Source organism: Pseudophryne corroboree, chromosome 9, assembly GCF_028390025.1.
Source record: "Pseudophryne corroboree isolate aPseCor3 chromosome 9, aPseCor3.hap2, whole genome shotgun sequence".
NCBI classification, from domain to species: Eukaryota; Metazoa; Chordata; class Amphibia; order Anura; family Myobatrachidae; genus Pseudophryne; species Pseudophryne corroboree.
Window position 1 is genome coordinate 131810192 of NC_086452.1, and position 72089 is coordinate 131882280.

The 72089-nt window shown below is 40.3% G+C and overlaps 1 protein-coding gene across 1 annotated transcript; it reads left to right on the forward strand.

The window, feature by feature from the left end:
* The first annotated feature begins 2100 nt into the window (after positions 1-2100).
* On the forward strand, positions 2101-36851 carry LOC134956796 (uncharacterized). The gene is made up of 15 exons (XM_063938743.1): positions 2101-2171; positions 2298-2374; positions 2635-2694; positions 3590-3649; positions 7482-7532; positions 11150-11215; positions 14910-14954; positions 17404-17445; positions 19574-19621; positions 23096-23140; positions 25491-25526; positions 30561-30629; positions 31925-31990; positions 32661-32713; positions 36676-36851. Coding segments are annotated over exons 1-15 (774 nt in total). The 5' UTR covers positions 2101-2116; the 3' UTR covers positions 36677-36851.
* Positions 36852-72089: the final 35238 nt, after the last annotated feature.

Here is a 72089-nt window from a genome sequence, read left to right on the forward strand (position 1 = left end):
AAGGGGGCACAAAGGACACAATTTTTGCACCCATTTGTGATTGATATATACCTATACCCACTTGTGACTGTTATCCTGTTGATTATGTGATTTTAATATTTGTGTACTTTTAGTATTAAAAGTGGTAAATGATTTATTAGCACACTGTGTTGCTGACATGTGTACCTAAATGTATGTTCATTAGATTTGAGCGCTTTTTCTTTTATATATAAGTTTTCACTAAAACATTTAACACAATACAATTCAGTTCTAATACGCTCAGTCATAAATTATACCATCTTCTGCAAAGGATTTAATTTATATCACTGGGACACTTCAGTGAAGCTTCCTCTGGTGCAAAGATGTTTAAATGATTATCACCCTCAGCAACAATTTAGATTAGCATCCCAGAATTAATCATTTAGAATAGACAGACATAGATGCTCTTGACAGACTTATCACATTAACTTATTAACTTATTGCAATGTATAATAACGATTATATTTAGAATAATCATATACAAGAGGGGCCCAAATTACCTCTATAAGAAATAGAAAGAGTTCTGAGTGGACTTATTCCAAATAGTCTATTTCCTAAGAAACAGTGTGAATTCTGATTTGGATAAAGTTACCAAGAGCTTAAAGAATATTGAATACCGCTGACTCTGTCTATCCAGGCAGTTTACTGATTTTCTCTTCTGTAGACATTAAATTTACATTGTAACAATTCTCCGTCGGTTGGGTAGCAAATATAGCCTTTGATGATTTTAGTATCTTGCTGACTGATTCCTGGAGAGCCTCGAGCTTTATATATCTACAGGCAATAGCCTATTTACAGGTTTACTGGATGGTCTATAACTTTGTTCCTTTACATAACGTGGTCACTGACAGCCATTTGCTTTATTAGGTATAGCTTTTGTAATGGACCCACTTAATACAGCTGTGCCTATTTCACTAGTCCATGAGCTGCAGCTGTCAATTAATAGTAATAAGCTGTTTTATATGTGCACCAACTATTTATCTTGAGCAACAAGCAGCTAATTCACATTGTACTTAACTATTACTCAAGTAGATCAGTGTCTAGGCTGCTTCTGTCTGCAGCATCCAATCTTTTAAGCTATGTAGAAGTCTCTCTTTGTGTACATGGCAGCCAGCACCTATTTATTAATTACACATCTTGCTGCACCCTAGTGTACAAGGTTGGTTATTGTGACATCTGGAATAATGGATAACTAAAACACATGGTCTGTTCAGGGTAATTTTCTACAGGCCTCTCCAGTGATTCAAGGGATGACCATCTGTGCGTCAGTAGCAGCTGTTATCCTTTCTTGTTTCCCTACTATGACTGTTGATGCGGCTATCTTCAGTTACGGAGAACGGCACTGTCTCTGGTAAAACCACTTCTCTTGCTTACAGCCTCCAGCCACCATCTCTCCTCTAAGATGGCTGCTCAATGACCACCAGCTCTCACACCAGCCAGCATGAGCCAGCCTCTCCCTGACGCTGCATGTGATATCTGTGTATCCAGTGCACGGGTGAGAGTTCCCATTCACCATGTGCTAGCTCTATAGCTCTAATCATACTGTCACCAATGATGCTCTGGCTCCATTAAATGTATATAAAGGCAGTATTTACAAGTAAATGAATGGCTCCACTCACCTTGAAGTACATGAAAGCTGGAAGTCCAAGCTGGAGATCTTGAAGTCTGAACATGATGCGCTTTCAATACACTGATATTTTGTAAGTAATAAATGAGAAAAAAATGGCTGTGTTGGGTGTTTTTAGTTAATAAATTACTTAAATATTTAGACAATGTGTACTTGATGTCCAGGCATGCTGGCACTTGTGGTTCAACAAGTGACACATGTATGTGTAATGTGTATGTAAGGAATTATCTTTACCTTATTGATGTTTACATTTATCCCTGAATGGAGAAATATTGGCACACAAGGAATGTTTAGTTACTGCCAGCAAGATTTAGAACAGTATTTCTGTACATTACGTACACCATTGGTTGGACACATTCCAGCAGATGATGACATGCTCATGTTTTTGAAGTCAGAGACTTTTAATAGTATAAAAGCAGAAGCCTTTTACTGGCTGCCATATACACTGTGTGCTGATCTCAGGTATTCAACATGATGCTCATCACAGTGTTTATGCTGGTTGCTGTAACCCTCTCTCAGAGGACAGGTGAGTATGTAATAGGAATAAAACATCATCTGTAACTGCAAGTTTATTATTGATATATTTTTTTAATGTTTGTCTTTTACCCTCTGTAGATATTATTATCTGTTTAATTACTGTATGACATATTAGGTGCTGATTCCGTTCCTGATCCAAAGTGTGTAGCGCAACCTGGGGATAAATCAGCATGCTTGTCACTTACGTTTGTAGTAAGTAGTATTGTATTTATATGAAATATATACATTGCGTCAGTCTTCATTACCTCTTCTCACCCTCCCTCCCTTCTTGCACTTATCATCTGCCCCCATTCATCTCATGCACACTATTAATGTCTTTTCATGCTTTCCAGTAGATCCTCCTTTCCATCTCATTTATTTTCTATCTTTATTTTCCTTTTATTTTGTCACGTGAACTTTTCTAAATATAATATACTAGCTTATGTTTTATTTCTTATTGTATTTTTCAATAGAAAACTGGAAAACTGGTTACAGCACTTCAAAGCTTCCTCTGTGCATGTCCTGAAAATGCGGTACTGTAAATAAGCTGATTTCTATGTTTTACATTATCAGTGATAAATACAGATGAACACAAAAACAAAATTCACAACCATGAAGCACTTGTATTCCTGCCAGTATGCCCCATTGGAAAATTAAGACACCTATTTTTGGATGAGACCAAACCTCTTTTTTTAAACAGAATAGGAAGAGTGAAAATAAGGAATTTCCATAATGACAAGTTTAAACTTGTAATTAACAAGCACTTTATTGCTTTAGATCTGTGATTCTCAAAATTAGTCCTCAGGGTACACTTACAGTCCAGATTTTAAAGATGCTTAAGCAGTGATGTTTTATTTATACCCCAGTCAGTCTGAGTATACCATCTGGGAACAAGCATGGATTGCTGTATAATCTGGACAGTTAGGGCACCTATAGGAACTAAGTAAGAGAACCACTGCTCTATAGCCATAGTTTACTATTTAGGTGCAACTAGGTGCAATTAGTTTTGACTTTGTCAGCACAGTATTTTATATATGTGTGTGTGTGTGTGTGTGTGTGTGTGTGTATAATTTTTTTTTTTTTTTTTATGGATGCAAATTATCCATGACTAGAAAAGCAGGGTGAAACAGACTTGATCACAAAACACAAAATATGCCATTAGCCAAAATTATAGAATGGAATGAAAGTGAATGAAATTCTCTATACCTATCCCTGTAACTTGAAATAGAAACAAAATGAATCTTTATCAAGGACCATTCACACTGGTGCTTTAAGATATTTGCAGTTTCTATTACAATTAAATGTGTGTACTGTATGTGTGTATATACACACACAGTATGTGTATACATACCCCTTTGCATATTAATGCAATAAACATAAAGTCCTACTAGCATTTTTTTACTTACGTATTATTCATATTTTTTACAGGGTCAAGCTTTCAATTTCCAAGAATTTAAAAAATTGTATTTTGCGCTGAAAGCTGAACTTGTAAGTAAATGTTTCTGCATACATTTATTAACATGAATAATAATATGATTGGTACATGTGGTAATACAATGGATTTTTTCATGAAGGAGTCTTACTGTGGAGGCATTTAATCACTTCATCATGCTCTAGATATTCCCCATTGAGAAACAGCAATTTTCAACAAAAATATTTACCCAATTTGCCCAGTGACAATGTTAGAAGTACGGCTTCAGGGTAATCTACTGTACATCTGACAGCAGCTGACAGGTCAGTCACTGATAGGTGCAGAACATACGCTGCAGATAAATAATGTATGAGGCTCCAAACACTCAGGACAGTACTCAATGATATAATTATTGTGAGACCACATGGTTTCCTGTGAGCAATGTGGTATTTCAAACTGCCCCACTAAGCTGTACAGCATGTTATATAGCTCAGTGGGTAAGATATATATATATATATATATATATATATATACAAAGTAGAGGAGTTCCATTCAGCATATATACATTTTGTGTGCATAACATTTTGGCTGTAATAACCCGTGCAATATAGTGGAAGGAAAAAAGTGACTATGAAGTTTCAGGCCATATGGGACAGTAGAACATTCACAGTTGTGGCATTTTACCATGGGCGAACTGCAAATCTCACAACGGATGTGCAGCTGGATAATGACAATGCTAAGTGTATGATTAGAGTAGGTTCATTCCATATGTATAAATGTATCCTTAATTACAAATCCCTTTTGGGTCATTTGGCACCACTAACAATCTCCACCATGCAAATACCAGACGTTCACATTGTTTCTTGAAATTAGCATCTTATTTACATCACAGCTGCACACAAAGTTGCTTATAGTGTCCCTGGCACTTAGGTTTTTTATTGTTATATATATATATATATATATATATATATATAGCCTAATCAAAGGAGGCAAAGCCATGCACCCATAAAAAAAAATACAGAAAAATGTGTATTTTGAGCACCTCCCTGCCCACACTGCAGCATGTGATGGGCTGAGGAGAAGATCTGCAGCTGCTTTTTCCAGGTAAGGGATGGGGACCTGGGCCCCCAGTGGGCCCCTCCATCAGACCTGGAGCCCGGGTAATTAGTACACATCCCTACCTCTTGGCACCCCTGCCTGTGTATGCATTGTACTTTTATCACATCAGTTATGTGAAGAGGATGCATGTTATGTGGAAATCTAGCTTCCATAAAGGCCCCTTGGTTTCTTTAAAAATTGAAAAAATATGTGTAATGTGATCACATTTTGAGCAGAACTGCTTGTGTGACTTCCTATGTAGGAGTGATCAGCTAGGTAATAGTAAGTTTAAAAAAGTGTTGACTCTGAATTTGTGATCTATTTGCAACACTGTGATTGTCCTAAATATTATGCCGGCAGAACAATCAGGCATTTAAAACACATTTTTTGGAAAATCACAGAAATATTTTGTGTAAGACTCTAAAGCTGGCCATACACCTAAAGCTTTATTGTGCGATCTGGCTGGTTGGAATAAAAATCTGGTAATGTATAGATGCAAATGACAATTGAAAATTTGCTCCTAAATTATGTAAAACTGACAAAAATGGTCCTTCAGACAGTTTGGTTAAATCAACTGGATTTAACCAATTTGTCTAATTTACCATTTTTGTCTGTTTTCCAGTGTTTGGGAACAAATGGTCAATTGTCATTTGCTCTCATGCATTACCAGATTTTCATTCTAACCAGCCAGATTGGACAATAAAGCTTCAGGTGTATGACCTGCTGAAGGTCCTAATTCAGACCTGATCGCTCCTCTGCAAATTTGCAGAGATTTGCAATCAGTCACCACCCAGACAGAGTGAAAATCCGCCCCATGCAAGTCTGCGTATGCCGGGTGAAAAACATTGCATACGCCGGTCAGCTGCAAATCCAGTCTGTGTGTATCCCAGGACCTAGTCCTACAGTGTGAAAGAAACAGGCTGATCGGGGCAGGAGCAGATGTCACACACCCTCCCTGAAAATGCTTGGGCATGCCTGCGTTCTTCCTGACACTCCCAGAAAACGGCCAGTTACCGTCCCCAAACATCCACTTCCTGTCAATAAAACCTGTGAATGCCTAGTAATCAAAAAAGATGCCGAATTCTTTCACAGTTCGGCTTCGCATATGTGCATTACGATACATACACATGCACAGTTGAACGGTAATTGGCCGCCTTGCGAATTTGCACAACAGAGATCCTGTCTGATTTAGGCCCTAAGTCCCAGTGTGCTTTAGCATTTTGTGGACTAGTCTAATGGAGGATACTTATGGCATCTGAGACTGATAGGGACTGATTATATTCCTGCTACTAGTGGCATATCTATAATGGGTGCAGGGTATAAAGTGTTCATGGGCTCATGTGTCCACGTGAGGCCCACACTGCACACTTTGCACCCATTTATTTTATACCCAATTTTCTGGAGTCCCACAGTCAGTGTCAGAGCTGCACAAATCATAGGGAGAATGGCACAATGGCCATTTTCGTGGTGTTTTGTGCATTCACAATAGGAAGAGTCTACTAGTCCTCACTAGGGTGCTGCTGGTTAGAGAGTATGGTGTCCAGATGGAGACTGCACACAGACCCCTTCTCTCTTAATGCGTCCTTACCTGCTACTGTAAGAGTGGATAGATTCAGTAAGTTGTGTCGGCAGGGCTGTAGACACCGGGCACTAGGGTCACCAGGGGATCCTAGCGCTGTCCCAGAGTGTAGTGCGCATGTGCAGATCTCCAGGAATATGGTGTGGTGGCCATTTTCCCAGAGATCTCCTTACTGTACATGTGCAAATCTCCAGAACAAATGTCACCACCCCATTTACCGGAGATTTACTTAGAGATGCTGCAGCCAGCGGTGAACTCCGGAGAGGTGAGTATTGCACCCATTGTAAATACTTCAGTGGTGATGAGAAGATCAATAGAAGAATTCATTTTACATTTTTTGTTATTTGAAAGATAATTTAAAACACCTATTAAGGTTCTAATATACAAATATGTTACAAATCTTCCTTAGATTCTGAACAATCTGTTTTCTTCTAAGTGTCTTTTAGGATCATAACAATGTTGCAGTTGCATCTTGCAAAGGGATTGCTGAACAAACATTTTACATAGTATATGAAGAGAGACTATGGTTAATAAATTCAGATTAGTGGTTAAGGAAACATTGTTTTGACAGATATGTTGTATTGGTTCCAATTTTTGTCCACAAATTATAGAATGAGAATCACTTAGGGATCCCCATCTATCATCAATAGTTACAGTAGCAACCATTGATGGTTTGTGGTTGAGGATGTTACCATTATTAGGAGAGGTACACATATTGTGATGGAAGACTGGTGGTGGCGTGTATATGCTGTGGTCTGAATAACCGTAGTAGCCAAACATTGATGGGTGCTTTGATATAATGCAGCAATATAGTTTAGACATCGATAGACAAGCAGTACCCACTGCTGGTCCTCATAATTTGTGTCAATTATATTTGTGAATTTAATATAACAATGAGAATATAATATTGATGAAAAGTGAGGTCAAGTCAAGAGTGGTCATTTTGTTTAATTGGTTCGCACATGCCTTTCTTTTATTTCCATATTTTAAAAGTGTCTTCTATTTTGTGTATAAACAAAGACAATTATTTTAAAAGAATGCTGTACAGCTACATATTTATACTGAAATAATGGAGAAGAATGGTTCTGGGATGCTGCATATATTACTGACTTACTGTACTTAATATTACATTATTGAGCAGAATTTTCAGAAGACAGATGTAAAGTAATAAAATATGTAATGATATTTATTGTGAAAGTATATTTTACTTATCATTTCTGGTCAATTCGCAGGCATGTGTTGGTTGTGATGTTAATATTCTTTTGGGTACAGGACTGAAATTGGTAAGTGTACTGTACATACAAAAATAACATGTATACAGCTCCCTGGTGTGTTTAGCAGAAGGGTTTGAAATCCTATGGCTGGTTTGGTCACTAAATATTGTCCAAATATATTTTGTACACTATGCTAATCTGTCTCTCTGTCTCTGTCTCTGTCTCTGTCTCTGTCTCTCTCTCTCTCTCTCTCTCTCTCTCTCTCACTCACTCTCCCTCCCACTCTCACACACGACACATTATATGTACATTATGGGGGTTATTCAGATGTTGAAGCCAAAAAAAAGCAAACTTGGCAAAACCATGTTGCACTGCAGGTGGGGCAGATGTAGCATGTTCCGACTTAAAGAGATTTAGATTTGGGTGGGGTATGTCCAAACTGAAATCTAAATTGCAGTGTAAAAATAAAGCTGTTTAACATTTGTGGGCTACATGCAAAAGCAGCCAGTATTATTTACCCTGCACAGAAAAAATATAAATGTATATTTGAATAGCATAATGGTTTGTTCCAGATACAAACTTACATGCTTTTTCTGCCTTGCTACTAAATCAGAATCAGACGCTATATGCACACTATGAACTATATAGTCAAATTGTTCACCTGTTCTACTAAACATTTTACACAGGAAATCCCCCACCACCTAAGATCCTGCACTTGCCCCTGAGATGTATTCTTTATAAATGACATATTATGCTGTTATTCATCACCAGCTTCCCACCTCTTATTTAGTCATTTGTAAAATGTTATGTTATTTTAAAATGGAGATCAACTGAATTAAAAAAAAAACCCTCTAATGTTCAAATCTGGAAATTCTAGTTCTATTTAGAAAAGTTATGCTAGTGTGTAGGACTATTTATGTGAATTATATATAATGCATTTTTCAGTTTGCCTTGGACTAATATTAGAAGAGCAGCAATATACACACAGAAAGTTTTCGTGTTTACAGATGTAGTAGAATGTGTTGCACCATGGTACTGAGGGCCTCATGCAGAGTTTGAAACAAATGCAGCTAAAGTTTATAAGTTTGAACCCTAACAAAACATTGGAAGGGGTGTAAAGGGTTTTTCTTGTTTGGTTGCATGCAATATAAATGCTGCCAGCTTTAGCATATAGCACCTATATACTGGATAATTCTGTTCCTACACTGCAGTGTTTCTTTCTGCACATTATATATGCCCCCACCCTGCAGTGCAGCATTTTTTTCCCAAAGTACAAAATTACACCTTATAATTGGATTTATTGCTATATTTGAGGAGTATCTTTATTACAAAAAAATATTTTCTGGATAGACAGTATATGCAAATTTCTAGCACCCCCTTAATGTGTATCGGGTGGGTGTGGGACACAGCAGGTACTGTCTCAAAAAAGGGACTGTCCTGTGAAAATCAGGACATTTGGGAGGTTTGCTGTTCCACTATTTTCACTGATACAAACAGTACCATAGTTTCTATGGGACTTGATATATAGCAAGAAGAATTACAAGGTTTGATCCCAGTAGATAACAATATATGCAGGTGGCATTAGCCCATAGTAGCCTGAGCAGTAGTTGCTCTCCCCACTGACACATGAGCAGCCTGGCAGCTGTGTATGCACATTAGACTTGCCACGTCCGACCCCAGAAGCAGAGTAATGATAGCATAAGCCATCCCTTTGCTTCCAGCTTTTTGCCTGGAAGGTTCATATCTCTTATCTTATCTAGAGAATGTTAGTAAATTTCAGTGAAATTATTTATTTATGTAGGGTGACCGTATTATCCCTTTTAACTGGGACGCTCACGGATTACACAGGATCTGTGGTTGATTAAAACCAGCGGAAATGTAGGCTTGAAGTCACCCAACTACAGAACCTGTGTAATCCATGAGCGTCCCAGATAAAAGGTATAATATGCTCACCCTAATTTATGCTTTGAGAGTGTAGGGGATATTAGCACATCCACGTCACAATAATAATGCAGGATGTACTAAATAGGACTGTAATGATCTACTCACAGCTAGAGACACATCAGGCGGAAGCAGTTTCTCACCTAATTACTGTAGCTCGTACATTGTAGTGATCAGTCACCAGCAAAATAGTTTAAAGTAAATCAAATGAGTGCGTTTAGTTTTATGGCACAACTCTGACTGATATAGCCACATTTCATGTAATCTGACAAAACATAATGTACAGGTTTTATTTCAATGCTTTTATTGATAATGTAATAACTATGGGGATTATTCAGGTTTGTTAGCAAACCAAAAAAGCTGGCAAGTGGACAGAACCATGCTTCACTGCAGGTGGGGTAGATGAAACATGTGCAGAGAAATTTAGATTTGGGTGGGTTATATTCTTTCTTTGCAGGGTAAATACTGACTGCTTTATTTTACACTGCAATTAAGATTTCATTTCTAATATCCAACCCAAATTTAACACTCTGTGCACATGTTACATCTGCCCCACCTGCAGTGCAACATGGTTTTGCCCATTAGTGTGCTTTTTTGGTTTACTAACAAACCTGAATAAGACCCAATGTATAAACACATTTACATGCATTATAAAAGCATCCAATACTTCATAAAATTAAAATGATTTTTCCACTATGTCAGTGTTTATCATGCTAAACATTCTGCTACTACCAGTACATGAGCCATGAATTTGACATCATTTCAGTCATTTTTTTATGTGTTGTTTAAAAATACTAAAGAGAAGATGTATATAATACTCAGTATACTCTGACATAGTGAGTGGTATTTATGCAGCTACAAGGATGAGGTCATATAGCGGATAGTGCATTTTCTGATTCCTAGGTAACATATAAAATGTTACTGCTTTATACAGATACACAGAGATATTTCAGTAATACTCAGGGGTTACAGAATGTACCACATGGAGAGGGTGCTCCTACTGTAATCTGTAGTTATCTGAAAAGCTTTATCCTTTTAAAAAGACTTTATTTTTCCAGCTCATGCAGATGAACAGGGCCGGATTAAGGGCCACATGGGCCTGGGGCTGAAAATATTCAAGGGCCTAATGTGAGAAACTGGGGAGGTGTGATTAGTGCTGTGTGGGTGTGGCCAGAGCTATGTGGGCGTGTACACCCTCTACAGTCTACACTATCAGCTGTAATGTCTTGCTAAATATGTAAAAATATAGAAAATTGCATAAAATATAAATGCAATCTTAATAGTTATGATTTATGGCTGACTATGTGGCCAGCTGGTGGCTAGTGATCATCATGCTGCCATAATGATGGACCTATTTTTATGTGGAGGCCTGGAGCTGTAGCTCTATCCGCCACATTGTTAATCTGGCCCTGTAGATGAACCGTGTTTATTTTACAGTAATGGTGTAATCCAATGACTGGTGATAAATGGTGAATGGTGAGGCCGATGTGCTGATTCTGATATTTAAGCTCAAAGAGAATATTTTTACTTCGTTTGTACTGGATAAAACAATCTGAATACACACATTGCTATAATAATTAAAGCTATCTATTATTATGATGACTAAGTAAGCCATGAAGTGTTATTTGGCAAAGGGGTATCAAAAATAAATCGTAAAACTTATATAATTCATAGTATATTCTCAGATAAATTCATTTAGTTCTTGTTCAGTAAGTTAATCTATACATTTTTCAATGTGATTCTAGGAAGACCTACTCTCTAGTAACATTGAGGATGTGGACAAACTAACATCAGCAGTAAATAAGTTATTGGTAAGTTACAGTATATTTACTGTTTTAATTGTTTTTCTCCATCTTGTAAATATAGATATTATACTGTACATTGAATTTATTTGCAAACTGTCACAATCATGTCACTGTCATGTAGTATTTGAATCATAGCATTATTGTGACATACTGTATAATAAATGAGTTTAGGGTTAGTACACAGGTTTAATTAAAACACCACTTATTAGTTGTGACAGACAAATCCTCTCACTGTGTATGGAAATCACTGTCCCATCACTTTTGGAGACATTAGATCTGCACTAGAAACATACATCAAAGTTTCCTTGTAGCTTCCAGAAAAGCCCAGATGTCTAAAGCCAAAGGTAGCTTGTCCTGTCTTGAAATGGAAGTTTTATCTTCATAGCCAAGTGTTTCTGCAAAAGGCAAATTTCGAGCACGTACCAAGAATTTGTACTTTATATGTGAGGTACAAATAAAAAGTGTTTATTCATGAAGCAGCTTTGTTTCTAGCCCTAACCTATAGTCCTGAATAACTGTAATGCCATTGTGCTGCTACTTCATCACTAAACACATTTCCTTAACATGGGCTGACTAGATTGATATGTTGTCTCCCACTATTGTCTGTGATAATGTCTCTGCATGTCTGGCTGCAGGTGTGTACTACTTACATAAAATCTCCAGTCACATCCTGCTCCCAATTCCTTATTTAGGAGGTGGATTTCCTAAAGCTTCTAAACATGAAAGTGGAGGTATTGCCCATAGCAACCAATCAGATTTTATCTATCATATCTCTATTGTGTTAAGATACTGCAAGAACCACTCGGCCATCTAGTCTGTCCCTTCTTTAACCATATTGTTAACTCAAATCCTATTTGATCCTTATATCTTTGTAAATATATCCTTATGACTATCCCATGCCTGTTTAAATTGCTCTGCTGTATTAGCCTATACCACCTCTGATGGGCGGCTATTCCACTGGTCCACTACTTTTTCTGTGAAGTAAGTTTTCCTTACATTTCCCCTGCATGTCCTTGTGTTCTATTACTTCTTTCCTTTGAAGAATCTCTTCCTCCTGTACCTTGTAAAAAAACCCTTGATATATTTGAAAGTTTCGATCATGTCCTCCCTTTCCCTTCTCTGCTCCAAACTATACACATTAAGATCTTTTAGTCTTTCCAGGTAACATAGAAACATAGAATTTGTCGGCAGATAAGAACCACTTGGCCCATCTAGTCTGCCCCTTATTTTTATTTTTTTTATCACTAACCTTATTTGATCCTTATTTCTTTGTAAGGATATCCTTATGTCTATCCCATGCATGTTTAAATTGCTCTACTGTCTTAGCCTCTACCACCTCTGATTGGAGGCTATTCCACTTGTCCACTACCCTTTCTGTGAAATAATTTTTCCGCAAATTTCCCCTGAACCTCCCCCCCTCCAGTCTCAGTGCATGTCCTCGTGTCCTATTGCTTCTCTTCATTTGTAAGTTTTGTGATGTAGACCCTGCACCATATTAGTTGCCCTTCTTTGTACTGTATCTAATGTGTTATATCCTTCTGGAGATATGGCCTCCAGAACTGAACACAGTATTCTAGATGAGGCTGTACTAATCACCTATACAGTGGCATTATTACTTCTTTCTTACTGCTACTGATTCCTCTCCCTCTGCCATACCTCCCAAATTGTCTAAATAGCAGAGAGAGACATCCTCGAGTGCCAAAGGCGTGCGGCTAAAATTAGTGGGTGTGGCCTCATGGGTAGAGGGTGTTTCCTCATGGCAAGAACCAGGAATACAAGCCACTCCCCTGTTTCCATCAGTATGGGGATATGAAAAGCACTCAGTGAGCTGCTGGCCATTCCACCTGTCTCTCCTTGCTGGGGAATAGACGCTGTGTCCATGCGCACAGCATCTATTAACTGCTGCTCTGCTCAGAGCAGCGAGTGACATGTGGGATATCCCAACTGAACCCCCCACTATGGGACACTGTGACTCGCTGGTGTGACAGCGGGACAGACAGGGAAAATCGGGAATGTCCTACCAAAATCGGGACAGTTGGGAGATATGCTTATGCTACCAAGCATCTGATTTGCCTTCCTCATTGCTTTGTTACATTGCTTACCTGCCTTTAAGTCATGGAGGAGCCGGGTGCTGCATGTAATGTTACAGTGCAGCATCCGGCTCCTGTCACTGAGGGGGAGCCAGCACTTGGTGTCATCCCTTGGCTGGAGATACCTCTGCACCCCCCTAGTAATGCCACTGCTGTCATAATGCTGAAATCATTTCACTGGTTTTAAATTTAATTTACACTGATTCAGACATATCTGTGTCATTGCATAGAAAAATAATGTTTTTTTTCATACAGAGCACATACTGTATACACACACATATTAGACATGGCTTTGATATTACACTGTACTTTACAGTAGGATTAGACTGCCCTCCATACTTCATAACATCCTTCATAATCCTTCATCCTTCTGAATCAGTGCAATTTATATTTTCCCTCCTTCTATTCAAAATGTTTTTGTTCCATTGACACATTTTGCACCCAGTAGCTGGATTTGCCCTTAACTTGAAATCAGCCCAATAAACACCAGCTCTATACTCCAAGATGGACTTACAGTCCATGGTACCAGTGTGAGCACTACAGAGCATTTAGTAATCTAGAACCTGACCTAGGCATTCCTAGTAACTATGGATATTAGTCATATTATTGCTCAACCTTCCCCTGATGGCAATAAGTGCACTAGATCTAACAATCTTATACAATCCTCTCCGTTCCCGACCTCTCTGCTCTGCACAAGATCAACGTCTCTCATCCACACTCATTACTTATTCACACTCAAAATTACAGGACTTTATCCGGGTTTCACCCACTCTGTGGAATGCCCTCCCATGCACAATAATACTTGCCTCTAGTCTCCAAACCTTTAAACGTTCCCTGAAAACTCACCTCTTCAGACAAGCCTAACAAATTCCAGACCCACCGACATAGCCTTCAGTTCTTCCCTATCTAATTACATCCTCTCTGTACAGTATACATAACAACACATATTTTGTCTTTCTTTACTCTCACACCCTCCTGACACTTGGCCAACATTGCGGGGTATCATCATACAACCCATTAAGAACCTAGCAATCTGGTGGACCATTATGCTATAGATAGCATCTATCCTTGTGTATCTATGCCTATTTCCCTATAGATTGTAAGCTTGCGAGCGGGGCCTTCCTACCTCTATGTCTGTCTGTTTTTACCCAGTTTTGTTCTATTACTGTTGTTCTAATTGTAAAGTGCAACGGAATATGCTGCGCTATATAAGAAACTGTTAATAAATAAATAACACGTAAACTTTCTAAGTGATAAAATAACTATGACATTCATTGCATATATAACCAAAACATAAGACATTCTCCTAAACCACTCATACTATTAAAATAAGAGGCTCTTTTTATAGTAAATGCAAATAGAAACATTGGGGAAATGTATTAGATCACTATGGATAGATGTATCTCCAGTTCTAATAAGGGTTTATGTAAAAAGAAGCATGTCTATGCAGATTTTACTTAACCTGCATTTTGTAGTATAGGAAATATACAACAGTTAATGAAAATAAATGCGCAGTAGTTCCTTTATGCTGTGTTTTTTTTAAAAACCTTTACACTTTGTTTAGAGTTTTTGCTTTATGCTGAATGTTTTGTCTTCTGCATATGTTCTAGGGGGGCCTTAACCTTGGCGGTGTAGTGAAACTTCTTTGCAAAGTGGTAAGATAAAATTTCATTGTAACAATGCTTTTTCTCACTGTACTCTATTACAGCCTTTATTTATTGACTTATCTACTTCATTCCCTATATTTTAAGGGTCAGTCTTTTTCACACAAGTGATAAGATCAATCAGGGATGGACTGGGGCTCGTTTTCAGCCACAGCATTTGTGCACTCTTGCTAAAGGCACATGTGCGCATGACACAGAGGCGTGCACACGTCGCAGGGAGTGTGGGAATGGCTCATGGAGGCATGCTGTGAGTCGGGGGGCATGGACTCATGGCATGCCCCCATATTTTAAAGAGACAAACTTTTTGGGCAGTGAGAGGAGACAATTAGAGAGACGGAAGCTGTGCAGTGCACGGCCTTCCCGATTCTCTCTATGAGGGACCAGACCATTGTCCCTCCTGGCATTTGCCAGAAGTGCCAGATGGGCAGTTCGGCTCTGGGATCAATGGTGTTCCATATTTGGGACTTTGTTTTCCCTAGTAAATCACCCCTGCTGGTGCAATTCACACTTTCTCCAAGGTAAACAGCAATTATTGCAGTGTTGTGATAATGCTGGTGGGTGACTCAGCCATCCAATCAGTACACCAGACAGTGTACTGAATAAAACTATTTTTTATCACTGCAAGGATGGCTGAGCTACTGAGCTATGCAGGACCTGTTAGTGTATTGAATATAGAGATTTAATTTTATATACTCCTTTAAAATCTATAAATGCACACTGTGTACAGGATGCACATGTCAGTAAAATGATGTTTTAGTTTGGCATACACACAGAATACAAGAGAAATATGTATTTACTTTAAGCATGAATATGTGTGAAACTGTGCAATCGTCCATACATAAAGGGTATATAGTGTGAGATGTGTGAAGGACACAAGAAATACAGTAGTTACTTGGAATCACTGCAGAATGTAGCATCTCAGTGGTGCTGTGTAAATGTCTTCACAGATTGGCTTGGATTTATGGCCATATGGGTCTGGGCCTTGGGAGACAATTATGTTGTAGCATAATACAGCTTTGTTTTAATACTTATGAATTGTTAAAGACAGGGGCGTTTCTACATAGAGGGAGCCCCTGTGCAGACTCTGGGTGGGCCCCCTCCTCTGCATAGTGCAGTAGTCTCCGGCATTGTGCCAGAGTCTACTACACATGCACAGGTCTCCGGAAACATGGCGCCTGCCATGTTACAGAGACCAATTTCACTACTGCACATGTGTGGCGGCCAGTTTGGCTATGATTTTTACCGTGGCTGCAGCGCCCGATACGGAACTCTGGAAATGTAGTTATTAAAATATGGGAGCAATGTGTGTGGTTTGGGCCCCTTGGACCCAGGGGCCTGTGTGCACCATACACATTGTACCCATTATAGAAACACCAATTGTTAAAGACCTTCTGTTGCTGTATAATTCAGTTTCATTTCTTCCTTTTCTTATATGATATAACTGTTTTTTACTTGCATTCAGAAAAGCAAGAGTAAAACCATTTTCTCATTACTAGTAGAATACATTTAGTAGGTAGGGTGTAATTGTACATTGAGATTTATGGACCAAAACTAAAACATATGTCCTGCAGATTTAGCACAGTTGGAGACTTTGCCATATTAATGTGCCCATACTATTCTCATTGTATTCACTCCTGGTTCTACTGTAGCTACATCTTCTCATAGCTGGCTTTCCTCATGTTGGGTTCACATTTACCTGCCTGTAGATTTCTCTCCTGTCTACTAACTAGGCTTCCTATAATATGTCATTTCTGCTAGATTCTACTTCTGGACTTTGTCTCATTTTATCTGCTCTTTCCCCTCTGTACTTATACCTTCCCTCATCTGTCATCACTATGCTTGGGCCTGGCCCCAGAGCTGGATTATGGCTTTGCCGGACCTGTACTCATGAAGAATATCCACCAGATAATGTATGTTTGAGACAACTCTGATGGAGAAAATCTTTGTTATTTCCTGATAAATGGCCTGTAGTCAATTAGTCTTATATATGATGGGGATATCGGTAACAATAACCCAAGTTAGAGAGTGCAGTTACCAAGTAATGTGTCAGTGCATTCTTCTCACCACAGCAGTATTGATCCTGATGTTGGTATAGTGATATATGTATCATCATAGTCAGCTATTATTATTACCTGGCCAACCACGTGGATGCGAACCACACGGCTTCTAAAGGGGTCTCAGATTACCTGGTCTGGGTAGGTCCCCTGTGAAAGAGGGGCCAGGGACATCTGCTTTACTATGTTATATGCAGTCTTATCATCACAGTCACACAAGGTGACATGTGTCCCACAAGATCAGCTCATCCTCTGCTGCTGTGACCATTCTCACTGGGTATATTCTGGGCAGGCAGATGGTGAAGACTGAGTGTGTGTAAATATTCATTATTTGTATATGCAGTACAGTTTATTTAAACATGTAAATGAATATATTTCACATACAGGTAACTGCCCTGAACACACCATGTGTCCAAGATCTACTACAGGTATGGATATATTAGGCAGGATGTAATGCTGCCCAAGTTAGATGACCATGCGGAATGCTGGCCGAACTCTGACTTTTTTTAAAAGAGAAATTACTTACAAGGCATGGTTTTGCCTTGTAAGTGATTGCCCTTTTAAAAAAAGTCAGATGGCATCCCCAATGGCCGACGAACTCGGGCAGCATAACATCCAGCCCATTGTGTTGACTGTATTACAGTATTTTAAAGTAAGACATAACGTTGTAATGACACAAAATAATGATTTGGAGTATGAACAGATAGGTTACTTACACTGCTGCATAATACTCAGAACTATCAATACTATTCCCATGTATTTTTTATACCAGGACCAGCTCAGAGAGTCCAGGGCTGGTTATGCTTTGGGGGGGGACCACATGTCATGTTCTTTTAAACTCTTTATTAACTTTTGCAGACAGAAACCAGCACAGATGTCACCGGTCTGCGTATGCTTCTGTCAAACTCGCACATTATAATCAGACTCGCATTACAAGGTGCTAGTTACATAGAGAAAAAGCCACATGGACTAACACTTTGCAATAGACTTGAAAGCGCAAATTCCTTGCTATTACATGGGCCAAGTTTTGGGACAAACTTGAACCATTTAATGTGTGAGAAGGAGCTTGTTTTCCAGCATATAAAACTCGCACCCTATTACATTGGGCCCATATATAATATTTGTTTATAGCATCTGAATAAATAACTGTTACATATTATAGTCCATGCCTAAATACAAATAAAATTTACTAATAAAAGCAGCTGATTATACGGTATCCTACTACTAAATATCCCATTATGGTTTGTATTGTGATTTACAACTAAAAAAAAATAAGACTTGTTTGCGTACACAAGCATTTCAGTAAAACATATCTATTCGGGCATCTAAGAAAAAGTTGTCAGCTTAGTATAACAGCACAACTAATCATATTTATTAATTTACGCTAGAGAACATAATTTGGTTTATACAGTATATACAGTCCCTGAATGTGACTACTTATACTGTATACCCACATGCAAAAGCAAGATTTAAATTTGAGGGAATGGAATTATTTAAATTATAATTAAGTAGTAGAAAGAGCAAATCCCCGGATTCTAGGACATGGGGGCATATTCATCATGCTAATTATCAGGCCCCTCTGAAAATTAACATTCTGACTCACAGTGAGCGCCAGAGCAATTCATCATTGCTCCGGCACGGAGACAGCTGATGCAAAAATCATCTGTCTCCACAAATTTTTTCACTGCTACTTTCATTGCTGTGGAAAAATTTGTCAGGACTAGCACTAATGCGCCTGCATGAGTTACAGTTCATGCAGGCTCACAAAGCCCCCGGTTTCCGGTGGCAGAAGTGGAGGGATTCAGAAAGATCTCCCTTTGCAAGCCAGGACTGCTTCCAATAGGTAAACATCAGGGTAGCAGGAGCACTCGCCATCTGTAGGTGGCAAATGCTCCCACAGTCAAGGTCTGAAAATGTTGTATTTTGTATTTTTGGTGCTTGATGAATAGGGTCATACTAGTGCCTGGATAGCTCGGGAGGGAAAGGTAAGCAAAACATATATGTGATATGTCCTGCGTTACCTTCATGATGAATGGCTCAAAAACTTAATTTTTACAGAAGTGAAAATGTTCATTTTCACCTACATTTGTAGAAATTAAGTGATGATGAATATGCCCCAGTGAGCAGTATCTTTCTCCTGCAACACAACTTTATATGTCCATGTCATTGCAGGATCACCATATACTTGCAGATTCCAAGCCCTGTAAATGTAATTTAAAATCTTAACGTGTAACTTGTTAGGAAAAACAGCCTGCAGACTATGAATGCAGCCCCTATAGGTGGAGTGCTAATTATATGTGTTTTTTACTAAGGGGAGACTCACCTTCAGAAGGTTATTGCAGAATGTACAGTAGGTCTGCATTTAAATAAAGGAAATAGCATCAAGCAAGCAGCCAATTACATATATTAGTTGCTTGTTGTATCATATTCTCTGGCACACGTTAGATATTTGTTCTGTTTATTGATTAATTGAAGTATAATTATAACATCTTTCAATTGTATACCCTGCACTTCATAACCAAAGGCCTCAGTTATTTTTCATTTTTAATCTTTTAGAACGGTATTCCAAAAGTTACTGACAATATCAAGAACGCATTATGTGGAGTAAGTAAGACTGTTTCTTTTTATCATAATAATTCACATGATAAATATATTTAAGCATTATTTAACAAGATGACTTCAGTAAAAATAAAAGTGTCTTCATTGTTTCTATATACTTAAGAGAAAGCTGCTTTAATTTTTGCTTGGGCAATGGTTATGTTACTTAGAGAATATATTGTAAATGTTCCATACTCTACATCAGGGCTGGCCAAACCGGTCCTCGAGATCTACCAACAGTTCATGTTTTCCAGGCCTCCTGGAGATCTGTAGAATTGTCAGTTAGGAATGAATGCAGCACATCTTAATTAGTAATGACTACACCTGTGCACTAGCTAGGTGGCCTGGAAAATGTGTACTGTTGGTAGATCTCGAGGACTGGTTTGGCCAGCCCTGCTCTACATCTATTATGGCCATTTATGTAGAGCAAGAGTTACACAGCGCATCTGTATAGGTGCAAATACATCCATGTTTACAGATCAGTTACAGGTCATACTTTTATTGAACCAGGTATTGTATTTCTGGGCATGAGATGTGTTTGGAAAGTTGGACTTCTCAGTATATCACTTGCACAATTAAAATATCACCATAAATCCCTCCCTATTACCACATTTTCTTCCACACCTGTTATTCATTTAAATGTTTAAATGTTTCTACCAGAATCTCCTTTTTCACCCCATGTGTCCAGTGTCATGTGGGTCAGTTGACAATCCAGTCCAATCCTTGGTGGCCTAGTGATCAATGCAGTGCCCATCCCCTAAGCCTATTGGCTTATAGTTACAGCACTCCATTTCCTCCCTTTGTCTGAGCTCCAACATTCACAATGCTTTGTGACAGGATGCTGGATGTATCAACAGAGATTGGAAGCTTTCTGGCTCCTATAGCGTGTTGTACCTGTTACCCATTCATGTAGGAGACAGAGTGGAGCTGCTGTCGGCCAATATTATAGATGCTGGTAGCACTCTGAATAGAAGAACTAAGGCAAGAGCAACAACATTACTAAATATCAGCCATCATGTCACTCATATAGGGATCATTTTAAGAATGAGTGATAACCCCTTAGCACTTACTAAACAGGTTATGACCTCCATGCAATTCTGTATTTTGCTAACCTTAAGGCTCTTTGTGACTGTACCACTTATACCATCATTAGAGCTAGCAGTATGATCCCTATTGACAGCATCAGGGACCCAGAAAAGCATTTACAGTTCAGGGAAGCCTTCCCAGGCTTTGCTGTATCACCAACGGGTGTTAGCACTGTGCATATGCAGACTGCCAGAAACTAGACAGAAGAGACCAACAAAGAGGTGGACACCGCAGAACCTCACTGGACAAATAAGTAATCTTAAACACTTCTAGCTGTTGCCCCTCAAGTCTGATATACTGTATCAGTGATGTAACTAGGCAGTTTAACGCTGTGTGCAAGAAACGGCACTGGCACCCCTTTATGTAAAATAGGGGCAGTGTGCACCATAGGGACAGTGTGCACCGTAGGCATACGCAAAAAAATATGGGGGCATGGCTTCATTTGGAAGGTGTGTGACCACAAAATTATACCAATTCATACTATTATTTAAATTATGCCACACAGTAGCGCCACTAGACCAGGTAGAGCCCCTTTTACACATTACGGATGCCAGTCCCCCTTTTTACACAGTATGGCAGCCAGTCCCCCTTTTTACACATTACGGCAGACAAAGTCCACCTTTTAAACATTACGGCAGACAGCGTCACCTTTTTACACATTACGTCAGACAGCGTCCCTTTTTTACACATTATGGCAGACAGTTTCCCCCTTTTTACACATTATGGCAGACAGCGTTCCCTTTTTACACATTATGGCAGACAGTATCCCCCTTTTTACACATTACAGCAGACAGCATCCCCTTTTTATACATTATGGTAGACAGAATAGAGAGACCGACAGACAGATAGATAGATAGATAGATAGATAGATACCATCTCTCCCAGTGGCTCAGGCTCCTCAGTAAATGCAGTCAGGCAGATCCTGGGCAGGGGAGAAGGAGGAGGGGGACGCCAGATCCGCAGCAGCGCAGTGTAATTGGTGGTGGTGCCACTGCAGCTGTCCCTCTCCTTTCGCATTGGCTGGCCGCTGCCACTGTGAATGCTGGAATGAGGGAAGCATATCCCAGCATTCACAGCAGCGCCAGCCTGCCAATGCCGAAGGAGAGAGACAGCTGCAGTGGCGCCACTGCCAATTACATAGTGCTCCTTCGGCTCCAGTCCCCCTCCCTCCTCCTCCCTTACCTCCGGAGCTGCTCTTCTCCTCTTCTCCTCCAGCACGTCACACACAGCACAGGTGGCTTCTAATGAGTCAATTTGAGTAATTAAAAGCCACTGACATAGAATGCTGGCCATTGCTCCCTCAGGGTGACTGCGCTGTGTACCAGGCACACCTGGCACACACGTAGTAACGGCACTGTACTGTATGCTAGGATTGTGGTGCCACAGTGCACAACCACTCTACCAGGCAGTCACTGATATGGAGGAGCAGCATCTGGCATATTCAGCATTGAGGATTACCACCCCAACCTCTGCCTGCCCGTCCATTGCTCCACACGAGGTAAAGCACTCTGAGGAGTTGCTAATGCCTTTATTTTTTTTATCGTAAAAAATACATTTAGGAAAATATTTGAAAAGTAAGGTTAGGTTTTAGACTGCAATAAGATGAGATTTGACACAAGTCTCCAATCTATGTACCAAAATGTATTAGCTGATATAAGAATTAAAGTCATGTATTTTTTTTACAGTAGTTATATTATTTAAGTAATGCAGCATAAGTTCACCTGTAAATAAGTGTTCACTTGTACAAACATCCCCTCTAACTCTTTTGTCATCTCACTCTCTTGTGAGTCCTCTATAACTAGCTTTGCCAAATCACAGAATCATATTAAGGGGGAAATTCATTTACTCACTATCATTGATTGTTTTGATGGGTGCTATCCATTTAGCCCCAATAAGCCTGTGCAAGGTGCAGCTTATCATGGTTTTCGTTTCACCTGCCTCAGAAGTGAAAACTGGGCTGTGGCTGGTGAACTCACATAGGTTTCACTGAACCTGTGTGTTTTTGTGAGAAAATGTATTTATTTTTGAGTAACCAAATCGTATTTCCCGGGAAAAAAAAATTGGCAAAACGTTTAGAATTTAGAATTTTTTGCCTCTAATTGAATTCCCCCCTAAATGTTAACATTAAAAACACTTGTATAATATTAATAGTATAAGCATGCATATGACAGCAGTCAATCACTTCTCATTGTAACCCTCAACCCAACTAATTCATCTAAAAAGAATAGCAGCAGTTTATTTCTGTATGATTAGCAGTACTACAGTATGCATTATGCTTTATATTGTTACCTGAGAATAATATTACTTGCATCTCATGGAATTATGTAACATTGATGTATTAACATCCTTTTTAAGTCTTTGATTTTTATAAAAAAATATATTTTGTTGAAACAGTTTAAGAAATCCAGCTCTAAAATTGAAATCCTCGGAACCGTCTTGGTAAGAATTTTATTACATTTATTTATCACAGATTTATACAGTATTTTCTTTAATTCTCAGACTTTACAGATTGTATGATTAGCAGCTACTCTATATTATATCAGTAAACACAGTAGGTGCAATACATTTTTTTAAACTACAAAGCTTGAACGGACAAAGGATATGAGGTAAATTCAATAAAGTGCAAGGTGGCAAGTTGCCATTGTAATACTAGCAATGGCATCTTATCATGCCCACCTGACTGACCGATCTCCCACTGGACTGATGTCTTTATATGCAACCTTATGTGGCTGTATAGCATATAGCAATTTGACTCCTATGTGTTAACAAAACCAGCTGCGAAAATGATTTTTTTTATATAGATAGATAGATAGATAGATAGATAGATAGATAGATAGATTAGTGCCTTGTGTAAAGAGGTACTTAGGAGGGCACCAGGACAGTTGTTGTTTGCTTGGGGAGTGCTGCCACAAACATGTGATTATATAACACAAACAATGCCTTTATCTTGCACCAATGACTTCAAGCTGCACCTCCAGTACATTCCCTTGTTAGCAAGGACCAAAATAGTAGATAAAGAGAGTAGTGACAGCTGGCGCTAGTGTAAGATAGGGTAACCAAAATCCCATGACAGGATGATCCTATTAGATCATAAAATAATAATTATAACAATAAGAATGGATATACCCTTTTAAAAATATTCTTCACCCAACAGTAATACAATTAGATCTTAAGGAATTATTTATTTATTTACATAAAAGTGTAAAAGATGAAAGATAAAATATCACAATAAAATAGGCTGCAAGTATTCCACAATTAACAGATAAATGGGGGTTATAACCACACCTCTTACTCTCAGGGTTATGAGCTTAATAGGTGGATAACATTCTACTGTTCTGGGAACTATGTGCAGGGACACTACAAATTTCATCCAGACGGACTTCTTCAGGGGTGAATAAAACTGGCGATAATTGGATTATAGATTTGTATAAATACTGAAGATTAAAAGAATACAGCAGGCAAATCTGGCTGCATATATAGATAAAAATATTGTTGTACATAAATGATAGGAGTGCTTGGTAAAAGCTAGAGGCATAAGGGGTCATTCCGACCCGATTGCATGCTGCATTTTTTTTGCAGCCGTGCGATCAGGTCTGAACAGTGCATGTGTGTGGGATGCTATGCGCAAGCGCAATGCTGTCCGGTGACAGGGGTCGCTGGACAGTGACAGTTTCTACGGTGAAAGCGATAACAGGGGCAATCGCAAGAAGATTGAAAGGCAGAAGGGGTTCCTGGGCAGCAAATAACCATTTCCTGGGAGTGTCATAAAAAAGGCAGGCGTGTCCACCCATTCCAGAGGAGGGTTCCTGACGTCACCAGCAGCCCAAATCGTCTCAGCAGCTGAGTAAGTCCTGTGCTTTGCAGAAACAAAGCTCTCTGCACAGCTGTTCGCACTCATTCTGAGTTGATTGCTCGCTACGGATTTTCGCAGCGCATCGATCATGGCAAAATTCTAAGCAATGAATTTCATGATAATACTTGACCTTATTGTGAACAGATAAAATGTATCATAAGTGTATTTTTTAAACTTTTCTTTTACTATTTATTCTAATATATATCATACATGTAAGTTGGATATATTTAATGCTGAATAAATCCAGGAGTCAGTTTAGCTGATATGTACCACATTTTTCAAAGTGCAATATATGATGGTGATATTGCTTTTATTTTCATTTATTGAAGGGACACACAGATTACTTTAAGGTCTGTTAGTGACAAAGGAAGAGGCACTTTTTGAAAAGAATAACATTTTTAAATGTATATAACTAAGAAAATATTGAAAACATGAACTTGTCTATGAGACTGAGTAACTCTGATCTAATGAGTTATTATCTAGACGTAGGACATTCTAGATGGTCTAAAACTGATACATGCCTCCTACAACAACTAGAAATTACAAATCAAAATTGATAATTAAAATGAATGGTTTACCCAATGTCACAAACACTGTGATATTAATATACAAACATTGTACACAACAGTGTTACATTACCTTTTTTGGCAATTCACATCCTGGGAACTGATGATGGATTACAAATGGAATCCATTTCTTTTTAAATGACAACAATAAAGTAACCTCTGAAGTTAGTGGGGCAAAGCTCTATGCTAACAGCACTCTATTGCGCTATTTCTCACCAAGAATTACACTACGCCCATTGGTATAATAACGTTTTAGTGAATCTGCTGTAACAATGCTTCTGCATACACCACGTTTAATCTTTATAATCTGTTAACAACATAAATGCATGCAACATGTTAAAGACTTCCATTAATGTTTTCTATTTTTAAGACCACTGCTGGCTGTGCGACTGAGTCTTTCAACACGGTAAGCTATTCTGATAAATCTTAGTTTTGATATGTAAAATTACTATGCCCCTAGAACAAGCTGTCACCAAGTTACACATGCCTTGATACAACCACATTCCTATCTCCAGCCTGAACTGAGTCTTCTTGTGTGTGTTATGCTGAAATACAGATGTTGAGCTAATTTTTTTTGTACACATACTGTATGAACAATTAATTCCACTCATCTTTCTTATTGAATGAGTTAATTACTGTACATGAGACTCACCTCCATTAAGGATGCAGATAAAAACAAAAAAAACAAACTCAAATGTATATTCAACAAATACAGGTTGAGTATCCCTTATCCAAAATGCTTGGGACCAGAGGTATTTTGGATATCAGATTTTCCGTATTTTGGAATAATTGCATATTATAATGAGATATGAAGTTGATGGGACCTAAATCTAAGCACAGAATGCATTTATGTTTCATATACATCTTATACACACAGCCTGAAGGTCATTTTAGCCAATATTTTTTACAACTTTGTACAGTAAACAAAGTGTGTCTACATTCACACAATTAATTTATGTTTCATATACACCATATACACACAGCCTGAAGGTCATTTAATACAATATTTTTAATAACTTTGTGTATTAAACAAAGTTTGTGAACATTGGGGTATATTTACTAACATTCGTAATTTCCGAAAATAGGTCAAAGTTCAATCACGAATGACATCGAGAGTGTAAAACTGCAACTTTTTGAATTTATTACGATGGATTTACTAAGCTGTCGTATTCGTGTTTTTCTTTTCTTCCGATGTCGATGTCATTCGTTTTTTTTTTCCTAATTTTACGGCAGTGATTAGCAAAACACTGCCGTTTTTTTTTACAATCAATCTCGGCCGGATCTGTGTGATCCGTGCTGGGGTTCTTTTTATTTTTTATTTTTAATTAAACAATGTAAAATCCCCCCAAAAAATGCGTGGGGTCCCCCCTCCTAAGCATAACCAGCCTCGGGCTCTTTGAGCCGATCCTGGTTGCAGAAATATGGGAAAAAAATGACAGGGGTTCCCCCATATTTAAGCAACCAGCATCGGGCTCTGCGCCTGGTCCTGGTCCCAAAAATACGGGGGACAAAAAGAGTAGGGGTCCCCCGTATTTTTAAAACCAGCACCGGGCTCCACTAGCTGGACAGATAATGCCACAGCCGGGGGTCACTTTTATATAGTGCCCTGCGGCCGTGGCATCAAAAATCCAACTAGTCACCCCTGGCCGGGGTACCATGGGGGAGTGGGGACCCCTTCAATCAAGGGGTCCCCCCCCCCAGCCACCCAAGGGCCAGGGGTGAAGCCCGAGGCTGTCCCCCCCCATCCAATGGGCTGCGGATGGGGGGGCTGATAGCCTTTGTTGTAAAATAAAAGATATTGTTTTTAGTAGCAGTACTACAAGTCCCAGCAAGCCTCCCCCGCATGCTGGTACTTGGAGAACCACAAGTACCAGCATGCGGCGGAAAAACGGGCCCGCTGGTACCTGTAGTACTACCACTAAAAAAATACCCAAAAAAACACAAGACACACACACCGTGAAAGTATAATTTTATTACATACATACACACATACATACATACTTACCTTATGTTCCCACGCAGGTCGGTCCTCTTCTCCAGTAGAATCCAAGGGGTACCTGTTGAATAAATTCTACTCACGAGATCCAGGGGTCCAGGCTCCTCGGCAAATCCAGGGATAATCCACGTACTTGAATAAAACAAAAAAACGGTTGCCCGACCACGAACTGAAAGGTGACCCATGTTTGCACATGGGTCACCTTCCCACGAATGCCAGAAACCCACTTTGCCTTCTGGCTAAGTGGGTTTCTTCAGCCAATCAGGGAGTGCCACGTTGTAGCACTCTCCTGATCAGCTGTGTGCTGCTGTCCTCACTGACAGGCAGCACGCGGCAGTGTTACAATGTTGCGCCTATGCGCTACATTGTAACCAATGCTGGGAACTTTCTGCTCAGCGGTGACGTCACTTTAGGTCAACCGCAGGGCAGAAAGTTCCCACCATTGGTTACAATGTAGCGCATAGGCGCTACATTGTAACACTGCCGTGTGCTGCCTGTCAGTGAGGACAAGAGCACACAGCCGATCAGGAGGGTGCTACAACGTGGCACTCCCTGATTGGCTGAAGAAACCCACTTAGCCAGAAGGCAAAGTGGGTTTCTGGCATTCGTGGGAAGGTGACCCATGTGCAAACATGGGTCACCTTTCAGTTCGTGGTCGGGCAACCGTTTTTTTGTTTTATTCAAGTACGTGGATTATCCCTGGATTTGCCGAGGAGCCTGGACCCCTGGATCTCGTGAGTAGAATTTATTCAACAGGTACCCCTTGGATTCTACTGGAGAAGAGGACCGACCTGCGTGGGAACATAAGGTAAGTATGTATGTATGTGTGTATGTATGTAATAAAATTATACTTTCACGGTGTGTGTGTCTTGTGTTTTTTTGGGTATTTTTTTAGTGGTAGTACTACAGGTACCAGCGGGCCCGTTTTTCCGCCGCATGCTGGTACTTGTGGTTCTCCAAGTACCAGCATGCGGGGGAGGCTTGCTGGGACTTGTAGTACTGCTACTAAAAACAATATCTTTTATTTTACAACAAAGGCTATCAGCCCTCCCATCCGCAGCCCATTGGATGGGGGGGGACAGCCTCGGGCTTCACCCCTGGCCCTTGGGTGGCTGGGGGGGGGGGACCCCTTGATTGAAGGGGTTCCCACTCCCCCAGGGTACCCCGGCCAGGGGTGACTAGTTGGATTTTTGATGCCACGGCCGCAGGGCGCTGTATAAAAGTGACCCCCGGCTGTGGCATTATCTGTCCAGCTAGTGGAGCCCGGTGCTGGTTTTAAAAATACGGGGGACCCCTACTCTTTTTTCCCCCCGTATTTTTGGGACCAGGACCAGGCGCAGAGCCCGATGCTGGTTGCTTAAATATGGGGGAACCCCTGTCATTTTTTTCACCATATTTCTGCAACCAGGATCGGCTCAAAGAGCCCGAGGCTGGTTATGCTTAGGAGGGGGGACCCCACGCAATTTTTTTTGAAAAAATAAGCACTTTCCCACCCCTTCCCACTGATATACATGCACGGATCTCATGGATCCGTGCATGCCTATCCAATCACGAATAAAAAAAAAAGGTCTGTTTTTTTTTAGCACTTTTTTACGAGTTGTAATTTTTCACGGCAGTGTTTGTTCTTTTTTGGCTTTGCACTTCTTAGTAAATGACCGAGATTCATACTTAAACAGCCGCGTTTTGACCGATGGTGTATTCATTCGTAATTTTTTACCTGAACTTGCAAAAAATTACGAATGCCCTCATCACTGCCGTGATTAGTGTTTAGTAAATTACCGAGATTAACCGAGATGACACTTTGAAGAAAAAACGGCATCTCGGTCAAAATCGGGAGCTTAGTAAATATACCCCATTGAGTCATCAAAAAACAAAGGTTGCACTCAAAAAAGTCCGTATTTTTGGAATATTCCGTATTTTGGAATATTTGGATATGGGATACTCAACCTGTACTTGCAAATTAAATCCCTGAAAAACTAGCTGCTCTTCTAGGCATCTCCTGAGAGCGGAGTCTAGGTGAACACATTGCAGTGCACTGGATGGGCCATCTACATGCTCCAATGCAGAAACAGGACATTCCATGTTCCATATCAAGTGCTCTTTGGAATCGATTTCCTCCACCTGGATACTACATTTTATGTGGCCTTACAACTACAATTAATAACACTGATGGAAATATAAGGACACTTTAAAGCTAAATAGTTAATTTTTGATAGCATTAAGTGTTGTAAGTTAAAATATAAAATTATACTTAACGGAACTTCTTCAATCCCTTGATTTGGTGTATACAAATGCATGAATATAAAGTAGAGATGAGCAGGCTAGATTCTCAGAGATTCGAGACCATCCAAACTTACCCAATCTGAGTGGATCAAGGCCGGGACTCAAAATTCCCTGCCTGACTTGGTTCTGAAAACAATGCAAAATGTCATCCTGTCTGTATCAGATCTTATGGTTTTTGGACTTGGGTGTCAATTTCAAAGGCCGAACAAACTCATTAATCTGATCAATGATTGGCTGAGAGTGCAATTGTCATGGCTCTCAACCAAGGGATCCCTTCATTCTCATCTACCCTGAGGCTGCTGTTTTGCTCCAACCACACACAAGCAGGCAGGCACTGAGAGAGGACAACAATAAAAGTAGCGCTCTAGACAGAATATTAAATAGTTATAAACAAGTGCATATTATTTGGATGTAGATAATATTATGTTTAATATAAAAAAAATAAGAATAGCATAAACTAAAAAATACAAATACAACAAAAGTTAATATATCAATAATATGAGCAGACATCTCACCCATAAGGCTGTCCATATACAGATATAGCTGAAGCAATTGCTGACTGTGAATCGTTGCAGCCTGGCACACGATGCAGCATGCCGCATTGCAGTTAGATGAGCATGGCCACATCTGTATATAGAAAATTAGTTTACAGTCCTGTATGTGCCTGTACCTGTGTATACTTCCGGGGCCGAATATAGATATAGAATCCTCAGGTGAATGTGGTGTCATCTGATGGTGAGATCCAAGCAAGGATGTCCAATTCATATAATCCCCAGCAAGCTGTTACTTCCTCTAACAAATCTGAAAGCTGGTTCAGACTCTTTAGGTAACTTGCACAATCCAGTGGGTGGGTATAGGTAGGTACATCAACGCGTTTCACTACTCAGTACTTGCTGCTTTTTCAATATCTTGAAAAAGCTGCCAGTTCATGCATTGAATGCTATCACAATATTGTTTTTCGCAAATGACCCTGATGTACAATATATATCTTCTGAGACCATTTTTAAGCAGGAATAAAGTATAGAAATATTAGTTTTCATGCATTAATGAAAGACCTAAGACATATGTGGAGCATATTTAACATTTCGGAGATTCTATATGTGCTGTGCCTGCAATATGATTTACTGCACTGTATAACTGAAACAATATAATATTTTCCAGGCTGGTCTGTCTGGTCAAGCTATAGGCTTACTTAATGGTGTTGTGGAAAAAACTTTGGATCCTTTGTTGGTGAGTGCTGTGGAATACTGAATGGGTGTGCTGTATAAATATAAGTAAAGTACATAATCTTTTGGTGATACAGTATAACTCTATAAAGTTTGAATTACATAATATTTGAAATTCAAACTGTTGGAATGGTCTTAACACTTAATTTTTGAGTTACATTCTCAGAACTGTACTCAGTATTGTAATTTCTTTTAATACCACATTTTTAAAATACAGGATTCTCTAATTTTAGAGACTAATGTTATCAAAATTAAAAAATAGATCTTAAAAGTGGTCACTGACAACTACACATCCATTTTTATTCCATTTCAACATTTGTGAATATGGTGTTAGTTATTTTTGTGTTATGTCTTATTAAATATGGAGTTCCTAAGCCTGCAGCAGTCTAATGCATTTATTATGGTTACATTTACAAATTGAAAACAATATTTGTAAGTGGGGCCAATTACAGTTACACTTACAAATCAGTTAGTGATGTACACCAGGCATAGGCAACCTGTTGTACTCCAGTTACACATCCCAGCATGCCCTAACATCAACATAGTAGCAGGGAATGCTGTGATGTGTAGTTCCACAGCAGCTGGCGCACACAGGTTGCCTACCCCTGAGTTTTATCATTGTGAATACCACATTAACAATGTAAATGCTATCTCTGGATATTAGTATTTAGTAACAAGGCAATTTAATAAACATATTATTTTATGTACTGTAGGAAGGGTTTTATTTTTTCTATTTGAAGCAATAGTCCTCTTTAGTATATATTGTAATATAATTTATGCCATAGATAATAATATCTCATAATGATTAAAAATGAACATTCATTTACATTGGGATTAATATGTTACAGATTGTGCCAGAGATTATATAATTTCAAAACACCTCATGCACAGTATATAATAAAAATACTAAGCTCCAAAACACTGAAATGCAGAAATTAAAAATAGATATCAGATGTGGTTGGATATCTGTAACACTTCTTCCAAAATGATTTCACTTTCACACTCCCATTACCAGAATATGTATAGATCCATAAACTACATAAAATGTAACTTTCATTAAGTGCTGCTGTAAATGGTAAACTACCACCCCTCCCCCCAACAAAAAGTTACCAGAAAATCATAATACTAAAACTAACCTTGGATTGTGCAAAAGGACAGAGATTTGTTTTCATAACACATATATTGGAGAAATGACAGATTACCATTTTGGAAGCATGGTGTGGATCATTTAGTTAATACGGTAAATTTATTTTGCACAGTGTATTTTTCAGCAAAACTTATAGGATCATTTTATTTCAGAATACTGTGATAGACACCGTGGGAACTCTTTTAGGAGGCATTTTAAACCCCATTCTTTGTAACAAGGTAAGAGTGAAATACTATATAAAATAGAAATGTATTTGATAGTGATGTTAAACATGTAAGAGTAGCAGTGGACAATATAAAGACAGAAATACCTGACTTTAGAAAAATAAAATGTGTTACTAATGTAAAGTGGGTTTGGTTATGTCCCAAATAGTAGTGAGAATGTTAATTAATGAAAATCATATCAGGAAAAAAAGTGACATCTGATCCCCATATGTAAGACTAGATCTGTCCTAACAACGTGTATCCTTAGTTGCCATCTGAGACCACTATTCCCATATGGTGCTGGCTGCACATGAATCTGATCATATAGGAATAATCTGATAGCTGTAACTCCATAGCTGGCTTCTGGTTATACATGTCTTATCACCTGCATGCATTAGTGCCCAATGGTCGCATACAATATGATTTTAGGGGACTATAGCATATGTTGCCTACCTCTCAGACTTGGATTTGGTATACAGTAGATAAAGGCACTATTATACCCACTTTCTTATTGTCCTTGAATTTTAGTTACAGATTTAAAAAAAAAATCCAAGAAAATATGTTTTAGACTCTCATGGATGTACACTCTCTATAAAACCTGATGAAATGGAAAAACACTTTGTGATACCATTGTATATATATTTTTTACATTGCTTAGAATATTTTTCTGTTTATTCCATGTAAGGATGGAGGTCTTCTAGGTCTTGGAATTTCACTTGGAAATCCAGTCGGCAAATGGTAAGTGAGTCACAGATATAAATATAATGGGATGGGTGTATGAATATGTTCCTTTACTGCTGGAGTGCTGAGTTGATCAAGCTTTGGTCATATCTATATGTCTACTTTATTTATTCACTGCAATTTACCCAAAACATGTCACCAGGTCAACTTTGCATTACATTGTTGTCTTGACATTAGTGGCCCCCAATCATAAAGGTTAGCTTACAGTTATGGGGGCAGTATATGTGGTCATGCATGTACCAGCTTAGAGACAGATTTACCAAAACATTGATTGTATCATCATTCTGATATGGTGAATACGTATGATTATGTATTACATAGGATTCCCCATACAAAACTATTATCAGCAGGAACAATGCTGTCTCTGGCAGTAACTCTTTTTGTATTATTGTATAATTGAAGTCATATTGCCTAGTGATTTGCCTTTAATGCACTGAACAGGGCTCAATTTATTTCGCTGACAAACCTGCAGTCCTGCACATGCACTTTACACAAGCAAGCACACCTCTAACTGCATAGCTCTTACTAGAGGCACCCTTACCCTTGTGTAATATACTTAGGAAGCAAACAATAGAAATACACAATATCTTAAAATCAATTCTATAGAGTTCCTAATAAATAATTAAAAAATTACAAACTAACCAACAAATATTTACCCTTTTATTATGATATATTTCTGTTCCAGGTGCACAGTTTGTGCATTTTACATATATCAAGACATTTGTGTTCATCCATATATTATGTCAGTATGGTGAGCAGCATCACTGTGATGTTTTTTAACATCTATGCAAAACCAAATCATTAGTCACAGAATAGAAGACAAACCTACTCTCATCATTGTGGGGACACTCTTTTAGAAAAATAATAATACTTATATTATATTATAATTAATTATTAAAATTTCTAAAAATACTGTAGGTTAAACAAAAGGACATACATTTACATCAAAATAGACAAACGTGCTCTATAAAATGAGTCCAATGGTAGTAAGCAAAATATTTGTTCATATCAGTAGTAACAGGGCCAAAACTAGGATTTATATCACCTGGGGTAAGGCAGAATTTTGTCTCCCCCCATCCTTAATTGTAGGTGTAAATTAAAAAGACCTCATAATGATGCATGTATTGGAAAACAGTATATAATAATAATCAAAGAAATGTATATTGTATAAATAATGTATAATATACATCATATTTTTTAATTAAATAGATAAGATGAAACGAAAAAAAAAAAATGACTTCATGTATGCAGTGTGAGTTCAGATTATCACCAATGCAATTAATTTCATTTATTTTAGCACATTTATAAGTGGTATTGTATAAACAAGCATTCACATTATACACCCATATGCAGTCTCATGTGATATGATTGCTCCAGAGAGCTTCCAGTGATTGCAGTGAGTAAACACACTTGTGCTTCTTTTTTAATATATGCATTTAAAACTGTCCGGGTGTTGGAGCACACACCATCTACTTGGTTGATGAAACAGTGTCCTAATGGAGGCCTCTGATGCTGCAGTCCAAGAAGGTGGACATCTTTGAGGAAGTGCGCCTCAATCTATTTCAAGCACTACCCACTAGGGATCCTTTACTGCCTGTAGAGCTCTTGCCAGTAGGGTGGGCTGCACTGTGTCACTTGCTGCCCTGAGAGATGAGATCCTGGCTATTACTGGGGAGCATGTCCCTCATCAAAGTAGGCATGTCTAATGTTTTTTTCCACCACAACTGGTGCCATAATTATTAAGGGAACTGCACTTGATGCAGCTGTAGATGGCCTGGGAGATATTTAGTAAAAGCCCCACGAAATCAGGATCACTATAGTCTGAGGTGAGCACTTGATGACGGGGAGACAGGCCCAAAGGCAAAACTCAGACATCAGGCTTCGTAACAACCATAGCCCTCATCACCCCCTTAATCCTGCGGCTGGGGTACTTGCCCCTCTAACACTATCCCTCCCCCCACACACACTCCCAGGTTCTGCACTGGTAGTAGATAGGTGATGAGTTCATCTGTAACTTTTTGCAGAAAAATTTGTGATAATTCCCCTAATTTGTTATGGACAGCAGTCAGATTTAGTGTATTAGATCTCTGAGAGACTAGGACAGAATTTATGCAGTGTGTGCCATTTATAGAATGTGATGCTGTAGCATACTTGTCTACATTAAAAATCTCACCCCTAGGAGTAGCCCGGAGATGAGACACATCTAGCCACTGCAGGGGGCAAAGCCAGACTGCACATTCGTAGGCCGCTCCCACTAAATGCTGCAGTTTGTGGGTAGGGGGTGGATCTTTTATCCTCATCCCATTCATTCAGCTGCAGGATTCTCCTGTCTATCTTCTTATCCTGCCCACTTCAATAGGAAGCAGGTGTGTGCTGGAGATGCTGCTACTCCTCTGTAGGTGCGGGGGACTGTCTAAATATTTTTTGAGTCTCCTGCAACTTGTGGGAGAGTAGGCTAGTATGTCCTGCAGTATTGTATTTCCAATGCAAGTAATGCATATGGTGCAAAACATATCTACAGTAAGTGACAAAGTCATGCCAAAAATGCAGATATATAAATTGCTTCAAAGACATGTAATGACATTGAGGTGTCTGCATTCTCAAGACAAATCATTCATGTAAGTCATCATGAACTAAATATATATAATATAATTCTTAAACATTGTATTCAAATTGTTGTAATACATGTTACACATATGGCACAAGCTGGTAATTGCACGGTTGGTTTGTTGTTCACCTGTAGTATAATATCACACAAATGATCACAAATGATCCAGACACAAATTGCCCCATAAAAGTGAACTGACAATGAGATATATGTAATCCAAGGATCAATCAAACACATGCAGTTATCCTCAGTGTAAATCCTATAGATATCAGTCATACAGAAAAAGTACATGGATATAGGTATTGCCTGGATACACTATACATATATACTGTAAATAGAACTCTGCTGGTTATCTACAGTATGCAGAGCTGTTTAGCATATGTGGCACTTGTGGTTATATATATATCCATACTTACTGGCATTTAATTTCTTCTCTCCTGGAGAAGCCCAGAGAGGAGATGCTGCAGGGAACTTCGGGAGCCTTCAGAAAAATTCCATGATTCACAAGTCTGTAGGGAGAGGGTGGGGCTAAAATGACACGATTTGCTTCACTTTAGCCATGCCCCTCCCTGTAGACCAATGTCACCTATCTTTATAAGGCAGTCTTGTTTGTTTGTTTGTTTGTTAGTAAACCAAAAAAAGTTACAATTGGGCAAAATCATGTTGCACTGCAGGTGTTGCAGATGTAACATGTGCAGAGAGGTTTAGATTTGGGTGGGGTGTGTTCAAATTGAAATCTAAATTGCAGTGTAGAAATTAAGCAACCAGTATATGATATGCATAGCAACAATATAACACACCCAAATCTAAATCTCTCTGCACATATTACATCTGCCTCACCTTCATTGCAACATGGTTTTGTCCAATTGTTAACTTTTTTGCTTTGCTAACAAACCTAAGTAATCCCCTATATGTAGGGTGACCATAATATCCCTTTAATCTGGGACACACATGATTTACACAGGTTTTGTGGCTGGCTAAAACCAAGTGAAATTCAGGCTAGAGTTTAGCTAGCCACAGAACCTGTGTAAATAATAGGTGTCCCAGATTAAAGGGATATTATGGCCACCCTACTTTATGTGGTAACTTACTGATGCATTCAAGGTTCTGCAACAGGCATTCCCAACCTCAGTCCTCAAGGCACATTAACAGTCCAGGTTTTAGTGATATCCATGCTTGAGCACAGATGACTCAAATAGTAACTCAGTTATTTTAATATAACTATATGTGCTGAAGCCTGGATATCACTAAAATCTGCATTGTTGGTGTCCCTAAAGGACCGAGGTTAGGAAAGCCTATTCTACAGTATGTTCTTAAATGTATTTATATATTGTTACCTATTATTTTGCAGAGTCACAGGATTCCAATTGAAGCAAATCTGCTTCCAAAGGAGAAAACTGTTTCCGAATATTTGCAAACCAATATTTATGATTTCCTGGGAATATCATTCTCATTGGATCGCCCATGTTTTGGAGAAGTCTTGATTGTTGCTTTATTTCCTGAATGATTTTTTTAATCAATAAAATTTCTGTCAAATTAATCAAATGTGTATTGTCATTAATTAAGTCAAAGATCCAAAGGAGTGAGTAAGAAAACCTTACTGTATGTTGAGAAAACTCAATTGGGTCTAGTGAGCGGCAGTAAGTAAAGTTACCTTAAATATATTTGTTATTGACCAGTTGTGATATAAAGGTGTGCTAATGTAATTGGTGCAAACAACATTTTTCTTGATTTTATTTTATCAAGAAATGACTGTAGCACTGTATACAAAGTATCCCTGAGTTACACTACCTGACAAAAAATACAATCAAGTGTCTCATAATAGTCACTGTCATCACCGTATTATTGCAAAGTGTTTACTTACTGACAAGCAGTGGCGGCTGGGCCAGGTGGCAGGGTGACATGTACCTGGGGCCACAGCAATATTTAACACTTTTAGGCCTGCATTAAACTGACCCATTAGTCCGGAGGTGGGGAACGTTTGGCCTTCCAGCTGTTGTTGAACTACAAACACCTGCTACAATTTTGCTATTTGGCCATGCTAAAACTATTGGAGGGCATGCTGGTATGTGTAGTTCAATATCAGCTGGAGGGCCAAAGGTTCCCTTTCCCTGCTAGTCAGTGCCTGTTGCATAGGCCACTAAGAGGTCTATTTACTAAGCCTTGGATGGAGATAAATCCGACGAAGATAAATTCCCAGCCAATCGGCTCCTAACTGCCATGTCGCAGGCTGGGTTTGAGAAATGCCAGTTAGGAGCCTATTGGCTGGGGTTTTATCTCTGTGGGTTTTATCTCCATCCAAGGCTTAGTAAATAAGAGAGAGTGAAATAGATTCCAAACAGATCCTGCAGCTGGTAACTTTATGCCAATCTGCAGCACTGCCAAACAGATCAAAGCAGAATCAGAAGTAGTGCAGTGCTGCTGTACTCAGCACAGCTTGCTTGCATAAGTGTGCCTCCACCTCCCAGCATGTGCAGGTTAGCAGGCTTTGCTTGTTCTAGCTCCTCCTGCTCCATCACTTTGTGGCCTGCAGGGCCAGACCCATGTATATGGATATGCTGGGAAGTAGAGCACCAAGTAGAAGACGACACTCATCTAAGCAGCTGACACCCAGAGGCAGAAGGGAGGACTGCAGGGCCATTGCTCTATGCTGGCTCTCAGCAGATTATAGCAGCAAACATCTGAGAACACAGGCATACTACAGGCAGCCTGGTGAGTGTATAATGGAGGATGAAGAGGGGGAGAGATGAATAGGCATACCATATTAACACATTTCTATAAAGTAAAGGTTTGTGGGACATTTCTACTGTGGTTGAATAGAGCATGATGGTCCTGGGGATGGGAATGAGGTGACTAGGGTTGGCATGATGTGCCAGCCCTCCTGTATTGACAAGAAAGGTAGTAATGAAAGTCATGTGCAAGAAATCACCTGCAAAGAATGTCCCAATATGTTGCAATAAGAAATGATATTTAATTGGCCAAGATTGCTGTTATTGTTAAATATGCCCCATAGGGATCTATTCAATTGGTGCCGGTTTTTCCAACAGTTGGAAAAACCGGCACTTTTCAACAGAAATAGGTCAAATTTGCATTCGACTTATTCAATGACAGTGCTGTTTTTCAGACAGTCAGAAAAACCGGCACTTGTCGTAAAACATGTGGATTGGCTGTGCCCCCCCAGCAAGTGTCACCCCTAGGCATGTGCCTCACATGCGTACTGTGTAATACACTGTAGTACTCAAAATGACAAACCAGTCCATAGCCTGAGGATTATACAGGTTTTTAATAGGTTTATGGCATTTCTTCCAAAATTGCAAAATAACAACAGTACATTTAAAAGGCTCATTCATATAATATAGTATGCAATAGTCATATACAGAAAATATAGGTTACTGTCATAATACACTGTTCTCCTGTCATACACCATGTAGGCTTTTTTCTAAATATCTAGGAGTGCAACTAGAACTTTGTGGGACCCAAAGCCAAATCTTGACAGCCCCCCTGCCGTTGTCACTAAAGTGCCCCTTAGGGAAGCAGGAGAGAGAGAGCATGAGGGGAGTGATAGACAAGAAGGGTGTCAGGGGAAGAGAGATAGAGGAGCAAGAAGAGAGTGTTTGAGAGGAGAGAGGAGAGGACAGGGAGAGAGAGAGAGAGAGAGAGAGAGAGAGAGAGAGAGAGAGTGAGAGAGAGAGAGAGAAAGGGGGGTTCATGGAAAAAGAGAGAGAAAGAGACAGAGAGAAGAAAGAAAAAGAATGCCAGAAAGAGAAAAGGGATGAGAAGGAATAGAGAGATGGCATCAGTAAGATAGAGAGAGGCAGGGGAGGAGCAAGAGAGGGAGGGAATTAAGAAGGACTGAGAGAGATTAAGTGTCAGGGAGTGAGAGATAAAGAGAGTGGAGCAAGAGAGAGTAAGAGGGATTGTCACGGAGAGAGAGAGTGCATCAGGGAGATAAAGTGTCAGAGATAGAGAGAGAGTGAGTCAGGGAGAGAGAGGCAGTGTAAGGGGGAGAAAGAGGGAGAGAGAGAGAGACAGTGTCAGAGATAGATTTTGTAGGGAGAGAGAGACACTGTCAGGGAGAGAGAGATATGGGGGGAAATTCTGAGTTGATCGCAGCAGGACATTTTTTAACAGTTGGACAAAACCATGTGCACTGCAAGGGAGGCATATATAACATGTGCAGAGAGAGTTAGATTTGGGTGGGTTATTTTGTTTCTGTGCAGGGTAAATACTGGCTGCTTTATTTTTACACTTCAATTTAGATTGCAGATTGAACACACCACACCCAAATCTAACTCTCTCTGCACATGTTACATCTGCCACCCATGCAGTGCACATGGTTTTGCCCAACTGCTAAAAAAATTCCTGCTGAGATCAACTTGGAATTACCCCCATGGTGTCAGGGAGAGAGAGATACAGGGTCAGGGAGAGAGATATAGAGAGAGTCAGTGTCAGGGAGAAAGAGAGAGTGTGTCAGGGAAAGAGTGTGTCAGAGAGAGAGAGACAGGGTCAGTGAGAGAGAGTGAGAGAGATAGTGACAGAATCATGGAGAGAGAGATTCTGACAGAGAGAGGGAGATAGAGACAGTGTCAGTGAGAGAGAGTGAAAGTGAGAGAGATTGTGTCAGGGGGAGAAAAACAGTGGTGGTCATTCCGAGTTGATCGCTAGCTGCCGTTGTTCACAGCGCAGTGATCAGGCTATAAATTTGCATTTCTGCGCATGCACATGCACCACAATGTGCACACGCGTCATGCGGGTATAAAGGCCTTTGCGGTTTTGCACATGTTCTAGCAAATCTTTCAGTCGCACGGCACAATGCAAGAAGATTGACAGGAAGGGGGTGTTTCTGGGTGGCAACTGACCATTTTCAGGGAGTGTTTGGAAAAACGCAGGCGTGCCGGGGAAAATGCAGGCATGGCTGGGCGAATGCTGGGCGGGTGTGTGACGCCAAAAGCCAGCCCTCCAACGTTAGAATCAACGCACACAAAGAGTTAGTCCAGAGCTGGTCTTGTTCTGCACAAAATGTTTTTGCAGGTGCCCTGCTGCACAGGCATTTGCACTTCTGCAATGTGAAAATACACTCCCCGGTGAGCGGCGACAATGCATTTGCACGGCTGCTAAAATCTGCTAGAGAGCAATCAACTCGGAATGATCCCCAGTGTCAGGGAAAGAGAGACAGTGTAAGGGAGAGCAAAAAGAGACAGTGTCAGGAAGAGAGAGTGTGTGTCAGGGAGAGAGAGACAGTGTCAGGGAGAGAGGGGGAGAGAGACACAGTGTCAGTGACAGTGGTTTATATATACATAAAGAACTAGTATTTTATTGGCTGGTTCCTGACATCCATGTTAGCAGTATTGCCCATTGTGCATGGAGGTGATCCTCGCTCTAAACTTATGTTGTAGTGAGATCTTAATTATCATAAGGACTATGGCTAATGATGTTAAAAGGGGTCCTTGTAGCTACAGATCCATAGCAGTTGGCATGGATATGTTGGGATAGTGATTTATTTGTCAAGCACTAAGGGTGATATAAATTTGTGGAGGTAGTAGTCAAATATATAAGTATCTAGAATTATTTTTTATTATTATTTAGTATTTACTCTCAATAATTAAAGCTCAGTACTCCTGCATATATTTATAATTGAAAATGTTTCTTTACAAAACACTTTTTTTCTAAGTACTCTCACTGGTAAAATTGTCATTGTACCCACCATAGGCAATCTCTGGAGGGGGTGCAGGTCTGTTTTCCCAGAAACCACTCTCCTCTTGGCAAGTGACTCAAATTATGAGAACAATAGTAATGGGTAATGGTATATAATATGATTCCTAGAGCTGCTGCCACATCATGCAGTTTAAGGGACTGAGAAATACTGCTGCACATGCCCAGTAGTAGTAGTAGCTTCTTCTAGCAAGTTTGCTATATATGTGGATTTGAGTCCTCAGTCAGTGCACTGGACGAGAGACTAGCTACCAAATAGATGAGACAGGAGTCTTACCATGACATGGGCTAATGTGTGCTTAGAAAGTGCAGTACTTGTTCTATTTTGTTTGTGAATTTATTTATTATGGTAGGTGTAAACCTTTTCCCGACCACTTATTTATATTATTTAAAAATGTTTGATACAGCCTATACTATAGACTATATATAGTATTTAATATTAATACTGCATTCCATACAGTATCCAGTGTATAAAAATACCAATGTTTACATTAATGTCCAGGGTTGTTACTAGACTTTTCTACCTCCACCACAGACTCTTGCACTTGCTCCAATGTTCCACAGAGTGGGAAATTGTGGATTGCATTTGGAAACCCCCTCTAGAAATCCTGCATTTGACACTGCCTATGGTTAGGCCACACTATCAAATGCCCAATCCCATTTCAGCTTGGAAGTGTTACAGCATTAGGTCCTTTTTAGTTCTGGGACTGTAGGCCATTTGGGGAATACCAATTTCTGTAGGTTTGACAACTGCCAGAACCAGATACAGTTTATCTAATCTTATATGTTGCTGTAATTATCAAAGGCCTTCTCATTGGCCATCCAATTTCCGTATGAATAGACAACCCATAGTAGAAGCCATTATTAGGCAACATATATGCTACTTTTTTACTTAGTTTCCATCTGAGATATACTACCAATATTTTTTGGCAACACATTCTGATGTGTTATACTGTACTGTTGACATAATGCATGGTTTTTGAGAGACTTTCAGTCCAGAAGTGATTATTTCACGAACATGGACAGCTTTAAACCAATCACTTACTGTGATAACTAATGGCCACTACAGGAGTGAGCCCCAGCTCTGTGTATAGTGCCACCTTCATTGTTCAGTTTTATATATATATATATATATATATATATATGGAAAGAGAGGGGAAGAGGACAAGCGCCTGATGGTGCAGTAATTTTCACACTTGGTTTAGTGACGCGAAAACACTCATAAAGGTAATCTGCGTACCAGATGAGGGATTTTGTATCATGCACATCAAACACTATTGCTCTGGTCTTCAGTCTGTTGCTCACAACAAAGGAGGGCTATAAACAAAAAACATAAAAAACACCTCTCATGGTGCAGTATTGTTGTATCGATTTGAAGGATATTCAGCACCTCTGTGGGTATTATGCGTACCAAAAGGTTGGAATAGATCACAAGGAGTCTTAATCCTCCAATTTGTAATTGACACAGCAGCGGACTCTAAACCCTGTGATCCAGGCTCTCTCTTTGGGCAGTGCAGCAGGGGTGCAAGCACACCTCGGGAGGAGATGAGAAGGCAGCGGCAGCACCCTCCACATATGGTACTCTCCGCGATGTAACGGTCGGGTTGGCCCTGTGATTTGGTAGTATTCATGCACTGCACTAACTCTATTATTGGTTGCACTTGTTTGGTGCCCACTGGGTCTTCCTCCGATTTATACACCTATTTAGGCTTACCACACTATCCCTTTTAACTGGGACACTCATGACTTGCACAGGTAGTGTAACAGGAGTCTTGCTAGTATGTGCTCTGCTACTAAAATTCCACCAACGACCGACTCCAGGCTTGTGCAGAAACAACAAATACCTTTTATTCAGGTAGCTAAAAAACAAAGATATACATAAAACAAAGATCACTGTCTTTAGAATAATCTACCAGGGAGGTTAGGCCCCTGCCTCACTCCCTCTTACTTAATAAGGAACCCTTCAGGTCCGGCATCCTGACACTAGTGGCCCAGCCCCCTGGATCAACTGTCCCTAGCAGGCCTATCACCTGGACACTAACTGCCTTCAGGAGCCCTGACTCATTGGGGAGACTCTGCTTTAAACTCAGCACCCAGGTGCTGGCTGATGAAGCAGCTTCTTGGGCTAAGAAGCCTAAAAGACCTGGTCTGGGCCAAAAGGATGGGAACCTGGTCCATCCACACTTCCCTCCTACCCCCAGGACCATGTGTAGCTTACAGGTGGCAAATTACCTCTCCTGCCATAGTATATATACTGTATAACTGAACAATGAAAGCGGCACTAGAAGGCTTCAAACATACGTGATTGTAGTGATTTAAGACATCTACATTTCAGGGTCACATCCCCATTGTCAGGATGATACAAGTGTAATAAAATCAGTGAATAAATACATTAATGCCAGAGGTACTCCCTGCCGCCTCACGCTGCGCTGCCTGGCTTTCAGTTACATCTCCACCGGTCCTCCTGGAAGTGACAGAACTCTGGTCCATCCAGCATGTGCATTTAATCTATCTTCTAAACTGCTTACAACAGTGGAAAGTAAGGTGTTAAGTAGGGGACAGTCATTCATTCCCACCAGTGACCTTGACCTACTACAGTGGAAAATAGACACCTTTAAACTTACATGGAAATTGAAATAACATTTTAATAAGCAAGAATCGATGAGAGAATGTGGGGAGGCACCACCTTTACCAGCACAGGTTAGAAAACTAACCAAACCTACCTTTGAACCTATTTCAACCAACCCATCCATTAAGACTTTTCAAAGGATGGTGTAAATAGCTGCAGATGAACCCTGCCCCAGATATTATTCGGACCTGCCTAGTGCAGAAAGGGCAGCATTGAAAAATCTAGGAACAAGGGAGACATAATTATTAGAAGTGCAGATAAGGATGGGGCGATAGTTACTATGGATACTGACAAATATAAAGCTGAATGTGTATGATTATTGTCTGCTGAAAATACTTATGTCTGTCTCACAACAGGTCCAACAACTCAATTTAAGTTGGAGTTAAATGTACTACTGGGATATGCAGTGGCTGATAATATTATCCTGCATACTGTCAGTAAAGCTCTGTTGAAAGAATATCCGATAGTTCCAGGTTTCTATGTGATTCCCAAACTTCATAAGGACCCGCTTAACCCCCCAGACTGACCAATTTTTTTCCGCCAGGGGATTGTTATGCAAGGCCTTATCAGTATAAAGTGATGTGTTTTTACAACAATGTATATAGAACACCTATACACATTTAAAAGATACATTTATGCTTTTGAAAAAACTTGATATGCTAATCAAACTTCCATCTGATATTACACTAGCTTCAATAAATGTTACGCGTCTATGTACATGAATTAGCCATGGGGCAGGTGTGGCAGCGATTAGACATCTAATCACCAATAACCCCCTATACACGGGTCCAGATATAGATTATTTTTATATATTGATTTATATGCACAACACTTCAAGCACTTTATTAAGTAATTGGTTGCAGACAAAACATTTTTCACTATATTGTTATATTTGTATGACTAATTGATATTATGAACAGTTGACATAATGTATTATGTTGGTGTAGTTATTTATGTGGGTTACTATGGTTACATTATCCTAGCATGCTGGACAGACTGGAGTTCTGTCACTTGCAGGAGGACTGGAGGAGATGTGACCAGAAGCCAGGCAGGGAGTACCTCTGACATTAAGGTTAAGGTTCATTGATTTTTTTAAATTTGCATCATCCTGACAATGAGGCTGCGACCCCCAAAAAGTATATGTCTTAAATCAAAGCACTGCATTATACGGCATTATAAGTCCAGGGGTACTGCCGTATAAGTCGTAGAGTGGAGAAGATGATGATGTTCATCAAAATGAATTATAAATTCCTCCAGGAAGACATTTTTTTTCTTTATATCATGTTCTGTTTGGGGCCTAGATTTTAAAAGTACCACCCTGTCTGACACTGCAGTGCCACTCCTAGATGGGCCAGGTGTTTGTGCCGCCCACTTGTGTCTCTTAGCTTGGTCATCCAGCGACCTCGGTGCACCTCTTTTTTTTTCCATCATGAGATGTTTGGGGCCTGGATTTTAAAAGTGCCATCCTGTCTGACACTGCAGTGCAGCTCCTAGATGGCCCAGGTGTTTGTGCCGCACACTTGTGTCACTTAGTAAAGTCATCAAGCTACCTCGTGCAACCTTTTGGCCTAAAACCAGTATTGTGAGGTGTGAGGTGTTCAAAATAGACTGGAAATGAGTGGAAATGAATGTTATTGAGGTTAATAATACCGTAGGATCAAAATTACCCCCAAATTCTTTGATTTTAGCTGTTTTTTTGTTTTTTTTCAAAAATCATCCATGTCTAAAACCAAAACCCAAAAGGGTGGTTTTGGCAAAATCTATCCAGATCCAAAACACAAGTGGGGAGCAAGATCCAAAACAAAAAACACAAAACACGAATAATGCCCACCACACATCTCTAGTTTTAAGTCTTCGAGTTCCACCTTCATTGTTCAGTTATGCATCGGGGTATTCACTCCACTAAGGAAGGCACCGCAAGCAAGCATTCCAGCAGCAAGGGGACTGCAGGAGTGCCGACTCAAAGGTAAAGAAAAATAAATAAATAAAATAATAGTAATAATTTATATATATATATATATATATACACAAAAATAAAGTGCAATGGAGCGCCTAATGGTGTTTAGAGCAACAGGTGATAAATCACCCTGTGGAACGTGAGAAAGTGTAAAATTTATAAAGTATAACTTATCTCTTTACACGTCTTCAATTCTGATGACACTTTGATGCATGTAAAAACAGAAAGAGAAACATAGTGTGTACTGTATATACCCAGTAACTCTTAATTAGGAACCTAGCTGGTCCCAATCACCGAATAAGAGTATGTTGACATAAAAACATATATAGATTTAATATTCAGTCCTGAAGCAAATGCAGGTAACAAACGTACAGGATAAATGGATAAAATCAGCTTATCAGTCCACTCTGGGACCATTCACGGTTAAGCAGTAAATCCCAGTTTCATAACATTATGGCGAATTAATAAAATTCCTGACGCAAATGCAGGTAACAAACGTACAGGATAATAGAATATTATGAAGTCCTTGCCATAGGACGAAACGCGTTGGGATTGGGACTTGCTGCTTAACCCTGAACTTCCCAGAGTGGACAGATAAGCTGTTTTTATTCTACCCTTGTGGTCTGTCTTATGTGGGCAAAACGAAACGTAGACTCAAAATTAGAGTCCAAGAACATCTGAGGAACATTAGAAATAAAATGATGTCACACAGTCTGCCCCGACATTTTGCAGAAATCCATCAATCAAATGTGACCGGGCTGACTTTTACAGCATTAGAACATATTAAACCAGATTTAAGAGGAGGAGACCGAGATCTAATGTTAGCCAAACGAGAGTCATATTGGATCTATACATTGAATACCTTACATCCGATTGGTCTCAATGAGAACATCGATATTGTCTCCTTCTTGGGTTGTTAAGTTAAGTCCATCATTCTGGTCAAAATGAAGTACTTCCTGGAAACATGATTTATATACACTCTTACGATAAGGAATAATTACTTTGATGATATGGGACTCCATATTATTTGGTTCATTTAATACCAGATATATTTCTGGTCTAAGTAGGTTAAATTTAATAACCCCCAATTATGAGAGAAGTTTTCCTGGTGGTATTTCATGATTAATCCTAAATTATACCATCTGTATGTTACAATAATAAATAACTTAATATTTGGGATTGTTTCTTCCATGTACCAGATTTTATCATTATCCTCTTATTATGACTATATGAACTGCATTTTTCAGTCTATTAATGGGATTTATGTATTTTTCGAATATTAATTAGCAAACAACTATTAACCCATGTGATAATGATTTTCTGTATGTTATACTATATTGTTATTGTCATCTGTAAAGACGTTGAGAAAATAGCGATTAAATTCCATTAATGCATATTCGGTCAAAAATGTGGGATATTATAGAGGGAGTTTGTATAACATCAATACTCTTTTGAAGTATAGTGTTTTTCGATATGTATGAACATTGATATTGTACGTCTCGCCGTCTGGCCAGGTGGAACGCAAGAACGCCTGTCGCGGTGATGACGTACAGCGTTCCATCCCTAATATGGATGGAACGCACGAGTTCGTAGTGCGGAAGTGACGTGTTGCGCTCCGCCTGGTATTAGGTGAAACGCACGGGAAGTGACGCGTTGCGCTCCAGCTGGTATTAGATGGAACGCACGGGTCCGCGGACTCGGACTCTCCCTCTGTTTGCTGCACCGATCGGGATCTGTAATGATCCCTGATCGGATGCACTCTCCTTGGGCTTAATTAAAATTAATTATTCTCTCTGGGCTTAATGAATTTATTTATTCAGACTGGGAAGTGTCAAATCTGAACGGAAGTATATGCGTTCCACTATACGACAGGTGGAACGCACAACCACAATTAATGATTTTTTGCCCTATTCGAAACCTCTCTTCCATACTATATACCATTCATCGACTTGTGAGTGCAAACCTTTCTAGGTTTAGCGGTAAAGTTGCATCTGGAGGGGTTAAAAAAGCCCATATTAGCTGTTTTTACTGCTGAACCTATTAGGGGAGAAAGGAAGTGATGTAATACCTCTACAGGTATAAATAGGTCAGGCCCTCATAACTCAATTCACTTGACATTGAGGAGAGAAGGCAGTCACTAGGTCCAGGATCTCACTATGTAAGTAATCAGCCTATTCCATTTTCTTTCTACAATCTATTTCTATATGAGTATATTTAATTGAATGTATTCAATTAATTTATTTTGTAGTCGGTTGCCTTTGGCTCATCTGGATTCCTGATTGGTATCCTTCTTAATAAAAAATAAAAAGTAAGTTAATATACAATATTGAAAATGGAAACTCTATGTAAGGCCTGCATATACTTTATCCAAAATTCATTCAATTTATTTAGATTTTATTTGATTTCCCCCAAACCATTGAAGAAAGTTCATTATTGGCTATGAACACTTTCTGATTTCAAATGTGAGTATAATTATTGCATATGGTTAGTTAAAAAAGTAAATTAAATATAGTCTGAGACAATCCTCTTTATTTCTCTAGACATCTTCACCGTACTCTACATGGAAGATCTCTGATGTTTGAGTATCATTTAAAGTGAGTGACGGTTATCATCCTATAGCTTAAAATATGGAGAGTAACTAGATCCATTTTGACAGACTTTATTCTTTTTAGAGTACCGCACATCAAACACTGTTATTAACAGTGGATTACGGTTATCACTATTAACAAACTTTATGGTTATACGGGATTGACCCGAAACAGTATCCATAGTAAGTAATCTTCATCCAAATTGCGTCCAGTGAGAATTCTTTCTCTCTTTTCTCATTGTCTGATGATACTCTGTATGTATTGATTATCTATTCTTGTTGATCAGTTGAATGAATATATATTTTGAAATAATATCAGGTACCTTGTTAAAGAAAAAGTATGTTGAAAATGAAATGTATTTCATGATAATATATGATATTCTCTATTTCTTGTTTTATACTCCTCTCCTTCCTCTTTCCTCCATGACCAGCTACGAACTGTACCCCTGATGAAGTCCCTATAGGACGAAACGCGTTGGGTTTATGAAGCGTTATACATGCACAAACAAATAATGTATTTATGAATTATTATACCTATGTATGATTTTAAATATTTTTAATGGTGTATTAAAAAATATTGTTACTTGGTTCATGCTGGTTTCAAATATTTGGAGTTGAAGTTACAGTGCGCCCTCTGAATACTTTTATCCATTATCTTTGTATATCTCCCACTAGCAGGGAGACATTCATATGAGGTGCTGCCGAATCTTATATAGCGCGAGTTGGGTTATTGTTGTTTAGATATATATATATATATTTATACAGCAAATTGAACTCCGGCACTTGGATCTGTCCCTATTATGGGACTGTCTTGCTCAGGTGCCCTCCTCTGGGGACTAAGTCCATATGGAACGGTGGAGCGGGCACGGTGCTGTTTCACTGGAGTCATTGTTTACATCTCTGTTACTAGGTTGCGTTGCCATGGACGCGCCCCTGGGCACCGGTGCGTCACTTCCACGGAGACACTGGTGACGTCAGTCTGGTGGCCGGGATGGCGCGGCCAGCGGCATATGCACGTGGGGATGTTCTTATTGGGGGTAAGTGGTATTTATTTGCACAGATTGTCATTTTGCACTAATCCTGACGAAGGGGCAGACCTCGAAACGTTGATATGCACTAACATGAAGTTTGTTGCCGTTTTGAAGACTCTGAGTGCCGCCTCGTCATTGTATGCTGATTTATATATATATATATATATATATATGGGTTTGGTTCATCAAATCGACAGTATCTAGGTCAACAATGTTTAGGTCGACCACTATAGGTCGACAGTCACTAGGTCAACATGGATGGAAGGTCAACAGGGTTTCTAGGTCGACATGTGCTAGGTCGACAGGTCTAAAGGTCGACATGAGGATTTTTTTTTTCTTGGTGTCGTTTTCTTCGTAGAGTGACCGGGATCCCAAATTAGTGCACCGTGTCCCCTCGCATAGCTCGCTTCGCTCGCCATGCTTCAGGCATGGTGCCTTCGCTCCGCTACCGCTTTGCTCGGCACAGATTACCGTTCCAATCGTACTCCACGTGGATCGTTAAGTATGAAAAAAATTAAAAAAAGATTATTTTTTTTAAACTCATGTCGACCTTTAGACCTGTTGACAAGCACAGGTCGACCTAGAAACCCTGTCGACCTTCCATCCATGTCGACCTAGTGACTGTCGACCTATAGTGGTCGACCTAAACATTGTCGACCTAGATACTGTCGATCTTCAGACCGGATCCCATATATATATATATATATAAGTATGGTATGTAGGCGGCACTCGTGGACTTAATTCAAATAAGAAACCCGGACACTCCTGGGTTGAATACAACGTTTCGGATTTATTATCCTTCGTCAGGTATATAACAGATGCAAGAAATCAAGCTTACCTTTATGCAGTTAAGAAACACCAAGTGAAAGTGAAAGTAAGTGCAAAAACACTCCCCATGCTGCTGCTGCTGACGTCATCACCAATAGACGGCGCCTGAGCAGTGACTGGGACAAAGTGAAAATGAAAGTGAAAGTAAAAACCGTTACCATGGTTACAATGATACATTGTACAAACGGACATTACTACAGATGATCTTACAGCAATACTACAAAAAATAGCAACATAACCATTATAAGAAACAATTAAAGGAAATCATTTCATTCAGTCCATGCGGGGAAACAGTATTCAAAAGATGTATCCATTTAATTTCTAACTGCAGAAGGATCTTTCCTCTATCACCCCCCCTGATATCTTCCTTGACATGGTCCAACATCATGTAGCGTAATGAGGAGAGACTGTGCTTGCAAGTTTTAAAATGTTTGGCAACAGGCTGATCTATGTTTTTCCCTTCCAATATCTGCTTAATGGCGCTACGGTGTTGTGCCATTCTTTCTTTGAACTGGCACACCGTTTTGCCTATGTAATATAAGCTGCAAGGGCACCTAATGCAGTAGATCACATATTTGCTGGTGCAAGTAAAAACATGTTTTAATTTGATCTGTTTACCACTATGTGGATGCCTGATATAATTGCCGGTGTCCAGATAGGTGCAAGTAGTGCAACCTAAGCACCTGTAGTTTCCTGGTTTTTTAGTCATGAAGTGTTTAGGATATGTGGGTGACATGTTAGCAATGTCAACATGTATCACATGGTCCCCGATGTTTTTACCCCTTGTATAACAAGGTAGTAACGCACTTTCAGACAATTCTGCAAGGTCTGGGTCTGCTTGGACTACTGGCCAAACCCTTTTAGCGGTACTGACAATGGTCTTAGTAGATACCGTGTAATTGTTGACCCAAATCATGGTAGTGTCTATTTTATTAGGTTTGGGACAGGTGATATTCTTTACTTTAGGTGCTTTGAGTGCCTTAATTTTGGCTGATTGTAAATCCTTGTTGCTGTACCCCCTTTCTAGAAATTTTTTAGTCATAAGTTCCATTTTATTCACCTCATCAACAGGATCACTGCAAATGCGGTGAACCCGTAAGAATTGCGAATAGGGGAGACCTCTTTTAAGGGAGCTCGGATGGTGGCTGGAGGCATGCAGCATATTGTTGCAATCAGTGGGTTTCTGGTAAATAGATGTACTGAAGTCAACACCACGTATTTTTACCTCTACATCTAAAAAATGTATGTTTTCCTTTTGAATGTTCCACGTAAACTTGATGTGTCTGTCCCTAGTGTTGGCCAGTGACATCATATTAGTGAATTCCTCCTCTGTGCCCCTCCATAGGAGGAACACGTCGTCTATATATCTTGTATATAGGGGTATGAGATTGGCCAGGTCCTGGTTATCAAAGAACAATTGGTGTTCAACTAGGAACATGAAAGCATTCGCGTAGGTTGGTGCGACACAAGATCCCATCGCACAACCCCGGGTCTGCAGGAAAAATTCATTGTTAAAAATAAAATAATTTCTCTCCAAAACCAACCTCAAAAGTTGCAAGAAAAAATCCACATTAGGACCAAGATAGAGGGTGTTATTGGTAATCAAACTTCGTACAGCCTCGAGTCCCCTGTCATGAGGAATACTAGTGTATAGGCTTACTACATCAATAGTGCCTAGCCAGCAGTCTTCAGGTATAACACCAAAAGATCTGAGTTTATGCAAAAACATTGTCGTGTCTTTCAGATATGTAGATTGATTCTGAACTACCGGCTGGAGGTAAAAGTCAAGATATTTGGATACTTGATAGTACAAGGAGTCCCTGGCAGACACAATGGGTCTGCCAGGTGGCTTCTCACTGTTTTTATGCAATTTGGGAAGCATATTGAATACGGGTACCCGGGGATAATTACAACACAAAGCATTCTTTACAGATTCAGTAATATGTCCAGCCTCAACCGCAGACAGCAAGACATCCTCAAGCTCCCTTAGATACATAGCAGTGGGATCAGCCTCTAGCTTGGTGTACACATTATCATCACATAACTGTCTGTAAGCTTCATCTCTATAATCACATAAGTCTTGCACCACAATGCCCCCACCTTTGTCGGCAGGGCGTATTGTTATGTCATTACAGGTCGCAAGATCACGCAATGCCTGCCATTCAGCAGGTGATAAATTCATGGTGCTAGTGACATTTTCTTTTTCACATAAATCAATACAATTAGTGACAGTTCTAGTGAAAGCTTTTATGGCTGTGTTGGAAGAATAGGGGTCAAAGTTAGATTTTGGTTTAACAGGACATGCTGGTTTATCAATTTTAGTTAAAGGTTTATCAGAGTCATTTTTACTAAAGAATTCTTTCAGTCTCAGTTGCCTGTTAAGGCGACTCAGGTCAACTTTGCTTTTGAGACTATTATGGGGGTTAGTCGGAACAAAATTCAAACCTTTACTCAACACCGCAGTCTCAATGTCAGTCAATGTGCGTGATGATAAATTATATATCATTTCTTTGTTGTTTTTGCAGCTCGCTTTGGTCTCCCTTTGGCATTGGCCGCCACGTCTGGTTCTTTGTCTTCTGCGCCGTCCTCCTTTGCTCTCGTTTTTACCCCTAAAGGGGAACGACCTCTGGAATTGGTGCGACTGGTGCTTGGTAGTTCTGCTTCACTGTGAGAAGTTCCACTGGAGGTGTCAGTATCTTGAGATGATCGTCCAGATTGTTTATTAAATTTATTGAACCTCCTGCGGTATGGTCTCCGTCCGCCCGGTTGCGGATTCGCCCAGTAGTATACCCGGTTCTCATCATAGTCTCTATTGACAGTAGCCAATTTTTTGGTTTTAAATTGAATTAATTCAGATCTGTATTTTTCTACCTCTGTGTTTAATTTAGCGATCCAGTCCACAGAAGTATCTGAGATCAGAGCATCCAGGCTGTTCTGCTCCAGAGTTTTAATTTTCTCTCTGGTGATGGCTAACTCCCTTGTGGATTCTTCAATGACGAGCAGCATTAAGTCAAACGAGGCTTTATTTAAAACGGCTGCCCATTTCCGACAGAAATCTGTGTTGAAGCGTCCAATGGTGGGCATGTTTTTAATGCGAAAGCCCCTGGGGATTTTTTTCTCCCGAAAATAGTCCGATAAGCATACTCCATGTAGGTAGAAATCAGTTTCCCTGTTTCTGAGTCTCAGAAAATCAGTATAGATTTGTTCACTGGTTTTGACTCCAGTAGTTTGTGCCAGCTTGTCTGTAATCAGGATCCTGTTGGCATCAATATCAGATAAGGATAGAATTTCCCCAGTTAGTAGTGTAGTTGCTCTGTATCCTGGAACGTCCTCTGGTATCGTATCCATGATGTGCGGTCAGGTGCAGGATAAAATCAAAGAAAATATACTGACCCACTTGGTTCAAAGAAGTGCGGTTGCCTTAGCAATGGTGTGGATATGGCAGTCCAACCTATAGTAGAGTAAAGATACACTCGGCACTCCGCCAAATAAATGTAGACATCTTGCCCGGTGCCTTCCTTCTGAGTTTGATATAAGTATGGTATGTAGGCGGCACTCGTGGACTTAATTCAAATAAGAAACCCGGACACTCCTGGGTTGAATACAACGTTTCGGATTTATTATCCTTCGTCAGGTATATAACAGATGCAAGAAATCAAGCTTACCTTTATGCAGTTAAGAAACACCAAGTGAAAGTGAAAGTAAGTGCAAAAACACTCCCCATGCTGCTGCTGCTGACGTCATCACCAATAGACGGCGCCTGAGCAGTGACTGGGACAAAGTGAAAATGAAAGTGAAAGTAAAAACCGTTACCATGGTTACAATGATACATTGTACAAACGGACATTACTACAGATGATCTTACAGCAATACTACAAAAAATAGCAACATAACCATTATAAGAAACAATTAAAGGAAATCATTTCATTCAGTCCATGCGGGGAAACAGTATTCAAAAGATGTATCCATTTAATTTCTAACTGCAGAAGGATCTTTCCTCTATCACCCCCCCTGATATCTTCCTTGACATGGTCCAACATCATGTAGCGTAATGAGGAGAGACTGTGCTTGCAAGTTTTAAAATGTTTGGCAACAGGCTGATCTATGTTTTTCCCTTCCAATATCTGCTTAATGGCGCTACGGTGTTGTGCCATTCTTTCTTTGAACTGGCACACCGTTTTGCCTATGTAATATAAGCTGCAAGGGCACCTAATGCAGTAGATCACATATTTGCTGGTGCAAGTAAAAACATGTTTTAATTTGATCTGTTTACCACTATGTGGATGCCTGATATTATTGCCGGTGTCCAGATAGGTGCAAGTAGTGCAACCTAAGCACCTGTAGTTTCCTGGTTTTTTAGTCATGAAGTGTTTAGGATATGTGGGTGACATGTTAGCAATGTCAACATGTATCACATGGTCCCCGATGTTTTTACCCCTTGTATAACAAGGTAGTAACGCACTTTCAGACAATTCTGCAAGGTCTGGGTCTGCTTGGACTACTGGCCAAACCCTTTTAGCGGTACTGACAATGGTCTTAGTAGATACCGTGTAATTGTTGACCCAAATCATGGTAGTGTCTATTTTATTAGGTTTGGGACAGGTGATATTCTTTACTTTAGGTGCTTTGAGTGCCTTAATTTTGGCTGATTGTAAATCCTTGTTGCTGTACCCCCTTTCTAGAAATTTTTTAGTCATAAGTTCCATTTTATTCACCTCATCAACAGGATCACTGCAAATGCGGTGAACCCGTAAGAATTGCGAATAGGGGAGACCTCTTTTAAGGGAGCTCGGATGGTGGCTGGAGGCATGCAGCATATTGTTGCAATCAGTGGGTTTCTGGTAAATAGATGTACTGAAGTCAACACCACGTATTTTTACCTCTACATCTAAAAAATGTATGTTTTCCTTTTGAATGTTCCACGTAAACTTGATGTGTCTTAGTGGTAAACAGATCAAATTAAAACATGTTTTTACTTGCACCAGCAAATATGTGATCTACTGCATTAGGTGCCCTTGCAGCTTATATTACATAGGCAAAACGGTGTGCCAGTTCAAAGAAAGAATGGCACAACACCGTAGCGCCATTAAGCAGATATTGGAAGGGAAAAACATAGATCAGCCTGTTGCCAAACATTTTAAAACTTGCAAGCACAGTCTCTCCTCATTACGCTACATGATGTTGGACCATGTCAAGGAAGATATCAGGGGGGGTGATAGAGGAAAGATCCTTCTGCAGTTAGAAATTAAATGGATACATCTTTTGAATACTGTTTCCCCGCATGGACTGAATGAAATGATTTCCTTTAATTGTTTCTTATAATGGTTATGTTGCTATTTTTTGTAGTATTGCTGTAAGATCATCTGTAGTAATGTCCGTTTGTACAATGTATCATTGTAACCATGGTAACGGTTTTTACTTTCACTTTCATTTTCACTTTGTCCCAGTCACTGCTCAGGCGCCGTCTATTGGTGATGACGTCAGCAGCAGCAGCATGGGGAGTGTTTTTGCACTTACTTTCACTTTCACTTGGTGTTTCTTAACTGCATAAAGGTAAGCTTGATTTCTTGCATCTGTTATATACCTGACGAAGGATAATAAATCCGAAACGTTGTATTCAACCCAGGAGTGTCCGGGTTTCTTATTTGAATTAAGTCCACGAGTGCCGCCTACATACCATACTTATATCAAACTCAGAAGGAAGGCACCGGGCAAGATGTCTACATTTATTTGGCGGAGTGCCGAGTGTATCTTTACTCTACTATAGGTTGGACTGCCATATCCACACCATTGCTAAGGCAACCGCACTTCTTTGAACCAAGTGGGTCAGTATATTTTCTTTGATTTTATCCTGCACCTGACCGCACATCATGGATACGATACCAGAGGACGTTCCAGGATACAGAGCAACTACACTACTAACTGGGGAAATTCTATCCTTATCTGATATTGATGCCAACAGGATCCTGATTACAGACAAGCTGGCACAAACTACTGGAGTCAAAACCAGTGAACAAATCTATACTGATTTTCTGAGACTCAGAAACAGGGAAACTGATTTCTACCTACATGGAGTATGCTTATCGGACTATTTTCGGGAGAAAAAAATCCCCAGGGGCTTTCGCATTAAAAACATGCCCACCATTGGACGCTTCAACACAGATTTCTGTCGGAAATGGGCAGCCGTTTTAAATAAAGCCTCGTTTGACTTAATGCTGCTCGTCATTGAAGAATCCACAAGGGAGTTAGCCATCACCAGAGAGAAAATTAAAACTCTGGAGCAGAACAGCCTGGATGCTCTGATCTCAGATACTTCTGTGGACTGGATCGCTAAATTAAACACAGAGGTAGAAAAATACAGATCTGAATTAATTCAATTTAAAACCAAAAAATTGGCTACTGTCAATAGAGACTATGATGAGAACCGGGTATACTACTGGGCGAATCCGCAACCGGGCGGACGGAGACCATACCGCAGGAGGTTCAATAAATTTAATAAACAATCTGGACGATCATCTCAAGATACTGACACCTCCAGTGGAACTTCTCACAGTGAAGCAGAACTACCAAGCACCAGTCGCACCAATTCCAGAGGTCGTTCCCCTTTAGGGGTAAAAACGAGAGCAAAGGAGGACGGCGCAGAAGACAAAGAACCAGACGTGGCGGCCAATGCCAAAGGGAGACCAAAGCGAGCTGCAAAAACAACAAAGAAATGATATATAATTTATCATCACGCACATTGACTGACATTGAGACTGCGGTGTTGAGTAAAGGTTTGAATTTTGTTCCGACTAACCCCCATAATAGTCTCAAAAGCAAAGTTGACCTGAGTCGCCTTAACAGGCAACTGAGACTGAAAGAATTCTTTAGTAAAAATGACTCTGATAAACCTTTAACTAAAATTGATAAACCAGCATGTCCTGTTAAACCAAAATCTAACTTTGACCCCTATTCTTCCAACACAGCCATAAAAGCTTTCACTAGAACTGTCACTAATTGTATTGATTTATGTGAAAAAGAAAATGTCACTAGCACCATGAATTTATCACCTGCTGAATGGCAGGCATTGCGTGATCTTGCGACCTGTAATGACATAACAATACGCCCTGCCGACAAAGGTGGGGGCATTGTGGTGCAAGACTTATGTGATTATAGAGATGAAGCTTACAGACAGTTATGTGATGATAATGTGTACACCAAGCTAGAGGCTGATCCCACTGCTATGTATCTAAGGGAGCTTGAGGATGTCTTGCTGTCTGCGGTTGAGGCTGGACATATTACTGAATCTGTAAAGAATGCTTTGTGTTGTAATTATCCCCGGGTACCCGTATTCAATATGCTTCCCAAATTGCATAAAAACAGTGAGAAGCCACCTGGCAGACCCATTGTGTCTGCCAGGGACTCCTTGTACTATCAAGTATCCAAATATCTTGACTTTTACCTCCAGCCGGTAGTTCAGAATCAATCTACATATCTGAAAGACACGACAATGTTTTTGCATAAACTCAGATCTTTTGGTGTTATACCTGAAGACTGCTGGCTAGGCACTATTGATGTAGTAAGCCTATACACTAGTATTCCTCATGACAGGGGACTCGAGGCTGTACGAAGTTTGATTACCAATAACACCCTCTATCTTGGTCCTAATGTGGATTTTTTCTTGCAACTTTTGAGGTTGGTTTTGGAGAGAAATTATTTTATTTTTAACAATGAATTTTTCCTGCAGACCCGGGGTTGTGCGATGGGATCTTGTGTCGCACCAACCTACGCGAATGCTTTCATGTTCCTAGTTGAACACCAATTGTTCTTTGATAACCAGGACCTGGCCAATCTCATACCCCTATATACAAGATATATAGACGACGTGTTCCTCCTATGGAGGGGCACAGAGGAGGAATTCACTAATATGATGTCACTGGCCAACACTAGGGACAGACACATCAAGTTTACGTGGAACATTCAAAAGGAAAACATACATTTTTTAGATGTAGAGGTAAAAATACGTGGTGTTGACTTCAGTACATCTATTTACCAGAAACCCACTGATTGCAACAATATGCTGCATGCCTCCAGCCACCATCCGAGCTCCCTTAAAAGAGGTCTCCCCTATTCGCAATTCTTACGGGTTCACCGCATTTGCAGTGATCCTGTTGATGAGGTGAATAAAATGGAACTTATGACTAAAAAATTTCTAGAAAGGGGGTACAGCAACAAGGATTTACAATCAGCCAAAATTAAGGCACTCAAAGCACCTAAAGTAAAGAATATCACCTGTCCCAAACCTAATAAAATAGACACTACCATGATTTGGGTCAACAATTACACGGTATCTACTAAGACCATTGTCAGTACCGCTAAAAGGGTTTGGCCAGTAGTCCAAGCAGACCCAGACCTTGCAGAATTGTCTGAAAGTGCGTTACTACCTTGTTATACAAGGGGTAAAAACATCGGGGACCATGTGATACATGTTGACATTGCTAACATGTCACCCACATATCCTAAACACTTCATGACTAAAAAACCAGGAAACTACAGGTGCTTAGGTTGCACTACTTGCACCTATCTGGACACCGGCAATTATATCAGGCATCCACATAGTGGTAAACAGATCAAATTAAAACATGTTTTTACTTGCACCAGCAAATATGTGATCTACTGCATTAGGTGCCCTTGCAGCTTATATTACATAGGCAAAACGGTGTGCCAGTTCAAAGAAAGAATGGCACAACACCGTAGCGCCATTAAGCAGATATTGGAAGGGAAAAACATAGATCAGCCTGTTGCCAAACATTTTAAAACTTGCAAGCACAGTCTCTCCTCATTACGCTACATGATGTTGGACCATGTCAAGGAAGATATCAGGGGGGGTGATAGAGGAAAGATCCTTCTGCAGTTAGAAATTAAATGGATACATCTTTTGAATACTGTTTCCCCGCATGGACTGAATGAAATGATTTCCTTTAATTGTTTCTTATAATGGTTATGTTGCTATTTTTTGTAGTATTGCTGTAAGATCATCTGTAGTAATATCCGTTTGTACAATGTATCATTGTAACCATGGTAACGGTTTTTACTTTCACTTTCATTTTCACTTTGTCCCAGTCACTGCTCAGGCGCCGTCTATTGGTGATGACGTCAGCAGCAGCAGCATGGGGAGTGTTTTTGCACTTACTTTCACTTTCACTTGGTGTTTCTTAACTGCATAAAGGTAAGCTTGATTTCTTGCATCTGTTATATACCTGACGAAGGATAATAAATCCGAAACGTTGTATTCAACCCAGGAGTGTCCGGGTTTCTTATTTGAATTAAGTCCACGAGTGCCGCCTACATACCATACTTATATCAAACTCAGAAGGAAGGCACCGGGCAAGATGTCTACATTTATTTGGCGGAGTGCCGAGTGTATCTTTACTCTACTCTATATATATATATATAAATTATTTTTCCCATGGATGACCGGCCATCCAATTAAAGCAAGCAGGGAACCTGGGTACCTTCCCTTTCACATGGAAATACCAGTGATACAGTAAGAAAATGGGCGTCACTCCACGTATTTTAATAAGTAACCGGAAATGTGTGGGGGCAGCTGTGACCATGTGTCTTTCACTTGCACAGGGTGGTATAAAGGTAAACTTTGTTTTATATCATATTATCCTGACGAAAGGTGTTTATAAAAGGCATTTGAAACGTTGATATTGATAATAAAGTAATGTATATACATATACATACACATATTCACAGGTGCAGCACTCCTGGCATCTTAAATAACTTACAGCTAGATGCGTCATCGCTTGGAAAGTGATAAAATGGAGAGTGAAAATGCACCAGCCAATCAGGTCCTAACTGCCATGTTACAGGCTGTGTTTGAAAAATGGCACTTAGGAGCTGATTGGCTGGTGCTTTTTCACTCACCATTTTATCACTTTCCAAGCGATGACGCATCTAGCTCTTAGACTGATACAAGCATGCTAAGTTATTTAAGACACATGGGGGTAAATTTACTAATATGGGAGTTCTGTTTAAGATGGGATGTTGCCTACAGCAACCAATCTGATTCTACTTCTTATATATATATATATATATATATATATATATATAAAATAGAAATTCCCTGCACTCCGGGCATATACTGACCGGCTCCGGTGTCCTCCTCTGGGGTGCGATCCCCAATAACGTGGAAGGTCAATACAATAGGTGGCACTCGGAGACTTGTATTCAGTAGTAAATTTGCATAAATGCCCCATAGGGTGTGCTTTATTCAAGTGACATTTCGGGGATTTCTCCCCTTCTTCAGACAAAGCCAAGTGATAACAGTGAGCTTAAATACACAATGCATAAATTTACACCCTCCCTGTTTGTGTCAGTGGAGCCCAAGTCTCACCAGCCGCCTTCCTGTAGCGAGCAATTTCGGTTACGGCTGCCTCCATTGCGCTGGTAGTGCCATCACTCATCTGGCTGCAGGGACCATGGCAACCAGCTGAAAACAACAACAAGGGATGACATTACAAAACCTCACAGTGCAAAACAATAACTTATAGGAGCAGAGGCGGCATTCACATAGTATGCGTCCTCTGCATGTGTGAAAAAACATCTTATACTTAGTGCTAAACATCTATATGTAATCAAAACAACGTGCTCACATATTCTGCTATGTGATCTGTATATTAGACAAACAAACTATCTGTGGTAAATATGTAACAATAGTAGAATTAATAAAAATCTATAAAACTGTTGTAAAATATACATTGAACATACTTTTGTATCAACATAATCTACAGTATGTTAGAATAGAATCGTTTACGTTAAAGTGTGCTTTTTGGTGACATTCCCTATATTACTGCCATCTTGTGGCCAAATTGAATACCATATTTGTGTATCCAAAAGAAATACACCTTAGGGCAAATAATCAGATTCATTTTATGTAAAAAAAAATTTGTATTCTTTTTTATAATCTTTTTTTAAAACATAAGGCTACTAAACCACTATGGCATTGGATATACTACTCTACACAAATCAGCTTATAAGAAATGACTTAATGTAAGTGATTCATACAGGCCTTTGGGGGCAACACAATCCAGGCGGAAAATCCATCTGGATTCTAGTTGTAATAATAATTTGCCCCTATCGCCTCCCCATCTGGGTGCTGGAACGTGATCTATGGCTTTATACTTCAAACTGGCTAGATTGTGTTTATGTGCTGCAAAGTGACGTGCCACGGGTTGTTCACTGTCCCCAGTGATCAGGGCTGCTCTGATAGCTGATCTACGTTGGGTAAGACGTACTTTTAATTGACATTCCATTTTCCCTACATAGTACAGCCCACATGGGCAAATAATGACATATATCACATATTTGCTAGTACATGTTAATATGTTAATAATATGTTAAATGTTTTTTTCTCATTTAAGCTTTTTTCTTCTTGAATTTACAGTTTCATCATGTGTTTGTGAGTCAATTTTAAGGACATTAATTAAAAGTTAAGTATTTAAAGTATGACATTTTTATAAGAGTGCCCCAGCAAGTAGAGTTTTATTTTCTTTTGCCCATTTTAACTACAGCATAATGTGGAGACCATAATTTAATCAAAGAAAGGTATTTTGATATGATGTTTGAGTGTGGAAAATTGTTTAGTAGATACTTTGTGGATGTCTCTGGAAGTGGCTATATTTTTGTTTTGTATATGTATTTTTTTTCCTTTTTTTGTTTTTGTTTTGTAGAATTTAATACACTAATTTAGAAAAATGACAGAGGTACCTACATATACTACTCTCACCACAGTGACCACTATTTGGATAAAGAAAACCAAGATGAAGAAAAAAATCCAGATTATGTAAAATCCTACAGTTTTACCAATACTGAAAATTATGTTCTTGCGGATTCAGTGCATAAAAATTATAATTGACTTTTTAGATGACCAAGTATGCAAAACTCGTATAAATGCAGAGGGGTAAATTTACTAAGGTAGGAGTTTTTTTTAGAAGTGTTGATGTCGCTCACAGCAACCAATCAGTTTCTAGTTAACATTTTTATAGCTGCTTTTAGAAGATAATAGATAGAATTTCATTGGATGATATGGGCAACATCACCAGTTCTAAAAACTCCCGCTTTTGTTAATTTACCCCACAGAGTCTATATGGCGTTTAATTGCTGATGATGTGTCAATGGATTATGTACATGGACTGCAATTGCTTGTAAAAAACTGGTTTAATGACTGTAAATGTACAGTCAAGAGTAAATTATCTATCGTGCAAAATCATTCAAAGGGCACAGGTGGCAGTCTACCTCTAGAAATTCTATTTCTAGAAAGGGAGAAGAAAATACAAGAAATTATCCCTCCAGTGGCTGTTGCTGGTGGAGGAATTGATACTAGTGCTTTCAATTTCACCATTGGTTAATTTAGAGAAAGTATTTTAATGATATATTGGGGAAAATCTAATCACATGACATAAAACAATTCCATCTTGCACCTCCTTTCTTTGCATAATGTGCTGTTTGGAGCATTGCTGATGGTGACAACAAACATTTGTATAGTTAATAAAATTGCCTCCCTGTCTGCCACTGCATTGTCAAAGCCCAAAACCGGAGATTAGGGCCAGTGCACATCTTTAGACTAAAGTAGCCCAGTATCAAAGGTTGCACATTCATTTCACTGCATACTGTAATTTTCTTAATTGGGAAAAAGACGCATGTGATCATAACGGACCCAGAACAATCACTGCAGAATTTACGTTTTTTTAAACATGATGTTTCTCTTGATGTGTACTGTATTTGTTTAATGCCATTTTCAGTGGGGTAATATTACAAGCAATCAGCTAAATAACAAAATTGCCAGTGTGTAATAAAACAACTGTTATCATGGTAAGACTTGCAATACATACATTACAATAATATCCAGGGACGGCTCCAGAGCTCTGTCTATGTTAGATAGACAGTACTGTCTATGTTAGATAGACAGTACCAGTGGCGATTCCAGAGCAAAGGCTGCAGCTCAGTTCAAAATTCAAATATGGGAGGCACTCCAACTGCCCGTGAGTCAGTTTGAAATGGCAGTTGGTGACAGTTTGTGGCTCCCCTATTTGAAATTTTAACTGACCTGCAGCCTTTGCTCTAGAACCACCACTGGTACTGTCTATCTAACATAATATAAATAAATAAATAAATAAAGTATCTAATTAAAGTCATTCTTAAACTGTAAGCACCGTTTGACTTTTCAATGAAGATGTCACACATGCGCAATGGCGGTTTTGAAAAGCAACACCTGGTGGACGAACACATTTATTGCACTGACCAGAAAAACAAATCATTACACAGCAACTGAATATGCTACACTGCAGCTGAATATGCCTCCCTGCGACCAGGCACAGGCATACGTAATATAATTAGTATTTTGCATTACATGCCACATGGAGGATAGATAAGAGTGGCTACATCTGTATAATACCAGACATTTGGTGATTTTCTGTGCATGCATCAATGCATGTTTCTTCAGGAGAGGTGCCCATGGACATCTATAGCTGGTACAATAAAATCATCAGTAGATGAACTCTAATTTTTGAAAGCAGATATGAAATGTGCCATCTGATTTCAGAATTGTCAGATGTAGGGATAATTTGTTCTTTTTATTAGACTACTACACATGTAAGAAAATTCTGTGTGATGGGACTATGGGGTATATTTATTATCATGCTTTAAACCTGATGATTGCAATTTATTGTTGCCGCTTGTAACAAACAGAAATCAAGAATGTATCAAAAACACACACGCACAGGAGCCCATCCCTGCGATGCGAAAGGAATAAGGGGGGTAATGATGGGAGAGATGTGTGCTGAGCGATCTTAGCACAGACCGCTCAGCCACATCTCTCCTCCTGCTCAACACAGCGCAATGTGCTAAGAGGGGGAGGGGGGGGCGGACAGGAGGCCGCTCACTTCACACAGTGGTGAGTTGAGCAACCCGCTAGATTGAGCCTGTGCTTAAAATCTAAGCAATCTAGTCAGATTGTTTAGATTTTAAACACGGATCTCTCCATGTGTACCCCTCTTAAGTGATCACTCCACTTTTAACATTTCTCCTTTGCGCGTGTGCCTGCGCTCATTCCACTGCACTTGTGCACAATTCACTTCCCTGCTAATGTTGTTATGTGTAAACTATAGGCTATAATGTTTAATTCCATCTGAAGATTATGTTAGCTCCTGGACCAAGCTCAATAATTGAAACTATGGAAACCTATGAGGACTGCTTTTCCAGCCGGAAAAATGGGGGACACCAGCAGCTCCAAAATCTGTAGTGTTCCCTGTAGATACATTCAGGTGGTAATTAATACTTGTGAGTGCCCCCAGAAAATGTGTGTTATTGGGGGTTATGAAATAGCAAACATGTTTTAACACCTTCAGTGGCAAGTTTTTAATTTAAAAACACACACTGGGGGGGGGGGGCTGTTTTTAAATGACAGTGGGAGAGGGGGGAAGGTGCAGAGGGCGCAACTAAAGGGACAGGGCGAGTTAATCGCCTGACATCGCCAGCAGGCAACGCCCGCGGGGATCGTCAGTCCCAGCACTGATTCCCGGCTGCTTTGTGGCACCCGGGAATTAGCATAATGATTTTACTGCTAAGCCTGCCCCTCAGCCAATGGGAGTCCTGGGATCAGGCTAAACTCCATAATGAAGCATACTAATTCCCGGGCGCCATGTACACTGCACGGCTGTCCCTGAGATATCAGTCAGTAATATGCATGGAAATCTTCCGGGGTTGCCAGCACTGTCATCATTGGTAAGCCCGGAAGATTTTCGGGCATGCCACTGAAGGGGTTAATTTACACTGAACATACAGTAATGTTAATACACCTAATGGCTTAGAATTGGATAACTGAGAGCATTGTGAGTTATGAGGCTCTGATCTGAAGACGACACATTCAATTTCCACCTAGAATTATTGTAATGTACATCTTTAGTAGAAAAAGGATGACACAACCAGGTTTAAGGTCAATGGAAATACCTGTGGTGGGGAACAGCAGGTAGTAGGCCAGACAGTAAAGATAGGGGGGGTTAGCAATGCTCCTAGGGGTGGAAATAATCTCTGTGCTCCCTATGTCAAGTAGAAGCAAAAACCTTAACTGCCCAACAGCCTACGAGGGCAAAACAGTTCACCATTGGTGCCAAATCATCAATGGTTGATAACTATTGATGGTTGATGGCTATACCAATAATAGAAAAGTAGAGGTAATCACGTTAATGCAGCCTGGTTCTCTGAGGGCTTCAGACTATTTCTGTGCAGAATAAAGTCCATCACCTTACAACTGTTCTTATTTTACCTACAGCCAAGCAAACGAGATGAGTAAATAACTTACATAAGTATTTCCACTACCAGGATGAGAATTTAATAATAAATGTGGCAAAATGACAGCATAAATTAAAAACAAACATAGTTCATAAGAACAGTAAACTAAGATTAATCTGGCAGTACATAAACTTCATACAGGTGGATAAAGTACATAAACGATGCTATAAATGAGAAGTTGTGGAACAATAAATAAGAAGTGTGTACAATAACTGCCTGAGGCTAAACTCCTACTGCTCAGTGTTGGCAGTAATGTGAGCCAAAGCACAACCTCTGGGCAGTCTGAAAAATCCCAGCCATTTGTGAGCAGTAGGACATTATAATAAAGGCAGAACAGGCAATATTTAGGGTCAAAGGATAATAGTGGGAGCTAAGCTACCCTATCCATTCGAGATTGCATTGCCGGCTGAAAATGCAGAAAGGACCTCTAGACTAAAGTAGCGATGAGCGGGTCTGGTTCTCAGACAACCAGACCCTCCTGAACTTTAGGATTCGACTACTGATCTGAGACTGGCTTGGGGTTTCCCACCAGACTCAGATCCAAAAAGCGAAGCAAAACGTCATCATCCCATTGTCTGATTCTCATGTGGTTTTTGATTCTATAAAGGTCCCAGTGACCGGTGCAGTTTTTACTCCAGTATGTCGAGTGCACTGAACGGACATGGCCGCAGTGCTGAGGCAAGTGGCGTGGGCGTGGGGCGTCTGTCTGCATTCAGTGACAACAAGGGGTGATCATCCATCATCAACAGTCCATGAGTGCTGGTGAATCAGACAAGGGGTGATCTTACCTGTGCATACATCCAGGGGCTCTGCCTGTCCCAGTGTTAAAAAACCCAGTATACTGTGTGTGTACATCTATGTGCTGGTGTGTTTCCAGGGGTGCTGTCATCTGGTGTATCTGACAACAAGGGGTGATCTGTCCATGGATAAGAATTTTTCTAATAACAATTTTAATAAATTGATTTAAAAAATGATGATATTGTTGCAACAAATAATAAAAACACAGTGTATTAGATTTGATTTTGGCATAACATAGCACTGCAAAATCAACAAAGTTCCATATACTTAAGTATGGTTTGTTAGCCGGTACTCAAATAAGCCAATTCATCCTCAAAAGCAGCTGCCACAGTCCAGGAACAATTGCAAGCGAATGGAAAATACCAACTGCTGTTGTAATAGACCTTACGTGGCTGGTTCAAGATGTTACTTGGTCCAATTGATTTGCTCAGGTCAAATATTGCAGATGTCCAATTCGCAGATGATAGTAGTTCCTATATCCGACTTCTAGGCTTTTAGAAAGAATTGAGGAAATAGAGTCCAGCTGTCCCACCGACGCGTTTCGGTGCCGTGTGGGGCGTGGACAGTGGTATCTTTTGTTGTTCTTATCCTTTAGCGGCGAGACACGCATATATTTAGTTTTAGGGTTGTTAGTAGCTCATAGCCTTCTGTTTTCTTTAGTTAGAGGTCCCCTTGTTATTATCCTGTCTCGGTTCACGCCTTGTCTTACTCTAAGACCTGGGGGCATCGAAGTTGGGCAGACCTAATCCGCCCTTCAAACGCGGCTGTCGTGGGCCCAAGAAACCATAGTCACTCAGGCGTGAACTGACCGCACGGGTGAAACAATGGAGGGCGGGTGCTAGGGGCTATTTCCATACCACATCTTATTTCAGCGTCAACTCCTGGTGCTCTGGACTCACTACGCAACATCTCTCTAGTTCTGAGCACCAGGAACCTAACATTATCACCGGGCAAAAAAAAATAATATATAAAGAGTTATTTGTATTTGGTGGGCATTGAAATTCGGCCTCATGAATCCGGCAGTATTAGGACTGAATCCCAGCCAGCTTTTGGCCAACCAGATTAAGGAACTAACTCAGATGGTTCAGAATCTTACTCTTCGGGTGAGATCGCAGGAAGATCTTTTGCAAGCCTCCCCGAGTATGATTCCAGAACCAAAGATGCATCTTCCTGACCGTTTTTCGGGTAACCAAAAGGATTTTTTTAATTTCAAGGAAGCTTGTAAACCTTATTTTCATTTAAGGCCTCGATCCTCTGGTACTGAGTCTCAACGGGCCGGGATTGTGATGTCATTACTACAAGGCGATCCGCAAACCTGTGCTTTTGGGCTAAAAGTCGATGATGTTGCCTTACTATCTGTAGATGCCTTTTTTAAGTCCTTAGGCCTTTTGTATGATGACCCTGATAGAGAAGCGTCGGCTGAGAGCCACCTGCGTGAACTTAAGCAAGGGAAAAATCCAGCAGAGGCGTATTGTACCGAGTTTCGCCGTTGGTCGAACAACTGTGGCTGGAATGACCAGGCCCTGCGCAGTCAGTTTCACCTCGGTTTGTCTGAAGTTATTAAAGACAGTCTCCTTCAGTACCCCGCTCCAGAGACTTTAGGCAAACTCATGGAGCTTGTTATTAAAATTGATCATCGTCTCCGGGAGCGGAGGGCTGAAAGAGGAGCTAGTTTCAGGCCTAGTCCATGTGTGTATACTTTCACTGAGGACGTCGAGGAGCCCATGCAATTGGGTCTCTCCCGGCTGTCCCCAGAGGAAAGAACCAGAAGGCTAAATTCTGGTCTCTACTTGTATTGTGGTGGCAAAGGACATGTCGCGCGTAATTGCCCGAATAAGCAGGGAAACGCTCTGACCAAGTGAATTGTTAGGGGTTTCACTTGGGTCTGCAATTGATCTCCTCTGATGATTCCTTATTAGTTCCTGTAAAAATGTCCTTTGGTAGTCTCAGTTTGTTGGTGTCGGCCTTCGTCGACAGTGGAGCTGCGGAAAATTTCATGGATATTGGTTGGGCTCAGACTTTGGGCGTTCCACAGATACCTTTGGATAAACTTATCACCATGCACGGCTTGGATGGTGGTCCACTTTCTAATGGGATAATAACCCACTGCACACCTCCAGTACAACTGACAGTGGGGGCCCTACATTCGGAGAAAATCGAGTTTTACCTTACCCATTGTCCGGCAGTCCCCATAGTTTTGGGTCACCCCTGGCTTGCCTTTCATAATCCCACCATAGATTGGCGGTCTGGGGAGATTTCCCGATGGGGTCCCTTTTGTGTTAAGGAATGTATTTCCCGTCCAGTCCGGGTTGCGGCTGTCACCCCAGAATATCAGGACTTTGCCGATGTTTTCTCCAAGGGTAATGCGGATATTCTGCCCCCTCATCGGTCCTATGACTGCACCATTGACTTAGTTCCCAGTGCCTCTTTGCCTAAAGGGAGACTATATGCCCTGTCTGGTCCGGAAACTACAGCAATGGATGAGTATGTACAGGAGAGCCTGAAGTAGGGCTTCATTAGGCCCTCGAAATCTCCATTGAGTGCAGGGTTTTTTTTTTGTTGAAAAAAAAGATGGGTCGCTCAGACCATGTATTGATTATCCGGCTCTGAATAAGATTTCTATTAAAAATACCTACCCCTTGCCACTGATTTCGGTACTATTTGATCAGCTACGTACTGCCGTTATCTTTTCCAAAATCGATCTTAGAGGGGCTTACAATCTCATCCGAATAAAATCTGGGGATGAGTGGAAGATGGCTTTCAGCACACAGTCGGGACATTATCAATACCTGGTGATGCCATTTGGGCTATCTAATGCTCCTGCTGTATTTCAAGATCTCACTAACGACGTCCTTTGCGACTTTCTAGGAAAGTTTGTAGTCTTTTATTTAGACGACATTTTGATTTACTCTGAGTCCTTTGAACAACATATTACCCATGTGCGACTGGTCCTTAAGAGGTTACGGGAAAATCATTTGTATGCCAACCTGGAGAAATGTGATTTCCACATCACAGAAGTATCCTTCCTTGGGTATATTATTTCTCCAAAGGGTTTTTTCATGGAACCATAAAAACTCCAGGAAATCCTAAATTGGGCACAACCCACGAACTTAAAAGCAATCCAGCGCTTTTTAGGGTTTGCAAATTATTATAGGCATTTTATTCATACCTTCTCAGATTTGGTTGCTCCTATTGTGGCATTGACCAAAAAAGGAGCGGACCCTTCCAATTGGTTGCCTAAAGCCAAGTCTGCCTACCTGGCCTTGAAAAAGGCCTTTGTCTCAGCTTCAGTACTCAGACACCCTAACCCAGATCTCCCCTTTATTGTCGAGGTAGATGCCTCAGAGGTTGGAGTGGGGTCTATCCTTTCTCAGGAAGACCCGGAGTCTCGGGAATTACACCCATGTGCCTTCATGTCCAGAAAATTCTCCTCCGCAGAATCCAACTATGATGTTGGTAATCGAGAATTGTTGGCAGTTAAATGGGCTTTCGAGGAGTGGAGGCACTGGCTGGAAGGAGCAAGGCATACCATTGCTGTGTTCACTGACCACAAGAACCTGCAGTATATTGAGTCAGCTAAATGGCTTAATGCTCGACAGGCACGTTGGGCGCTGTTTTTTACTCGTTTCAGGTTTATCATCACCTTTAGGCCCGGTTCCAAGAATACAAAAGCCGATGCCCTGTCACGTTGTTTTCTTCCAGTTCACAATAACCACCCAGCTACTACCCCCATAGTTCCATCATCTGTCATCCGGGCTGGCCTCACACAGGATTTATTTACACAGCTAGTCCAGCTTCAGCAGCAGGCTCCCAATGTCACTCCTGCAGATCGTCTCTTTGTCCCTGAATTTCTGAGAGGCACTGTTCTAGCTGAGTTTCATGATAATAAGGTTTCTCGTCATCAGGGTATCACTAAGACCTTGGAGTTAATTTCTCGCTCAGTGTGGTGGTCTAATCTTTCTAAAGATGTGAGGGAATTTGTCCATTCCTGTCAGGTTTGTGCTCAGTACAAGGTATCTCGATCGTTGCCGGTCGGGCAACTCATGCCTCTAGCCATTCCTCTCAGGCCATGGTCACATACATCCATGAATTTCGTGGTGGACCTAACTCTTTTAGCTGGGTTCCGAGTCATTTGGGTGGTAGTAGACCGTTTTAGTAAGATGGCCCACTTCATTGTTCTTCCCCGATTACCCTCCGCTCAAGGGTTGGCAGTTTTGTTTCTCCGCCATGTTTTCAGGCTCCATGGTTTACCCATGGATATTGTCTGTGATCGGGGACCACAATTTATTGCCCGTTTCTGGAAACATTTTTGTGCCTCATTAAATATGAAACTCTCTTTAACATCTGGGTACCATCCACAGTCTAACGGACAAAGTGAACGTGTTAATCAGTCGTTAAAACAGTATTTACGGCTATATTCGGCCAAACTTCAGAATGATTGGTCTGAATTTCTTCCTTTGGCCGAGTTTGCCTAAAATAACTCTTGTTATGCTTCCACCAAGGAGTCCCCATTCTTTTTGGTCTTGGGCTTTCATCCTAGAGCCAATTCTTTTTACCCTGATTTTCCAGTCTTTTCGTTGACCTTAACTTCCCATCTCAGAATGATTTGGAAAAAGGTGCACCTTGCCCTTAAGAAGGCTGCCTTCGGAAAAAAAAAATTTTTCAGATAGGTTCCGATGCCCATGCACTTTTAAGGTGGGAGATAAGGTGGGGTTGTCAACCCGCAACATCAAGCTCTGACAACCCTCAGCTAGATTGGGACCCAAATTTATTGGACCGTTCTTTATCGTTAAGAAGGTGAATCCAGTTGCTTTTCGGCTACGCTTGCCTAAATCACTCAAAATTGGCAATACTTTTTACTGTTCCCTCCTGAAGCAATATATTTCATCCAGGAGATTCCCTCGGAAGACTTCCCAGGGTAGACCTCCGGTGGATGTTCAGGGAAAACAAGAGTTCCTGGTGGAGAAGGTTTTAGATTCCAAAGTTTCTCGGGGGCCGGCTTCATTTTTTGGTTCACTGGAAAGGCTATGGCCCGGAAAAAAGGTCTTGGGTCTTGGATAACAAATTACATGCCCCTTAATTTAAGAGATTATTCTTTTAGGAATTTTCTCAGAAACCCGGCTTTAGGGGTTCTTTAACCCCTCCTCAAGGGGGGGGTACTGTTAGGTGCAGCGGTCCACGGCGCCGCTCGGTCTGCTTCCGAGCGAAGCTCACGACCGTCGCACCTCCCTCCCTACCCGCCCGGCACCTAGCAACGCCAGGACGCCATGTGTACTGTAGCCGCTGGGTCCCTGGCAACGCTAGTATGCTGGGCGTCCACAGCCGCTGGGTCCATGGTAAAGTGGACGCCATTGGCAGACCGCGTTACCCGTTGCCAGATAAAATTGATTAGTTGTTCGTGCAGCATGGCAGCTGCACGGCAACTTGTAATTAGGGTCTGTGGGGCTAGTCTTGCTGGCCCTCCTGTCATTGGCCAGCAGGGCCTTCTTATGGGAGCCAGCACACCGCAGCCTCGCCGGTGATAGCTTCGTGTATGCTGTTCCTGCCTTGCAAAGTTTGTTCCTGGTCAGCTGTATCTGGTCGATCATGCTCCCTGTGCTCCTGAGTCCTGGAGTTCTGAAGCCGGTCCTGGGAATCCTTTCAGTCCAAGTGAACCTGTTGCAGTCATCTGGGGGTTCTCGCTTATTGGGGTTCTCTCCCGATTTCGTGAGTAGCGGCTTCTGCCGCGTGTTGCGGCCTAGGCCACTTAGTCCTTGGGTTTATTTTGTACTGGTGGTTTTGCGGAGGTTTCCGCTTTTCACTCTCCTCCCCGGTACACGACGGTGCTGTGTGCGGCGTGGACAGTGATATATTTTGTTTTTCTTATCCTTTGGCGGCGTGCCGTGCA

Bases quoted from the DNA above. Each gene is read 5' to 3' on its own strand.
- LOC134956796 (XM_063938743.1), top strand. From the start codon at position 2,117: ATGATGCTCATCACAGTGTTTATGCTGGTTGCTGTAACCCTCTCTCAG. The intron at 17,446-19,573 runs GTATGGATATAT...TTAATCTTTTAG, and splicing joins GTGTCCAAGATCTACTACAG to AACGGTATTCCAAAAGTTAC. The intron at 25,527-30,560 runs GTAAGCTATTCT...AATATTTTCCAG, and splicing joins CGACTGAGTCTTTCAACACG to GCTGGTCTGTCTGGTCAAGC.